Genomic DNA, 72089 nt, shown 5'->3' with positions numbered 1-72089 from the left:
GTGTGTGTGTGTGTGTGTGTGTGTGTGTGTGTGTGTGTGTGTGTGTGTGTGTGTGTGTGTGTGTGTGTGTGCATGTATGTGTGTGTGTGTGTGTAGAGAGAGGGAATGGGTGTCTATATAAGGCATGAATCACCAGGGGTACATTAATTACACTGGCAATTAAAGCAGACAAGGTGTTCACATGATGTGCGATCAGCCAGGATCTCATTTGGACTCTGGGACACTTCATAATACCTCTGTCTCTTTCTCTATGGACTCTGGGACACTTCATAATACCTCTGTCTCTTTCTCTATGGACTCTGAGACACTTCATAATACCTCTGTCTCTTTCTCTATGGACTCTGGGACACTTCATAATACCTCTGTCTCTTTCTCTATGGACTCTGGGACACTTCATAATACCTCTGTCTCTTTCTCTATGGACTCTGGGACACTTCATAATACCTCTGTCTCTTTCTCTATGGACTCTGGGACACTTCATAATACCTCTGTCTCTTTCTCTATGGACTCTGGGACACTTCATAATACCTCTGTCTCTTTCTCTATGGACTCTGAGACACTTCATAATACCTCTGTCTCTTTCTCTATGGACTCTGGGACACTTCATAATACCTCTGTCTCTTTCTCTATGGACTCTGGGACACTTCATAATACCTCTGTCTCTTTCTCTATGGACTCTGGGACACTTCATAATACCTCTGTCTCTTTCTCTATGGACTCTGGGACACTTCATAATACCTCTGTCTCTTTCTCTATGGACTCTGGGACACTTCATAATACCTCTGTCTCTTTCTCTATGGACTCTGGGACACTTCATAATACCTCTGTCTCTTTCTCTATGGACTCTGGGACACTTCATAATACCTCTGTCTCTTTCTCTATGGACTCTGGGACACTTCATAATACCTCTGTCTCTTTCTCTATGGACTCTGAGACACTTCATAATACCTCTGTCTCTTTCTCTATGGACTCTGGGACACTTCATAATACCTCTGTCTCTTTCTCTATGGACTCTGAGACACTTCATAATACCTCTGTCTCTTTCTCTATGGACTCTGAGACACTTCATAATACCTCTGTCTCTTTCTCTATGGACTCTGGGACACTTCATAATACCTCTGTCTCTTTCTCTATGGACTCTGGGACACTTCATAATACCTCTGTCTCTTTCTCTATGGACTCTGGGACACTTCATAATACCTCTGTTACCGCTACTCACCGCTACTCACCATTTAAGAGTGGGGTGGCTCAGAATATATGACAGAGTACAGCAACTTGCAATGGGCCTGGTGTACAAGATACACTACACCACTAAGATACCCATGTACCTGGCAAAATACTTAACGTTAAGGATGTCCACAATTACAACACCAGCGCCACAAATTACGTTCAACCCAGAGTCAACTCAAACAAAGGGTCAAACTCGTTCTTCTGCTATAACACCAAAATGTGGAACGCCTTACCGAAGGCTTTCAAGGAGTGTGGATTCATAGCATCCTTTAAAATCGCCCTGAAAAACCACTTACAAGTGGCCGCCGTTCGTAACTGGCAATAACAAACCTAGCCCAGCTTTACCCTCCCACTGACCCTTCTTTGTAATTATCTACTGTATATATTTTTTGCACTGTTATTTTTTTCCTGACTATATATACTAGTACTGTGTTCTATCCGTCTGTCATTCAATGTTATATGAGATACTTTAATGGTTTCCTGTGCAAATAAGCCAAGTGCTTTCTAGGATCTCCTTTTAGTTGACCTTGTACCAGTGAACTGTACCGTCATGAAACTGTACCTTTTCCTATGCAAACTTCTAATAAAGTATTCAATCAATCAATCAATCAATCAATCAATCAATCAATCAATCTGTCTCTTTCTCTATAAATTACATGTATTTGACCGCAGACCTCCATCTCAAAAAATATTGTTCCAGGGACCCCCCAGAAGCAAATATTTGAGTAACAAATGTTCGCTTTTAAAAATATATATTCAAAAATGTGCTCAAATTTAGCTACATTTTTTAATAGCAGATCTACAAGCTCGCAACACAGCACTCGGTGCCACGCGGTAAGCTTGTATATCTGCTATGTTTTAATAGTTAAAGCATTAAATAATGGTTAAAGCGGTTCAGATTTTTATTTTTATTTTTTCAGAAAAGAGAAAAACTTATCCAAAACAAAACGAGTCACCATTTCACCCAGAATGTTTAAAAATATGACTATTAGTATTGACATTAAAAATAACATAGTCTGTCAGTTATGTAACATTATAAGATGATTAAATAGGATTACATCTGATTTACTGTAGGACAAATTGTTTACTGACTTACTCCAGACTTTCTGGGGGGCCTAAGTCACAAAATGTGATTTAGGACTAAAAATTAAATTGCCTATTTTGTCCCACTTCACACTATAGGGACAGATAGGCCATTATACTAAAAGGGCTGTGATCCTTTTCAATTAGGAGATAGGCTTTTACCAGAGGTGTCCAGAGACTGTACTTGAGCTGACATAGACAAAAATATATTTTTTTGTTGACTAGGGCCATTATTTTAATAAGGTGACGTTATGTTAGACAGAGAAGACTCGGATTGAACTTCCCTACTGTCTACTCCAGGGGTCTTCAACAGGGGGTCCGGGACCCCTAGGGGGTCCTCAGCGCTACTACAGGGGGTCCTCCAAATCTTCCAGTCCTTTTTATATTAACCACTTGAACCCTAGCGTAGTAGCGTCCATATTCTGAGAACTGTTCTACAAGCTTGTAGATCGGCTATTTTCGGCAAAGAGGTTTGGTGTAGAGGGGAAAAAGAGCAGACTAAGTACATAGTGAAATGTCAAGTTTATTAAGTATTGACGGTTCAAGTGGTTAAATATCTGAAAACACAAATTGACATGAATCCAAAATACACTGATGATTGTGCTATCAAACAATGAAACTATATGGAATCTGTGCACAGGTAGTGGGACCCCTGGTCTACTCTGTCTCCCTCTCAGCTTTCCTAACTGTCTGTCTCTCCTACTCTGTCTCCCTCTCAGCTATATACATCCTGTCTCCTACACTGTCTGCCTACAGTATCAGCTTCCCTAGGTGTCTGTCTTTGACAACAACATTGCCTGAATGCCCACAGGGGCTACAGTATTATAGCACTGAGACAAGCCATTGTATTTGGACCTAGTGGACACGTACAGACTGCTGAGACAGCGAGAGGGGGATTTGCATGGGCCCTGTCAGCGTTCTAAAGGAAAGCCATTTCATACATTGGCAGAGTCTGGTTTGTTTACTTTAATTTGTGTGCTTAAAGAGTGACTTGAGACGTGTTTCACAGTGCAACGTGAAACGAGACTATTTTGGGGATACATTATTTTCTCTGTCGATTATTTTCTAATCCAGTGGTTCTCAACCTTTTCAGTCCGCGACCCCGAAAATAATCAACTGGGGACCCCCACCCTGACAAGCACTTGAAATTGTAGGAGTTAGCATTACTTTTAGTTTTACTCGATCTGTTCCATTGTGAAAATAGCAGATCTACATGCTCACAACGCTCACAAACGCTGGACAGTTGGTACAAATGTACCCTTATAGGCTTATAATAGATCTTTAACTCTTGAGAGCGTAAAATGAAACTAGAAAATGAAAGCTATTTGGTTTAATTTCACACTCTGAAGATTTAAATTATTGTTAAACATCTGCATTACTTAATTTACAAGAAGTCTACAGAATTAGAGTTTTTCTTTTTTTTTTTATCAACATGTCCCTGTTAGTATCTCTCCTATGGTAGGCTACCACATCAATACAGCATGGACCAAATCCTATCCATTGATAACAAAATATTTGGGTCTGATAGGCTCAATCTGATCAAACGATGGTCTGTGGCTCAAATGCAGAATAAAATTGACAGTCTGAGTCCATTTTATTTTATTTTTTTAATATAGATATTTTTTGATTTACCAGACTGTAAACCACAAACTAGTCATTTTTAATCTGTTAAATTGTTAATGCACTCCCCCCTCATTTTGTTCAATTGTCTGTTTTAATGTTATCTGCTCCCTTTGTCGACTGAATATTGCTTGTGCGGACTTATACTGTTGTTCCACAAACTGTTGGAGATATACTGTTTTTCCACTTTCCATAAGTATTATGTCTTATAAATCCTAATATATATGAGTTAAGTATAGAATTTAACAGATTAAAAACTTCTAGTTTGTGGTTTACAGTCTGTAAATCAAAAAAATATCTATATTCAAAATGTTAAAATATGAACTTAGACTGTTGGACCTTGATATGAATAGGGTTGAAAACCACTGCTTCATGCAGTAAGAGTGGTATTTTTGTGGCCGGAAAAAAAACTTTCGACTTTAATCGCAAATGTTTTGTTTTAAACAGAGAAAAAACTATTTCTTTCTACGGCACTGATGAAATCGTACCTTGAAGGAAGAACCCAGTGTGACAGAGTGGCAGATGATGATATATATGGTCACTGTCGGGCAGAAACATTGTATCTCCAAGTTTCAAATGTGTATGTTTTTTTTTAAAGAAAGCCCTACTTCATCATAAAAGAGTGTTGCTCACAGCTAGAAGGTCCTGGGTTCGATTCCCGCCGGGGGACACTGTGGGTGCTGGGGGCGTGTTCCCTCCTCCGCGTCATCAGTGCCCACACCCTAGGTGGGGTTGGCAAAAGGGCCTTTCTGTGTGGAGTTTGCATGTTCTCCCTGTGTCTCCTAGCCTAGGGTAGATACCCTCACAAAAACATGCAGTAATCCTGGTCTCTATAAAAAGCCTCCCCCTGGCCAGCCGGGGCGCCTGATGGAGGGGAATGGAACTGGTTGGAATAACGTGTTCCTTCCACGCGTTACGTCCAACCGGGGAAGCTCCCCCTGTCAGGTGATAAGAAGCGGCCTGCTCACTCCTCATGCATTGAAGGAAGCATGAGCTCAGTTCGGGGCCCTCCCCAGGTTGGCAGAGGGAGAGTAGAGCCCAGGATCACAGCTTAGGCAATTGGCACCGGGTGAAAAAAAATGGGTTACAAAAATCGTGGGATAAAAATTTAGAAAAAAAAAATAAAAGAGTGTTGCACAAAAGCAGTGAAAATTGCAATCTACAAGCACACAACGGCTCGCGACGCAAGGCGTTGTGTGCTTGTAGATCGGCTATTTTCACTACTTTAAATCGTTTTTAAAATAATAACCCAAAAATTAAGGACATACAAGGTTTACACCCGAAAATGACGATATCATCTGCTCTGAGATGGGAGAGTACCCCAGGGTTCTATTTCGGGGCCTTTATCATTCATTCAGCGTGGATATCAGTGATCTGCCTTTAGAGAAGACACAGAGACGACACAGAGACACAGAGAAAGCTTTCCGCTGTCTCTGTAGCTATTTCTGTGTTCTACCAGTTTCTGGGTAGAAAAGAAATATTTGGCGCCACTCATTACATATTTGCTCACTGCGTACCATTAGTTCGGCATGAGGTGGCTTTACTGGCTTATCTAATTAATATTAACGTTTGTTTTATAAATACAACTGCAGATAACCACTCCTACATTTTAGAAACCACTCCTACATTTTAGATTTCTTTTCATATTCTGAATTCTGATAAAACAAATAAAGAGGCGGGGTTTCTCGCTCCTTTATAAGTGGTTATTGAGCAATAATTGCGCTCCAATACAACATGATATTTACGATTTACAATTTAATTTACAATTCATTCAGCAAACAAAGACGATATACAAGCTCACAACGTGTCGCAAGGCGATGCAATTTTTCCACGAAGATTTGCTGGGGTTCAAGTGGTTAAACACGACCTTGGAGGAGGGCTTGTCAATCAGTTATGTGAGCATGAATTATTATTCAACTGCTCAATGCAAAACTCTGCACTGCAATATTTTTGTTTTCTCTTCTTCGTTTGTTATTCTAGGCCTGTTGTTCCCCATTCTCTGAACAACCAATTACTGCTAGATTAATTAACACAAAGAAAAACAAGCTTTTGCTTGCTTACAGTACATCGTTGCTGGCTGGCAGAAACCTTGTATCTCAATATTTTAACTTTTTTTTTCCGTAATTTAAAGGACAACTTTAGTTTTTTACAACAAGGGTTCATATTTTAGATTGTAATTAAAGAATATAAAAGATGGGTGTTAAAATGATTTCATTTACTTCTTTCTATTGTTTTAGAGATTCTTATTTCAGTGTTTGGGGGCATGCGTACAAGTGGCTAAATATGTCATTTTACACAGAATAAGCCCATTCCCAAGATACAACGCAACCTTTCATGGTTGGATGTGACTTATAGGGGCTAGAAGTGTTACTGTAAATAGCAATAAAGAAACTGCTGGCTTATTGTGTCTAAAAAGACATATTTAGCCACTACACATGCCCCACATTTTAGCACGGTAAACGCGATAAAACAATAGAACGAAGCAAATGAAAACATTTTAACACTCACTTTTTCTTTTCTCTAATTACAATCTAAAATATGAACCCTTGTTGTAAAAAAACAAAGTTGTCCTTTAAGTGGTTATTGAGCAATAATTGCGCTCCAATATAACACGATATTTACGATTTACAATTTAATTTACAATTCATTCGACAAACAAAGCCGATATACAAGCTCACAGCGCGTCGCAACGCAATGCAATTTTTCCCGTGAAGAGTTGCTGGGGTTCAAGTGGTTAAACACGACCTTGGAGGAGGGCTTGCCAATCAGTTATGTGAGCATGAATTATTATTACTCGACTGCTCAATGCAAAACTCTGCAATGCAATATCTTTGTTTTCTCTTCTTGGCCTGTTGTTCCCCATTCTCTGAACAACCAATTACTGCTAGATTAATTAACACAAAGAAAAACAAGCTTTTGCTTGCTTACAGTAGTCGTTGCTGTCAGGCGGAAACCTTGTATCTCAATATTTAAACTTTTTTTTCGTAATTTAATGCTCTACTTCAAGAGTGTCGCACAAACAAAGTTAAAATAGCCGATGTCGGATGTAGGATACTGGGATTCAAATTTAAAATTTGCAAAAGTAGCAGATCCACAAGCTCGAAACACAGCGCGAATACTTCTGTGTGACACTGTAGTATGAACAATTAGGGCGGTTTTTCATAAAGCAGTGGTTCTCAACCTGTGGGTCGGGACCCCCAGGGGGGTCCACAAATTATTTTGGGGGGTCCCCTGATGATTAACTTAGTGTGCAAACATTTTCCCTCACTCAACAGTAAACAAACCAACATAAAGTTTAAGTGTATCGAGGGTATCTGCACATTTCTAAAGTGACAATTTAAGGACTTTTTAATACCTTAACATGACAAATTAAACATTGTCCACATTGTCAAATATTAGAGGCAGAAATAGTGAAAATAGCCAATCTACATGCTCACAACGCCTCGCAACGCGAGGCGTTGTGAGCATGTAGATCTGCTATTTTCACAATAGAACTGTGTTATACGAAATGTAATGCCTCAACTCTTAGTGCTCGTCAGGGTGGGGGGGTCCCCAGTTAAAATATGATTATTTTGGGGGTCGCGGCCTGAAAATGTTGAGAACCACTGATATAAAGGACCCATAAGGGTCCACTCTCCATCATTTAGCTGGGGATCACCTGGAGCTGAGGAGCCCTCTCAAGGACCACTGGTTGAGAACCGCTGAAGTAGGGTGTTAATTTACGAAGAAAAACTTCAAAGGTTGAAAATATGGACATAAGTAGTTTACAGCCGACAACAGCGATACACTGTCCGACGCTACAGCTGCTTTGAGCACGGCTGCCAGCAGTTGAAAATCAGCCACTTGGCTAACACTGCTGCGTTTAATTTGTGGTTAATTATTGCATATTGTCCCTGATTAATACACAAACGAAACAAAACAAACTAATTCTATTTATCGCAGTTGGAGTTAATTGCATTTAAATGTCAGCGTTACCGCATTTTTCTCTCGCGAAATGCGACTGTAAGACGGCGTTGTCTTCTGATTACAGAATTAGCTGCTGCCTTGAGACATACAGTATGTGTTCATTTGTGGTGAGCAGCGACGTGCAGAGAATGTTCGAGAGGCAGGGGCAGACCTTTCTAAAAGGGCCTTTTGGTGAAAATATTGAAAATAGCAGACCTCCAAGCTCACAACGCGTCTTAGCGTGACACGTTGTGAGCATGGAGGTCGGCTATTTCCAGTGCTTGATACCACACTGAACTAAGCATAATCAAGCCAATACTGGAGATGTGGCGTAAGGGATTTCTACATAGTGTGGTAAATTCTTTCAACTTAAGATGCTGCATTCAAGTTCAGGAGAGTCTGGAAAAGCCAATAATTCTCTTGAATGCCGCCTTCAGGTATGGCATGGAATTGCATTTCTTGCATTCATGGTCTGGAGAGGACACTTTTTACAGATGGGTAGAGGGCAGGGGCTCAAGCCCCCTCTTATGTCTATGTGTTCACGTGCAGTAGCATCGAAACATCAGTCATTATTTGTTGTACTACTAATTAAAATGCTTTAAATGGCTGAGCATGCTCCAGTGTCTCACTCCTATGCATGTATCTGTGTATGTATAGGGGTTATGAGCTGTTTTTTTCCCCCAAGGTCGTCAGGTTTAGAACAAAGCATATTCATTACTACCTCCGAAGATGGCTTTACATCATCTCTCATAATTATGCTAGACCTTAAAGTCTCTAAGTCTGTGATTACACTAGGACACGTTGTCTTTCAGACGTGAGACGGTGTGAGATTTCAAAGTGGTTGTTTTAAGTCTTCTAGATGTGAGAGGCTGCCAGAGTTTAATAGTCTTTTCTGAAATCACCTTCAAAGTATTCTAGTGCGTGTTAGGCATTTGTTTGTTTTGTTGGGATAGTGTGTGTTAATTCCCACCAGTGGTGAACAATAGGTACATTTACTTTTTAACATTTTTACATTTTCTGAGTATCTGTACTTTGTGAATATTTGTGTACTCAAAATTGTACATAAACGGGGCGCCTGGTGGCCTAGTGGACCAGATGCATACCATATAGGCATTGCGATTTTGGCATCAATGCCTGTCGGTGTCACCGGTTCGATTCCCGATCCGGGCGACCTTTGCCGCATGTCATTCCCTGTCTCTCCCCCATTTCCTGTCAACTTGAAATGGGAAACTGTGCATAATGCATACTTTTACGCGTGCGTACATGCGTGCGTTCGTGTGTGCGTGCGTCTGTCTGTGTGCGTGAGTGTGAACGTGATGTACATTGTGTGTTGGTGCAGCCAGGTTTTTAATGTATGCGTGTTTAGTTGACAGAGTTAATTAAGGCGGAGGACGAGATACAGTCGATGGAGGACATGCTAGCACCGAGAGACTGCTAATGTGGAAGACTGAAGGACTGTCAGTCAGCCAGTCTCTCTCTCTCTCTCTCTCTCTCTCTCTCTCTCTCTCTCTCTCTCTCTCTCTCTGTCACACTTTCCTTCGGTGACAGACACTGTCATAGTCTGTCAGTTCACCTTACTCACGCATGCACACACGCAGGTGAGAGGGAGGGGGGAATACTGCACTGCACTGATTTACATTCATTCCATATATCCTCAACTAACCTTAAATAACCACCCACCACCACTATCACTGCAGAGTCTGCTTGGGGATTCCAATCCACCGCGGTGGATTGGAATCTTTGTCGAGAAGCCTTTGGAAGCTTTGTCGAGCAGCCGTACGAACACAATTGGCCCGACCGTGTTCGGGGGAGGGATCGGAAGCCCTGATTTAGGCTGATTTAGTTATTAACCGGCACGTGCACACATAGACATCAAAGGGGGCTCGAGCCCCTGCCCTTTTATCCTTAAAAAAGTGTCCTCTCCAGACCATGAATGTGTTTTTTACGATGGTGAAAGAAATGCAAATGCCCCCTCTTTCCATGCTCTACATGAGTCTGAAGGCTGCATTCAAGAGATTGTCTAAACTCTTATGTTGAAAGAATTGCCCTCTCTGTGTAGAAATCCATGCCGTTACGCCACATCTCCATTTGACTCGATTATGCTTAGTTAAGTGTGGTATCATAAGCACCGAAAATAGCCGACCTCCAAGCTCACACCGCGTCGCAGCAGGACGGCTGCAGGACGCGTTGTGAGCTTGGAGGTAGATCTGCAATTGTTTGGCAATTGTTCCGCCCCAGGATAATGGATTTTGGGGATGTTTTGATTATCGCGATAATATCGCGATAATATCGCAAATCGCGATTTCTTGGGTCACAATAATCGTGATATGACATTTTCATATCGTCCCCATCCCTAGTTTCTAGAAATATTACTGTCCGTGTCCGCTCATTTTGTATGTCTGTGACTAAGCAGAGCAGCAGAGGCTCGGGACTGTTTTACATAAAACAGGGGTCTTCAATGTTTTCAGGCCAAGGAACCCTTAGTTGAGAGAGAGATGAAGCAGGGACCTTTTCATAGATTCCATATAGTTTCATTGTTTGACAGCACAACCGTCAGTGTATTTTGGATTCATGTCAATTTGTGTTTTCAGATATTTAACCACTTGAACCGTCAATAATTGACCTTTCTCTCTGTACTTAGTCTGCTCTTTTCCCCCTCTACACCAAACCTCTCTGCCGAAAATAGCAGATCTACAAGCGCAAGGCGTTGTGAGCTTGTAGATCTGCTATTTTTGGCTAAAGTTCGCAGAATACGGACTCTAGGGTTCAAGTGGTCAATATCAAAAAGGAGATAAGAGATTTCTATCACAAAAAGATTTGAAGGACCCCCTGTAGTAACTCTGAGGACCCCCTAGGGGTCCCGGGCCCCCTGTTGAAGACCCCTGCCATGAAACATTCATGTCATGAGATTGAGGCGACGCGCGGGGAGGACGGAGAGGCTGAGATTGCACATCAGAGCCCCGTCCTGTAATCCGTAATCTGTAATCTATATTTCAAACTCTTATCCGACCCAGCGGACCCACACCTGCTCACACACATGCATAATTAAAGACAGGTGTGTGTGTGTGTGTGTGTGTGTGTGTGTGTGTGTGTGTGTGTGTGTGTGTGTGTGTGTGTGTGTGTGTGCTCTCTTTATCGCTGTCGCTCTCTCCCTCTCATGATTGTTCAATCTTTCTCGCTCTCTTTCTCTCTGTTCTCTCTCTCTCACACTCACACACACACATGCGCACATGAGCACGCACACGCACACACACACACACACACACACACACACACACACACACACACACACACACACACACACACACACACACACACACACACACACACACACACACACACCCTCGTGTAGTTGCAATCACTATTGATTCCCACTTGGTCCTTAAATTTTCATTAATCTCTCTCTCTCTCTCTCTCTCTCTCTCTCTCTCTCTCTCTCTCTCTCTCTCCTGTATTTATATTCTTTGCCAAATGAAGTTTCCAGACGAGGAACTTAATGAAGCTGTTGATATGCAGCGTTTTGAGTTATAAATGTGCGATGCAATCGTTGGCTGTGTAGCTCGTCGCTCTCTCTGAGGACAGCAGGCAGACACACAGTTTGTCAAAGTTGCGACCCTGCAACTGGTTTGAACCACTTACTGTAACCTCTATGGTTTTCTGTTCCATACTAGAGTATTTTCCGTTTCCCATTTGCGACCATAGAGTAATAGAGAGCGGACCAGCCCCGCCCCAGCTATCATTTCAATGCAAGTGCTCAGTGGCATTTTGAAGCATGCGGAAGTAGCTGAATTCCAGTGCATTGTGGGTGAATCCAGGTGCATTCTGGGGGAAATTGGTCTCTACCTAGAGACCAAAATGTTTGACGCCGAGACGTAATGACGTCACGACGACGTCGACGTCCATTGAACCCTATTGTAGACCCCAGCGGCGCGCTCTTATGCTCGTGCATGTATGTTTCACCCCGCCTGAAATTCCAACTTTGGCCAGTAGGGCGGCCGCTTCAACGTTTACAAGCCGTTCTGGGGGCTTGATTGCGACACGCTGTGAGCTTGTAAATCAGCTATTTCCTGCACAATACTGATACCGGGGTTTAAGTGGTGAAAGAAGAAAATGTTATTTTAGAGCAGTAACCAGAAATGTGATCAACAATTTGATTGTTTTCCGAGGCCACCGTGTTGTGCTGGGCAGACGTCCAGGGCAACACTTATATGAAATACTTTGTCTTATTGTTACTTTTGGGACAATGTGTAATGTATTAATTAAGATGGTTGCAGTGTCGAGTTTTTACCGAATTGCTCTAAGACCCTGTTTCCACAGGTGCACGAAATGCTTTCCTCAGCCTGTGCTGGAATGGAAACCAGTTTGTTTAATCCTATCGTTCCCTTTTAAGATAATGTCTTTCAACCAGGTGGGATAAACAGTGTGCTTTGGAACAGTGGAGCACTGGAGCAAAGAGAAGGAGGGGGAAAAATCAGCTTGTTGTCCTGTATCACCTGATACACGTGTTATCATATCCTTGCTATGGGACTGTTATCAAAATTGTCATACCTTAGAGAAGGCTCAGTAGTCAGACTACCAGCTACCAGTAGCTGGGTAGTCCCAATATCAACCTTAATATCAGCCGAGAAGAAAGAAAAAAAAAGTTGCTCCCGAAGCGAGATTCGATACCGCGCCCAGTGACATCAGCCACCCGACGCTACCGTTCACGCCACTATAGACGACGGAGCCGCGCCGTCTCAGGCGCCGATGAGCCCCGTGAGGAGCCGCCGAGGCGAGCGATAGCGAAGCCGAGTCGCCGCGACGAGCGGTGCGAACGGCGCCTGAGCCGACTCAGCGGCGTTACCGAATTATGTGCCGTTATGGACAGAATAGTAAATTTTGACCAGGGGACTGCTCAAATAAAGCAGTATCCACGTTGTCAAAAATAAGAGCAGACAAAAGAACAAGCGATTTCCAACCGTCTCGTTAGCTCAGTTGGTTGAGCATGGGACTAGTAAAACTCAGACCCGGGTTCGATTCTCACAGGGAGCCACCAGTACGTTATTCCAGAGAACGTGCGTTGGCGCATGCGCATTGCAATGACAAGTCTATGGGTGATATCGGAACTACCAGCTCCTGGTAGTTGGTAGTCTGACTACTGAGCCTTGGCCAAGGCATGACAGGGGTGATAACAGACCCATCCCAAGGGAGGATAACACGGGGATCGGCTGCCTGTATTATATGGTGGGTTGGTCCTCTTTGATTGAGAGGCTCAATAACCACTGGCATCTCTTCATTTATAAAGTCCTGATTGGAAAACCAACGCCATACATCTCATCATGCTAAGTGAGAAACCTGGTCACATTATTTTTTTTTAAAGATTCGTTTTTGGGCTTTTATGCCTTTATTGATAGGACAGTAGACTGACAGGAAATGGGGGGAGAGATGGGGAGTGACATGCGGCAAAGGTCGTCCGGATCGGGAATCAAACCGGCGACGCCACCAGGCATCCATGCCTATGTGGCAATGCCTAAGTGGTATGCGCCAGCGGGCGCCCCCTGGTCTCATTTAAACTCGCTCTATAGACAACATTCCTGGCCGATTGCAGGAGGGACGCCCCGCCCCCAAGTCGAAAGGGAACTTCCGGGTTCTCTCTGTCAGGCATGCATATAAACGTGTTGCCAAGTCAATTTATTTACCTAAACTATCTTGTTTTTTTTGCTTATTTATATTGCAAGAGTTGGCTTGTTTGGCTTATTTCTCTCACAAATTTTGGCAACACTGCCCAGCGCTGCAGTAAAAGATTATGACAATGAACTGAAAGGGTTAAACCAACGGAGGTTTTTTTTCCAGCTGTCAGATGGTGCGGTGACTGCGGTCATGGTCTCTTGATATGCAAGCGCACCGCTATCTTCGATGTTTTTATTCTATCTACACCAGTTAATAGTATTGATGACATCCTTAACATATCCTAAACTCAGCAAACTCCCCAGAGAAGCAGCACGACTCACAACAACAACAACAACAACAACAACAAGGTAAAACTCTCATGCTAGCTAATTAGCCTTGTTAGCTACGATCTTTTACTGTATGGGGACTACTCTTGTTACAACTAAGTACAAGTTATTTTCACTTGTGACAACACAACATTGATTATAATTGAAATACAAGCTCTTCGCTGTTGTGTTGTATCTGTGAATGCAATTGTTTTCTGTCTTTCAGACCTGTACTGTACGTCCAGGACCAATGAAGCCAGATGTGAGGGTCTCCTCATCATATTTATTGCAATAAAATATTTATACACACTTTTCTTTGACTTGTCCATGCCTTTTTTTTTTTACTGTTGAGGGTTTCAAATGTTGTACTGTATATTGTGTTATTGAGATAAGGAATGTTCCCAATGATGCTTTGAAGGAATGCTTTTAAACACTTGTCATTTTCAATTAATCCAGTTTGTTTTTGTATCTATTAAAGCCAAATGTATTCATTGTTTTGACGTGACAGTTTAGGATTTAATGATTAAATGAGCATTAAATATGAATGGATATTTATATTGCCTTGATTAGGATTAAATCGATGATTTACAGTGATATAGTGAAATGAACACAGCATAGGATGCACATAATAGGTGGGCTAATGTGTATTATGTCTATTCTGGAGTGGGTTGAGTTGTTGACAGGCCTATTTGTAAAAACATTAATGCATATCACACAACACAAGCCAACTGTGACTTCATCCCAGAACAGAGGAGAATGGAGATGACAACGTTTGACATGATCAACCAGCGTTCTGAAGGGAAAAGGTTTGCTAGCTAGAAATCATACAACATTCGCTTCCATGAAATACTGATTAGGTTCAATGCTTGCTTTCAAATACACAAATCTGTTTATTTGTAGGCCTATATCAATTCAATTCAAAGGAGCTTTATTGGCATGAGAAGACATGTTTATATTGCCAAAGCAAGTGTCAAATAAAATAAAAACAGTTTAAAATGGCGAACATATAATATGACATGCAGTTGGAGGGAGTACAGCATTGTGTAAAAAGCTATGTCGCATTGTGACATTTTATATATATATATACAGGGTATAAAGCTTTTGAAACAATTTAAATAGCGTTATTTTTTAAGAAGTTTGCATATGAAAAAAGGTAGTTTCATGACAGTACACTAGTACAAGGTCAACTAAAAGCATACGCCCAAGAAAGCCTATGGCAATTGTTTCAATTGAGATCTCTTTTTTTTTTCCTCCAACTCATAACATTGAATGATGGCAGAACAGGTGTGTATCGTCACAACTCATTTATTTATCAGCAGAGTGGATGAGTGTTGCCATTAAGTGACATTGTTAACATAAGTTACAAAGTAAAATTACAAAGTAAAACAATCCCGTCTCATTAGTTAAGAGGAGAATCAGATCAGATGAACGTAAACAGGAAATCGCGCTACGATCAAGCCCAAAAAAGGGCTTCCGGTCGGAAGTAGGGGGCGTGGCCAGGCATGTTGTCTATAGCGACTGGCTGGTCCTTCAGGTTCCTTTTGTTAAATCAGATCTGGGGAAAAGGATTGCTTTCAGCATTAGTGCACCTGATTCCTGGAACCTCTTGCAACAAGATTTTAAGCTAAATACCCTAGCCTCTATTGGCCATTTTAGGAGTTTACTTAAAGTTGTACTATGTAACTTTTTTTATAAAACAAATCTTAAAATTCTCCTAACTATTAAATCACAAAAGTTTTAGAAGATCCGCGCCGTGAATTTCAGCCTGTAAAGCCTTCTCTATATGTAAACTGAGATCCTTGCCGTGGACCGGATCTCGCGCCAAAATTGCGTCATCACACTACCGGCCAATCACAGCGAGGGTTATACAACTGCCGGCCAATCACAGCGCATCTTGAAGTGGGGTCGCTATGGCAGCCATATTTGTTGTCGCCCGTTTGTACCATCCCTTCTCTAGGTAATTTCGCCTACCAGGCAGGGTGAAGGAGTCCGTATCTCTGGAATTACTGAACGCACAGGAACAAGGGACCCCTTAAAAGATAGATCTCAGCGAGGTGGAGGCAGACGCGGGGGTCTGAAGGTACGAAAAACGGACGAAAGATGCGGACGCGACCGCGGTTTGCTATAGGGCTAATGACCACTAGTTGGGCAACTTACACAGTATGGCTTTAATAACCGTGCATTACCTGTATGCAACTGTTTTAACTGATTCTTGTCAACATTGTTGTTTTCTTTTCACCTTGTTGTCATGTTATTTATTGTTATTTAATGGCTTCTCCCAGTTTAAATGAAGGTTGAATGAATGTTGTTATCGGGTGTTTAAATAAATGGGTGTTTTCTAAAACTCTCTTTATCTCCTTCTCAGTCCCCCCCCCCCCCCCCCCCCCCCCCCCCCGCCCCCTCTCTCTCTCTCTCAGTTTCACCCCTTTCCTATCCTTACCCCACCCCCCATCCTCAGAATCTGTCTGGCTCCAATCTTTCTCTCTTTGCCACTTCTCTTGTTTCTCTTCTCTGCTCATAAGGTCTACTCTCTCTCTCTTGCTCTTTCTCTCCCCTGTTTTTCTCTCTTATGGTCATTTACATTTATATTGAATTAGAAGCTGTGGAGAGATAGAGAGAGAGAGACAGAGAGAGAGAGAGAGAGAGAGAGAGAGAGAGACGGCACTAGAGAGGGGGAGATGGAGAGAGAGAGACAGCAGAAGAAGGATGAGAAAAAAGTCCTTCTGATTATAATGTGAGATTACGAGCCGACTGAGCTGCCATTATGTCGTGTAATTACAGAGAGAGAGAGAGAGAGAGAGAGAGGGAGAGAGAGAGAGAGCGAGAGAGAGAGAGAGAGAGAGAGAGAGAGAGAGAGAGAGAGAGAGAGAGACGATATACCTGAAGAGGCGCCCAGATGGCAGGATCCATCTCATTTAGGTTCTCTCTCTCTCTCTCTCTCTCTCTCTCTCTCTCTCTCTCTCTCTCTCTCTCTCTCTCTCTCTCTCTCTGGAAAGGTCTCTCCAGTGATGTAAAAATGTACTCGCACATTTGTTACTTGAGTAAAAGTATCAATACTTCAATGCTGTACCTGATACATGCGTTATCATATCCTTGGGATGGGACTGTTATCAATATTGTCATACCTTAGCCAAGGCTCAGTAGTCAGACTACCAACTACCAGGAGCTGGGTAGTCCCAAATGCCCCCGTTACAAGTAAAAGTCCAGAATGCTAAATTGAATACAAAAGTATTGGTATCAAAATGTAGGCCTACTTAAAGTACGAAAAGTAAAAGTATTCTCATTATGCAGAATGTCTCATTTCAAGTTTTCAAAGGTATGCAAATCTTTTTGAAAACAGCAGATCTACTACAAAAGATTTCATGTGGGTGTTGTTATTATTTATATCAGGTCGCACTTGCTGGTGGTGATGTCACCAAGAGAATCCCTCATTGGCTAAAGGCCCTGCCTTTGTACTGTCGGCCATCTTTTTGAGGAGAATAAACTTGGTCCATCCACAAGTTTCCGACGTCCCATCGTGCATTGCACAGCAGGTGGGCGGCAGTTCCGGCGTCAGCAGCCGAGCCGATCTACAAGCTCACAGCGGTCTCATCTGCGACGTGACGTGAGCTTGTATGTCAGCTGTTCTCAGCTGTTTTCTGCATGCTTGTACCGATGTCGCGATGTGTCCCACACATAATTCTACAGTAAATTCCCGCGGAAATTGGTGGATAAAGATTTGAGAGAACATACTGCGAGCCCAAAGATTTCATGTGGGTGTTTATATGTGGTCGCACTTGTTAGTGGTGAGTCTGGTGACGTCACCTAGAACGCTGCTCCTCATTGGCTAAAGGCACTGCCTTTGTACTGTCTGTAATTGTTTTGAAGAGAATAAACTTGACCTATAAAGTTTTGGTGTAACATACCAGTCTCGCCTTTCAGCGAGCCCACAACTAGAAAGATGCAATTGGAAATTGCAAGTGTGGTTGCCGTTGACTCTAATGGGGAGCCAATCAGAGAGGGGGAACAGGGTGACAAGGTATCGTGATGTCTGATTGGGCGAAGGGTTACGTCACATGATGAGAAAAATGGACAAGAACGTACTGTATGAATCCATATTTGGTCAAGTTTTCAGTTCGTCCCGGTCACCTTTGACCATAATGTAGTGACTAACTGGAATGCAGGCGCAGGTTTCAAGGGTGTTTAATAACTCCAAACAAAAGTACAAGTCAGGCAAAAGTATAGTCCAAAGCAAAGTTCAAATACTGTAACAAACAAAGGCAAACACGGGACGGGACCGTGTGGAGCTGCTATAGTCTCCTAAAGCCACGGCTCAAGTCCTTAAATAATTCCTATTTCCTTCACTTGTTTCCTATGTCCTTGTCTGTTAGTCCCGCCCACTGGGAGTTGGCCTATCACCTGTGATGTTGTCATCAGAAATGGCCAATGGGATGTCTCCTCTTCTCTATTTCCTCAATGGGAGGGACTAACATACAAGCAAGGAAATAGGAAATAGGATTGATTTAAGGACTTGAGACGCAGCTTTCTAGAGTCAAACAATACTGCCTGAAGTGGAGTGGAGGAGGGGTGTATATATAGGAGTGAATTAATGAGGGACAGGTGCGTAGAGTTAATGGGCAGGAGATGAGGATCTCTGGAATGAGGACGTGAGCGTGGTCGTGACACATAACATAATCTCCCACTTGCCTTTGGCCTGGTAATCATACTTACCAAGTTATAGCCTACTATCGCATCATATAGTTATCAACACGATGAGTTAATAACGTTATCACACAGTGACATCACAACCAATGCACTGTCCTATAAAGTGAATTGTCAAATAAACAAAGTGTTATTTGCTGCCCCTTTGGCAACAACGTATCGGAGTGACCTTCAGTTTTCTGCGTTTGTCAGATAGTCTTCTGTATAAAATGGCACAACAAGGAGTTCAGTTGTGCTGTCCTATCTGTCTGGATCTGGTGAAGGATCTAGTGAGCGTTCCCTGTGGACACAACTACTGCAGCAGGTGTATTGAACACTGGAATCGGGATGATCAAAGTGGGGGATTCAGGTGCCCAAGGTGTCCACAGTGCACAGAAACGTCCATCCCAAGACCTGATGTGAACTCCATGTTGGCTGAGGTGGTGGAGAAGGAACAAACTGTTCCTCTTGATGACTGCTGTGCTGGACCTGGAGATGTGGCCTGTGATTTCTGCACTGGGAGGAAACTGAAAGCTATGAAGACTTGTCTTCAGTGTCTGGTCTCTTACTGTGACGCTCACCTCCAGCCTCACTATCAGTCTCCAGCCTTTAAGAATCACAAGCTGGTCAAAGCCTCCAGCGAGCTTCAGGAGAACATCTGCTCTCGTCACGACGAGGTGAAGAAGGTTTTCTGCCGTACTGATCAGCAGTGTATCTGTTACCTGTGCTGCATGGATGAACACAGGGGTCACGATACGGTCTCAGCCGCAGCGGAAAGGGCTGAGAGACAGAAAGGGTTTGACACGAATAAACAGAACAGCCAGCAGAGAATCCAGGAGGGCGAGAAAGACGTGAAGGTGCTTCACCAACAGGTGGAGTCTATCAATCACTGGGCTGATAGAGCAGTGGAGGACAGTGATGCCATTTTTAAGGAGATGATCTCTTCCGTTGAGAGAAGACGTTCTGAGGTGAGAAAGCTGATCAGAGACCAGCAGAAACGTGAAGTGAGTGGTGTTGAAGAACTGAGGCAGCGTGTGGAGCAGGAGGTCTCTGAACTGAGGACGAGACATGCTGAGATGGAGCATGTGAAGTTGGCCGACGGCCTAGGCTCCAAGAATGGCTCAAGATGTTCTTTTACAGCTGTTTATTTCACCAACCTCCACCTCCGATGCAGTTTTGTACAGTGCAAACCATAATTCCAAATGCAAAAATAAAGTTGGCCAAAAATCAAAAATAGAGAACTCAAGAACAAAAGGCAAAAATCAAGAAAAAGGAAAAAATAACAAACTGCACTAGACTATGCCCATGAAGGGCCCTGGCAGCTCTTCCACAGAGGTGTTCTCACCTCGCTCTCCCGAGCATAACTGAGTTGCCCAGGTTAGCAGCCTTCCTCTTAAAGGAGTGGATCGTACCACTAACCCGGGAACTAATTAACAGCAAATAGCTGATCTACAAGCTTACAGTCTCTTCTGAATACATTAACATACTAATAAATGTTCAAGTGTGTTACACTACCCATCATTTAGGTTAGAATTCATATATAGAGACAATAGGAAACCTTTGCTCAATGTTACAGTCAAACACCCCCACTGCTCTACAGTACTGGCCCATCCCCCCCCTATTTATGTGGAATGGTACAGTCCTGATCTGTTTGTCTGCCCCACATTCAACAGAGCACAGCCAGCACTGCAGAGGAGCTACAGGTGACCAACAATGAGCTAAATCACAATAAGCATGTTCAATAAACATTTCAGAGTCATTTGTGAAACCACACCGTATCGACATTTGTTTACATAAGCCACGCAGCACATACACCTCACAACAGCGCTCCCAAACCGGCCGGTGTTCTTAATTAGTATTTGGCGCAGCTGTGTGGTGTGTGTGTGTGCGTGCGTGTGCATGCAATGTCTTTAAGCAGAGCGCATCTTCCTATAGGGCACAGGCTGCCCCGTGACATTTCCCCCCCCCTCTGAAGGCGCCCCCTGTGGCGTCCTCGACAGGAAGTCAGCGGTGCAGTTCTCAGACCCCTTCCTGTACCGAACCACAAAGTCATACGGCTGCATAGCCAAGAACCACCTAGTGATTCGGGAGTTAGTGTCCTTCATTTCTTTCAACCAGGCCAATGCCCGGTGGTCCGTCTCCAAGGTGAACTCTCTCCCCAACAGATAGTACTTCAGGGAGTCAAGTGCCCATTTTATGGCAAGGCACTCCTTTTCCACCACCGAATACCGCACCTCATGGTCCATGAGCTTCCTGCTGATGTAGACGATGGGATGGAGGTTACCTGCTTCCCATTGCAGTAACGCCGCCCCTATGCCCACATCCGAGGCATCAGTCTGGACCATGAACGGCTGTTCGAAGTCAGGGCTTTTCAGAATGGGTTCTTTGCACAACAAGTCTTTCAGGGTGTTGAAGGCCACCTCACAGCGCTCCGTCCACTTCACCTTGTTGGGCAAGTTCTTTTTGGTGAGATCGGTGAGGGGAGCTGCGATGGTGGATAGCCTGGGAATGAACCGGCCATACCAGCCAATCAGGCCCAATACGGACTTGACCTGAGACTTGGTGGTAGGTCTCTCAGCCAACCTGACAGCCTCGAGCTTCCCAACCTGTGGCCGAATTACCCCATTACCCAGCACATACCCCAGGTACTCCGTCTCATGTTTGGCAATGGCACACTTGTCTGGACGGATGGTCAGGCCCGCCCCCTTGAGTCTCTGGAACACAGCTTGTAGATGGACCAGATGTTCTTGCCAGGACCTGCTGTACACCACCACATCATCCAGGTAGGCTGCTGCAAAGGCCTCTGTGCCCACCAGAACTCTGTCCATCAACCGTTGGAAAGTTGCAGGTGCCCCATTGAGACCAAAGGGCAGGACAGTAAACTGGAAATGTCCAAACGGCGTTCTAAACGCGGTGCACTCTTTGCTCTCTGGGCTGAGGGGGACCTGCCAGTAACCCTTACACAGATCAAGGGTCGTGATGTAGTGTGAACTGCCAACCCTCTCCAGAAGGTCGTCAATTCTTGGCATCGGATACAAGTCTCTCTTAGTGACCTTGTTCACCTTCCTGAAGTCGAGACAGAACCTCAGAGTTCCATCTTTCTTTGGGACCAGGATGATTGGACTGCTCCACTCACTGGACGATGGCTCGATGACACCCAGCTCCCTCATCGCCTCGATCTCCTTCTTCAGGACTGGCAGCAGGCGTTCTGGAACCCTGTAGACAGGCTGGCGAAGGGGATCTGGCTCTTTCAAGGCGACACGGTGTTGAGTGACATCGGTGCGGCCTGGAGTTAACCCAAACAGGTGCTTGGGCAGGATCTGAAGAAGCTCCTTCCTCTTCTCCTCCTCCAGGTGGCTCAGCTCCAGCTGTGGCTCCCCCTCTGGCACTGGTAGGTACTGCTCCGGTGTCTCCTCTTCCTCCCTCACAGCCTTCACATACAGAGTGTGGCTTGCTGGTGGCGGTGGGGTGGGACGAGGATTCCATTTCTTGAGCATGTTGATATGGAATGTCTGTAACGGCTGTCTGCGGTCAGGCATGTGGATCTGGTACGTCACCGGACCCATTTTCTGCTTGACCTTGAAGGGACCCTGCCACTTTGCCAACAGCTTCTGCTCTGAAGTCGGCAACAGCAACAAGACGTCCTCACCCGGCTGGAGACTTCGCTGCCTGGCTGACCGGTCATACCACTCTTTCTGCTTTGCCTGGGCTTGGAGTAGATGTTCTCTGGCAATGGTGGTGGACCTCATGAGCTGCTCTCGCATGTTTAGGACGTAGGAGAGAATGTTCATGTCCTGTGCTTTAGCGGGACCCTCCCAGGTCTCACGGAGCACATCAAGAGGCCCTCGAACCTGGTGGGCGTAAAGCAGCTCAAAAGGTGAAAAGCCCGTCGAGGCCTGAGGGACCTCGCGGTAAGCAAACAGAATGTATGGCAGCCATTTGTCCCAGTCTTTACCAGTCTCTGATACAAATTTCTTGAGCATGCCTTTCAAAGTCTGGTTCAGGCGCTCTACTAGCCCGTCAGTCTGAGGGTGGTAAGGGGTAGTCCTTATTCTCTTAATCCCTAACAGCTGATAGGCCTGTGCAAGCGTACGGCTCATAAAGTTCGGACCTTGGTCACTTAAAACTTCCCGAGGAATGCCCACCTGGGAAAAGAACTTTAGCAGAGCCGATGCTACTTGCCTAGCCGTCACCTCTCTCATCGGAATGGCCTCAGGATATCTGGTGGCATAGTCGCTGATAACCAGAATAAACCGGTTTCCTGATTTGCTTCTCTCCAGGGGCCCCACTACATCTACTCCTATTCTCTTAAATGGAGTACCAATGACAGGAAGTGGAATAAGGGGTACAGGGGCTGTAGCTTTCCCTGCTGTTAACTGGCATTCTGGACAGGTTTTACAATACTCCTTGACCTGGGTGTACATTCCTGGCCAACAAAACCTCTTAGAAATGCGCTGCAGGGTTTTCATAAAGCCCAGGTGACCCGCCCAAGGAATCGTGTGACCCACCCTTAGCACTTCCTCTCTACAGGATTTGGGGAGTACTAGCTGTCTCCCATCTTCACTGACTCTGTACAGAAGATCATTTTCAATGACATAGTGCTCACGGTGGGACAAAATGCCTGTGTGTTCCTTCTCTGCTTCTTTGAAACACTGCCCCAGAGTGGAGTCCTCATGCTGACATTTAGCAAGATCACAGGGTAAGGTGTCTAACTGCAGCTCTAGCGCTGGCACTTCTGGCTCTGCCTGCTCCATGAACTGTGGCATAAGACCCTCTGCTTGAACTTGCTGTCTGCGCCTCTCCAATCTGTCCTCGTGTGTAACTGTAGGCTCCCCTACCTCCTCCCCATGCAACGGCATTAACTGCATTAACATGCCTACCTGCGTGTCGGGTGTACCAGGTAGGTGTGCTGTAACTGACACTGGCTCAAGTGTAACAGGGGACCCTGCCTGCTGGATTACAGATGAAACTAGTGGCTGTACCTCCGGCAATGGAGCCTGCCTGGCTCTGGCACGTGTCACTACACCACAAAACCTTTCCCTGCTTTCATCAATGAGGTCATACAGGACTGGAAAATCTGTACCAAGCAGGATGGGGTAGGGCAACTCTGGGACAACACCCACTTTCATCAGGTACACCTGCCCTTTAACCTCAATGTAAATGTCAGCAGTAGGGCTCTGTTCTTCATGGCCATGGACACAAATGACAGGGATTGAGTCTCCATCATTCCACAGTTCTTTAGCAACCAAGTGAGACTGTACCAGAGACTGTGAACAACCTGTGTCTAAGAGAGCAGTGTAAGGCTTGCCATTTAGCTTAACAGTGGTCAAAGGGGAGTCTGGCTGCTCTTCAGGGTGTACCGGGAACTCAGGCCTAGGGACATAGCAAAGACTGGTGGACTTGGGCTTTTTGAGGGGGCACACGGGGCGTGTATGTCCTACTTTACCACAATTATAACACACAATCTCTGGCCTATCACCTGGCTGTGACTTGGTGTTAGTGTACTCCCTAACCACCGGCCTGTCTGACCTAGGCTGGGCCTGATAGCTAGACTGAGGACTACCCCCCTTGAACCAACCCTCAGACTTACCCCTCGCCTGGCGCTGTCCGGCGTAGCGGTAGGAATAGGACCCTGGATCCTTGTGTGCCGAGACGTAGGTGTCAACGAGATCTGCTGCCTCTTCCGCTGTCTCAGGATCCCGCTCTTTGACCCAGACCTTGACTTCTGTGTAGAGGACCCTGAGGTATTGCTCAAGGACCACCTTCTCAAGGATGTCCTCTTTGGAGGCAGATGAGAAGTCAAACCACTTGCTGCATAGGTCTTTGAGGCGGGTGTACAGCTCATGAGGTGACTCGTCTTCTGGCACATCGAGGCTCCGGAAGCGCTGGCAGTACAAGTCTTTGTTCACCTCGTACTTTCTCAACACTGCCGCTTTCAGCCGGTCGTAGTCTTGCGTGTAGACTGGGTCCATCGCTACAAACGCCGCTCTTGCTTTGCCTGTCAGCAAGGGAATCAGCCGGATGGCCCACTGCTGTCGTGGCCATCTGTACACCACCGCCAGCCTCTCAAAGGTTGTAAGAAAATGTTCAATATCATCGGAGTCTTCCAACCTCACCAGCCTGGGGTCCCCCATCGGCACTGGTGCTGACCCTAGTCCTGCTGCTGCACCTCCCATCACTGGTCCCGTTGGCGCTGGTCCCGTTGGCGCTGGTCCCGTTGGCCCTGTTGGCGCCCTCGGCAGCGCCCTGGCTGCCTCCATATCTAACTGGATCTGGGTTATCTGGTGATTAATGACATCGAGCCTCTGCTCCTGTCGTTGCCGGTTGTTGTCCTCCCTTCTTTCCTTCTCCATCTGAGATTGCATGTACGTTTCGAACATTTTGGCCAGGCTGGAAAATGTTGCCTCTTGGGAGGTGGTGGTGCTCACTCCACTGTGGACTGGTTCCTCCACAACTCCTCCTGTGGCACTTTCTTCATCCTCTTCCGAGAGCGCTGCTTGCTGCTGGTGGTTTCGTAGCACTGGTTTTGGAGGCATCTTGAACTTTTCTTCGCTTGCTTCTGACACCACATGTGAAGTTGGCCGACGGCCTAGGCTCCAAGAATGGCTCAAGATGTTCTTTTACAGCTGTTTATTTCACCAACCTCCACCTCCGATGCAGTTTTGTACAGTGCAAACCATAATTCCAAATGCAAAAATAAAGTTGGCCAAAAATCAAAAATAGAGAACTCAAGAACAAAAGGCAAAAATCAAGAAAAAGGAAAAAATAACAAACTGCACTAGACTATGCCCATGAAGGGCCCTGGCAGCTCTTCCACAGAGGTGTTCTCACCTCGCTCTCCCGAGCATAACTGAGTTGCCCAGGTTAGCAGCCTTCCTCTTAAAGGAGTGGATCGTACCACTAACCCGGGAACTAATTAACAGCAAATAGCTGATCTACAAGCTTACAGTCTCTTCTGAATACATTAACATACTAATAAATGTTCAAGTGTGTTACACTACCCATCATTTAGGTTAGAATTCATATAGAGACAATAGGAAACCTTTGCTCAATGTTACAGTCAAACACCCCCACTGCTCTACAGTACTGGCCCATCCCCCCCCCTATTTATGTGGAATGGTACAGTCCTGATCTGTTTGTCTGCCCCACATTCAACAGAGCACAGCCAGCACTGCAGAGGAGCTACAGGTGACCAACAATGAGCTAAATCACAATAAGCATGTTCAATAAACATTTCAGAGTCATTTGTGAAACCACACCGTATCGACATTTGTTTACATAAGCCACGCAGCACATACACCTCACAACAGCGCTCCCAAACCGGCCGGTGTTCTTAATTAGTATTTGGCGCAGCTGTGTGGTGTGTGTGTGTGCGTGCGTGTGCATGCAATGTCTTTAAGCAGAGCGCATCTTCCTATAGGGCACGGGCTGCCCCGTGACAGAGCAGATCTCACACACAGAGGATCACATCCATTTCCTAAACACTTCCACCTCCCTCTCAACGATCAGTGAATCTACACACCCAGTCAGCAGCAACATCCGTCCTCTGAAATACTTTGAAGATGTGACTGTGGCCGTGTCAAAGATGAAGGACAAACTAGAGGACATTCTGGAAGAGGAAGGGACAAACGTCTCAGAGACATTGAATGGAGTGAGTGTTTTACTGTCAACACTGCCAGCACCCAAGACCAGAGTGGAGTTCTTACGATATTCCTGTCCAATCACACTGGATCCAAACACAGCACACCAACGCCTGTTTCTGTCTAAAGCTAACAGAAAGGTAACATGGCTGAAACAGCGACACTCATATCCTCATCGTCCAGAGAGATTCACTCAATGGAGTCAGGTTCTGAGTAGAGAGGGTCTTGCTGGATGCTGTTACTGGGAGGCAGTGTTGGGCAATATTACTTAGGAGAGTAATCTTTACTTATTACTTATTACACCTTGGAAAAAGTAATAATATTATATTACTTATTACTTGTAAAAGAGAGTAATATATAATATATTAAGTTATATTACTTTTTTCTTTTTTTTACCCCGCAAAAGAAATTAGATGTACAACACCACAATCTGTTTAGCCAGCTCCTTTTAGAACTGAATCAAATTTATTGGAACAATAACAAGACTATAAAACAAAATAGTTAGCTTTTTTTAAGATGAGTACAATGCTTTCATAAGGCATCCAACAAAACCTGAGTACTGAGTGACACTGTAGTTCTTACAGTATATAAAAAAAATAAAAAATAAATAAAGCAGCAGTCTCTCTGACTTAGTGATTTTCACAATGCAACCACATGTTTTCAAAACGAAGCTAACAAGTCCTGACTCCTGACAGTCTGTAAATCTTATATATAAAAATAAAGCAGCAGTCTCTCTGACTCTTTTAACTTAGTTTCACAATCCAACCAAGTGTATTGACAGTGACAGTACTGTAGATCTTACAGAATATAAAATAAATAAATACAAAATAAAGCAGCAGTCTCTCTGACTTTTTACCTTTGTTAGTTTCACAATCCAACCAAATGTACTGAAACTGTAGATCTTAAAGTATATAAAATAAATACAAAATAAAGCAGCAGTCTCTCTGACTATTTAACTTAGATAGTTTCACAATCCAACCAAATGTACAGACAGAGTAGATCTTAGTATATAAAACAAATATATACACAATAAAGCAGCAGTCTCTCTGACTTACCAGCAGTTACCTTACAACCAAATGTAGCCAACAAGTAAAATAAAGCAGCAGTCTCTCTGACCTTTTAACTTGGTTAGTTTCACAATCCAACCAAATGTTTTCAAAATGAAGTCCTGACAGTCTGTAGTACTTTTATATAAAATAATAAAATACAAAATAAAGCAGCTCCCAGTCTCCCTGACTTTTTAAACGTAATGATTCTTAAACAATAACATTAAATTAAATTAAATGTCTCCTACAACCACATTTAGGCAGATATGTCCAGCTTGTTTAGTTATCTCTGTCCTGCCCCTAACATAAGGTACTAAAGTTCACTGTTCAGTGAAGTTCAAATCACTTCTTCTTCTTCACTTCAGTGTAGTAGCAGTGATTGTATCTCATTAGCACAAGCCTTTCGAATCGCTTATCTGACAATCTGTTTCTTTTAGGGGTGAGCACCAACCCTCCTACACTAAAAAGGCGCTCCACAGGTGCACTAGATGGGGTTGGGGTGTTGTACTTCAAGAACAACTTTTTGATGTTGGAGAACTTGTTCAGAGTTGAAAGCTCATACCCTGACCTCAAATAATCCACAACTTCTTGTTCTACAGAGTAGCTGTTCTCGGGCTCTTTCTCAAATGCAAAAAAGTCCATTTCAGCAGCGCTGTCTGACGCGGTGGATTCAGAGGCAACCTCCTCAGCGACCGCCTCAGCGGATTTGCGACACTCAGCTGTCAGAAGCTCCTTTGTGGTCTCTCTCCTACCTTCATCTCTCAGCCATCTCAGCTTGAATTTCGGACAACTCACAGCAGCCAGAAGTGCATCATCTGAGCGCAGCACAGGAGCAAACCGTGTCTGGATGGCCTGAAAAACACAATTTGATCTATTAGTATTGCTTTTATTTATATGGGGGCCATTTGCTCTAAAGCAGTGGTTCTCAACATTTTCAGGCTGCGACCCCCAAAATAATCATATTTTAACCACCTTACTAGAAACTAAGAGTTGAGGCATTACATTTTGTGTAACACAGTTCTATTGTGAAAATAGACAATCTACAAGCATGTAGTTCTGCTATTTTCACAATTACTGCCTCTAATATTTGACAATTTGACCAATGTTTAGTTTGTCATTTTAGGTGTATTAAAAGTCCATAAATTGTCACTTTAGAAATGTGCATATAACCTCTATACACTTAAAATGTATGTGGGTTTGTTAACTGTTGAGAGAGAAAAACAATGTTGCACAGTAAGCTGTTCATCTGGGGTCCCCCAAAATAATTTGGGGAGCCCCAGACACACAGGTTGAGAAACACTGCCCTAAGCAATGTTAAAATTAATTTTGATAATTTATATTGACTGCTTTGACAATGCAATCATTAAATCTGCAAAAGATAATATAGGCTTACCTGCACAATGACGTCTGGAAGGCCAGCTGTCATCCTCACGGTGTCCTTTGTAGCAAGTGTCCTTGTCACCAAGATTTCGAGGGTTGGTATTAAAGCCCCATAGTGACAGTTGTCCCCTTGCAGTACGTCCAAAGCTACAGTAAGGGGCTTCATCACGATGCAGTATTCCTGCAGGAATTGATATTCCTTCTCACTGAGACACTTAATTCCCAGTTTTACGCACAGGTCGTTGCGCTCAGTCGTGGGGATTTCAATGACTCTGGAAACAGCATCGTAAAACGAATTCCACCTTACGGATGACGGCACTAGTAGCTTTCTGGGGTTTGCTTCCTCCACATATTCTGATGCAACTGATGATCGACTTGCTTTATTCCAAAGAGCAGTGCATTTTGCAACGCTAGTTCTGTACACATTCTTGGTCTCTGCACTGGAATTTAAGTATTTGTCGACATCGCCCGTGGAAATCAGATTAATTGTATGCGAAGCACACCGGTAATGTGGCGGCAGGGTAAACAGAGCATCAGTCTCATTGTCATCAATGGGGACGTCGAGGATATCTGTGACATCTGTATAAGTTACATCATCATCATCGGCATGGTTTTCGTCCTGTTCTGATTCGGAAACAGAGTCCATTGTGACAGGCTGGTATACTCTAAACGCCTTTGCAAAGTTTGATGCGTTGTCAGTCACAGTGGCAACAACTTTGCCAACAAGTCCATATGCTGAATGGATGTTATCTATTTCTGAGCCAATTAGATCAAATGTGTGCCTGCCTTTAATTCTTTTACATGCAATAGCTGCCTTGTGTCGCTCCATAGTTATAGGGCTGATCCAGTGCACTGTAACTCCTAGGTAGCTCTTGTTGTTTGCCGTCCAGATGTCAGCTGTAGTGGAAACAAAGTCTGCCTCACCTAAAGTCGCCTTCAATTTAATTTCCATCCCCACATATTCTCTATCAAGCCAAGAAGAAAAAGATTTTCTCTGTGGCAGGCTGACATCGGGTTTCACAGGTATTTTGTCAATGATGTTTCGAAATGAGGGCTTGTCAACTGTGGATAAGGGTAACATTTCCTCTACAACATACCCAGCCACCAGCTTCTTCAGCTCGTCTTGATTTAATCTAGGAATATCTTTTCTGAAATCCAGTTTCTGCTGTTTTGGGTCGGAGGGGCCATCCTTGTTAGCGGCAGGCAAGGCAGCAGGGGCAGCAGGCGCAGCTTCGGTGAGCTTAACATTGGCGTGCACTTTTTCCAAGTGCTTCAACAAGTTAGACGTCGTATTTTTTGCGGTGGAAAGTGTTTTATTGCCCACGCAAAGTGTACAACGGACAATAATGTTTTTGGCATCTTTGACGCTCACAAACTCAAAATAATGCTGATACTTCCAGCCGTGAAAAGTAAACACTTCTTCATTGTGTTCCGCCATCCTTTCTGTTGTGTTGAACTGGTCACCAGTCGCACAACATACGTCATAACTCTGCCCAGGCTGCGGCAGATCTACAAGCAACAGCGCAACTCTGTTGATATGTGTTTGTAGTTTGTAGGTCTGTTCTATTTTTGCATAAGATATAGGTCATAGCTCTGCGCAGGCTGCGGCAGATCTACAAGCTACATCTTATCTCTGTTGATATGTCTTGATAGTTTGTAGGTCTGTTTTATTGTTGCACGATGCGGAAACTTGCTACTATGAGTAGATAATGATGATGAAGAACAAAAACACAAATCACGCTCAGTAACGGAGTAGCGAGGCTTTTTTTTGGCGAAGTAAAGCGTTATATATTACCATTTTTTTAGAGTAATACCTTATATTACTCGTTACTGGAAAAAGTAATAATATTACAGTAATATATTATTAGTAATACGTTACTGCCCAACACTGCTGGGAGGTAGAGTGGAGGGGATACATCGTCGACATAGCGGTCTCATATAAAGACATCAGCAGAACTATTGACTACAATCAAATATTTGGAAACAACGACACGTCTTGGTGTTTTAAATTGTGCTGTAATGGAGGTTGTGTTTTCAGACACAGATGCATTGAAACTAAAATCCCAGGCCGCGTGTCCTCCAGGGTGGGAGTGTACCTGGATCACAGTGCAGGGACTCTGTCCTTCTACAACGTCTCAGACACCATGACGCTCCTCCACAGAGTCCAGACTACATTCACCCAGACCCTCTATGCTGGGTTTGGCATATACGGTGGAGTATTTGGGACAACACGGTTTGCGGACGCTGAGTTGTGTGACATCAAGTAGATCAGACATTGTGTTTGTCTCATGACTACAGGATCATTAATTATGTCCCCAATAGTTCCGTAGTTTCCTCTCAAGGTCAACCTTCTCAGAGTCCAAAAAGTAAACTCAGCCCCTATATGACATGATCGTTTCATATTAAAAAGGCTAAAGATTATACAAAAAAATAAGATTATTTCTCTATTGCAAGGTTTATGCTGTTGGAAATCCTGTTTATTTCTCTTTCTCAATGGTGCCCAATTTGTAAGGAACATGTTTTTGTGAGATGAGCAGTGCAACATATTGTTCTGTTGCTATTGACTCTTATTTTTGGGGTCAGATGTGCTCATCGGCCACACTATATAAAAAAGACAAAACGTTCTAACTACCTACCAGTCACCTACCAGGATTAAAATCATTAAACACACAAACAAACAAACAAACAAACAAACAAACAAATGCGATAACAACAAATATATCCAATAAAACCATAAGACCACAATTAAAGTATCTATAGACTTCAACTACCTCTAAGGAAACCATCCGCTTCACTTGCCTTTAGGAGAGATGCATACGCTTGTGCGTACATGAACAGCATTGTTGATTTCCTCGACTAAAACTATGATGAAAAATGTCAGTCAACTACCCTTTTCCACTGACGAAAACAAAATAAAAACCAATGACTAAAATTGAGACTAAATAAAAAAATCGAACCTCGGTTCGAAGTGAAGCGGTGAATTCTTATTGTATGTGTTCTAGAGCTATGAAATCTGTGTTCTAGATCTATACATTCTATCTTCTAGATCTATACTTTCTATGTGCTTTAGTTCTATATTTTCATGAATTCTGAATGAATGAATGATTTTGTCTGGAGGGCCAAATTGTCATGTGAAGCTTGACCAATCCTCAATTCTGCATGCATGGGACATGGGACATGGGACAGACAAAGCCACACCTTGGAAGCGGCTTTCAACCGCTTCAAATATTGACAATGTCAACAAATAAAAACTAGAACTGCACTCTGTCGAGGTGCCAACTTGCGCCAGCGGAGTGTGCCATGAGGTGTGCTCACAACTGACATCACCACTGGCAATGCCAGTGACATCACCACTGGCATCACCAGGAATGCTGGTCCCTCATTGGCTGTTAAAGATTAAGTTGCCAAAAATGCTGGTCCCTGATTGAGCTACGGGCTTAAACAAAGAAGGACACCGACAGAAATAAGAGACAAGTCATTTCATGTTTGTTTGCACTCGGGTGTTGTGCTCTTTGTCAGGTCTACACGTTGAATGAGAGCTCAAGCTAGAGTCCTCATTGCACTCTGGTTGATAAAAATGGAGATCCTTCCCAAACATCTTGTCCTTTGCTTGACCTTGATAATCACCTTTAGCCCCTTTGCGACTGCAGCTTTAGCACAACACCACACCACACCACACCACACCGCACCACATAAAAATATCTACATTTTCCATTACACAAAAGTACCCCTATCGGTAAGAAACAAATTGACCCTTTTAACTGTGATTATAATACAATATAAATTTGTATTACAACTATCCTAAATTATAACACACTATAATGAATTATAACTGTGATTATAATACACTATAAAGTATTAATGTATTACTATGATAATTATAATACACTATAATAGATTATAATAGTGGTTATAGCACAATAAAATCTATTATCATGTATTACAACTATATCCTGGTGGTCTAAATGAAAAGTCAGTGAGTGATCAGTCATTATGAAGTGTTTGGCCCTGTTTGGCCTAGCTCAGACCTACTCTAGACTGGATACTTTTTAGTACCACGTTTAGTACCACCTTCACACCACTCTACCCAGGTCCTTGTAGTGGAAAACCTGGCACAAGTGGGCGGTGTGGTGTGGAGTGGTGTGGTGTTGGGGCTGTGGAAAAGGGGCTATTGGTGCCATTTTTCCCACCAAAGTACAAACCATGGTCACCAACTGTGACCACAAAAGGGCAGCCGATACTGTCTCTGACCAGACCACCAAACTTGTCGTCGGACACTGCAGCTTTCCGAACGCACTCTGAGAATAATATAAATATTTTCAGCATTTAACCAAGTGTAATCAGCTGTTTCGAAGCCATCAAGATCTGCCAAAATATTGTTTTGTCGACAAAATCTGGGACTAAAACTAAAAAAATTCAGATGACTCAAATATGACTAAAACTAGATACATTTTTATTCAGAAGACTATGACTGAAAACTGTTTCCAAATATTGTACTTTTACTCCACTACATTGTATGAAAACGTGATTGCTAGTTACCGGTACTTGTGTACTTTTATTCAAGTACATTTTGAATTCCAATTCATAAAGACGGGGTCATTGAGTATGCCTGGTTGTCATGGTGGGTGGTGACCCAGCTGAAGTTAGCCACACCCACAGTGTTGCTGTATGGTAAAAGGGGAGGGGATGATTTTATGATGTCATTAAATCAGTGTATTTCCATTAGGCCTTTTGACTCATGCAGAGGCTTTCAGCTTTCAGGAAGTAACCAAAATACACAGGGAAGACATGCACATTATAACCACACCTTGGGGTCTATAGAGTAATGTTAACTCCATAGACAAATAAAAAAGTACAAAACTAGCAACACTTCTTAAAGTACAAAATGTGAGTACTTTTCCCACCATGGACAGTAGTTAAGGTCGCAGTTACTATCAAAACCTCCACCGGCTGTCTGTCCGTCAGTCCGTCCGTCAGTCAGTCAGTCAGTCAGTCAATCAGTCAGTCAGTCAGTCAGTCTGTCTGCCACGTCACGTCACGTCACACTTTTGCCCTACTCATATCTCCGCCATCGTTGCCCCTATCCATGTGAAATTTTCCACACACACTCCTTGCCTGCCAAACCACAACCTTCAGGACCCCCGGACCTCCACGGACCCCCAGGGACCCGCTGCCACCGCCGCCAAATTGTGCAAAAATGACCAAATCACAGTGGCGGCTCCAGACAATTTTTAATGGGGGTGCTGGAAGGGATCTTGGCTGTTAATGGAGGTGCTAAGTAGTTGTGGATATAGCCTACCAATTTACGTATATACAGTATAAGAGCCTAAACAAACACAAATGTATTTATCTTTATTTTTGCTAGGCTCCAAAAGCCTATACGTACAGCCAAATATCTTGTGCTGCATTGCAAAATCCACTATTCTGTTAAACCAAAAAAAGAAAAAAAGCCTAGTGTACTATTATTATTGACAAAGCGAATCAGTGCTCAATCAGTACAAGTATCGCATCACAAGTGTTAAGTCATAAATGGTAATACCATCAACAAAAGGAGTGATGTATAGGGCAGGCTATAGGCTGCACACAATGCAGATACTGATCATTTCTGGCACATTTTATTTTTTCCTAACTTATCATGAAGGACTTTCTAGTGGGCAGGAATGTTTTTTTCACCAATGTCATAGATTTGAACAAAGATAATTTTATTTGATGGCTGAAAAAAATGTTTTGGCTGAGCATGTCTTGGGGTGCTAAGGGGGTGCTATGGGCTTCTTTGGAGGTGCTAAAGCACCTGCAAGCACCCCCCTGGCGCCGCCTATGCCAAATCAACACCCCAACTGGGCTGCTCACGGGGAATTCCCGGGGACCACCGACTCCTGCTGCTCCAACAGTCATTCACATTCATTGGTTTGACTTTGCCCTCCCCTCATTGGCCAAAACTTTATTTGGCTTTCTCATCAACCGTTTGTTGTACACACTTGTGGGTGGTGTCAACTGACTTGATTAACTAATTTCCTGCTATCCCCGTCGAAACCGGAGATTACCCGCTGTACCACTCTACGATGCCCGAGGAGCCCGAAGATTTAATTATCTTTAATCATTATGAAACGATTAAAAGTATGATCGCTGATTATAGCCGATTCTGGCTCTTTAGGCCCGCCTCCTCCTAACTGTATCCGGTCGTATTTCCGGTTTGGACCAGATCTAGGTTTCCATATCCGGTCTGAGGTCCAATCGTAGCTCCGGTCGCATAGCTTTCATTGTAAACAAGGAAGCTGACTGCACGGCCATAGAATGGTATTTTTTCACACGTTTTTTTTTTTTTTTTTTTTTTGTAGCTGTTTGATTCTTTTACCCGCCTGGCATATTATGATCTGCGCACAAATCATCTGCTATGTGCGCGAATGTGTCCACGTGTTACCATAGCGCACAGCTGGCTGTTTCCAATGTTTTTTATGTAAACACTGGCGGATACAGCAGGGATACAGCCAGGCAACGGATATGTCTATTTCGAAAGCTGTCACCGAGTCTACACGTCTACTAGATGAATCGCGCACAGATCGTGCACGATGCGTGCGAGTGCCCACGTTAAAAGGTAAGGACAATTTGGCAGGAAAACAGTTCAGCCTATGTTTAAAATAGCAGCAAATGAGTTAAGAGTCCTTCACCTTAATTGGTTTAACTTTGCCGCGCCCCCTCCTCTGCTTGGCCGAAACTTTATTTGGCTTTACTCATTAACCATTTGTCGAACAAACTTGTGGGTGGAATCAATGCCACTTACAGGCTTCTTTGTGTATACTGTGACCTGATGATCGCTTATCTCCCGATTAGGAAGTCTTACTGGTAGTTCTTCAAATGGACCCGACATCTCTCTATCTCTCTCTCTCTCTCTCTCTCTCTCTCTCTCTCTCTCTCTCTCTCTCTCTCTCTCTCTCTGGGACATTGGATTCGGCGGCTCTCCGTGCCGTCGGATTTTCAGGCCATCGGAATATCGAGATTTAGCCATACGGAGTATCACTGTGGAGTGGGCATACTATTCTATTAACACTTAGTCTGTCATAGTTTTGCCATAACTAATGTAGATTAACTGCCAAGACTTTTTCCTATTGTATTTACCTGATTTTCGATGGCTCCACATTGTGCGCGCGGCGGCTCCCGTTCATGGTTGTTCAAGGTCTTTTCTTTCACACGGAGAAGAAAAAATACAACCGTGATGATCCTTGTGTAAGCTATGGTGTATGGTCCATAGAAAACAGGATGTTTTGACCAAACACGTGATATGGGAAAAAAAAAGCAGAGATATACATTTTTCTGCAGCAGGATGATTACCGGTACAAGTGAATGGCCGAATGGAAGTTGCCGGAAGTGGCTTTTGCAAGGCATCATGGGAAATTGATTTTTTCCCTCACTCCCGGGCTGTTGGTACAGCCCTCAGTAGCATTTTGTTCCCCAAATACCAGACAAAGGTAAATTCTGCACCTGTGCATGTTGCTGCGGAATTCAGATGTGTACCTTTTCTACAGTACATAAAATACTTTGTGCGTGTTTTCAGCAGGTCCACACGGTTTCAGCAGGAACCGCTTTTCTGGTTTCCGCGAAGCTTGGCCAATGTGACCCTGGGCAAACACGCGCACCAATTGACCAATCACAGTCCGGACAGGCGTGGGACAAACAGACAAATAGTAGGAGCGTGGCTTTTTATAACTTATGTGGTGTGGAGTCAGTGAACACGCTGGTGGTGCCTCTTCAGATTCCCTAACAGACTGAAACTCTTGTCACACTGTTTACACACATATGGTTTTTCTCCAGTGTGGACACGCTGGTGTGTCTTCAGGGCACTTAACAAACTGAAACCTTTGTCACACTGTTTGCACACAAAGGGTTTTTCTCCAGTGTGGAGACGCTGGTGTCTTTTCAGAGAAGCTAACTCACCGAAACCCTTGTCACACTGTTTACACACATATGGCTTTTCTCCAGTGTGGACACGCTGGTGTGTCTTCAAGGCACATAACACACTGAAACCTTTGTCACACCGTTTGCACACATATGGTTTTTCTCCAGTGTGGACACGCTGGTGTGTCTTCAAGGCACTTAACACACTGAAACCTTTGTCACACTGTTTGCACACAAAGGGCTTTTCTCCAGTGTGGACACGCTGGTGTGTCTTCAGGTGACATAACTGAATGAAACCCTTGTCACACTGTTTACACACATATGGTTTTTCTCCAGTGTGGACACGCTGGTGTGTCTTCAGGGCACTTAACAAACTGAAACCTTTGTCACACTGTTTGCACACAAAGGGCTTTTCTCCGGTGTGGACACGCTGGTGTCTCATCATGTTACCAAGCTGACTGAAACCCTTATCACATTGTTGACAGTGGAAGGGTTGTTCTCCAGTGTGGACACGCTGGTGTGCCTTCAGAAAAGCCAGCACACTGAAACCTTTGTCACACTGTTTGCACACAAAGGGCTTTTCTCCAGTGTGAAGACGCTGGTGTGCCTTCAGAGAATTCAGCACACTGTAACCTTTGTCACACTGTTTGCACACAAAGGGCTTTTCTCCAGTGTGGAGACGTTGGTGTGTCTTCAGGTTACCAAGCAGACTGAACCTCTTGTCACATTGTTGACAGTGGAAGGGTTTTTCTTTGGTGTGGACCTCAGTGAAGCTTTTATCACATATGATGAGGTTTTCTCTCCTGTCTAAGTCATCAAAATGTGATGACTTAGACAATGTTTCCTTACTTCTCCCGGTTGAGTTAAAGTCCTCGCAAGATCTTGGTAGGTCTGTGTCTCCTTGTTGCTGGCTGGTTACACAGCTGGTGATTGTCCGACAGGAAGATGAGTGGAGCTGTCCATTGTTCACCATTTGACAGCGGAGGTTGTTGTGGCTCCTCTTCATGTCTTCATGGAGGGTGATCCGAGATGGGAAGGCGTAGATTAGTTAATGGACACTGATGCTGCTTTGGAATTGGAAGGCGTTCTCTATCCCTGGCAGGTTGGAAAGATTTGGTTTTGATATATTTACTCTATCACTCTCTATCTCTCCCTCTAGTTACTACTGACTCACAAAGTACATTCTGTCTGTTCCTCTGGTGATACTCAGACTAAATGTGATGTTTAAAAACCACATCACATCTTATTCAGGTTGACCAGAGCGTGGTCTGACGTCACACAACACAAACCGTTGACATCATTCCTAATAAAAACCGATTTGCACATCTGACAGTTGCAATTAGCAGTCAGCACCGTTCAAAAAGCAATGAGAGGCGAAGACGGATTGTCTATATGCACAGCATATTGGTCTGCTATGCACCAGCAACAGAGGACTCCCCAAATAGACGGTGAGCCACTTGGGTTGGTCGGTACCATCTGAAGGCAATAATTCTCATAGTGATTTTTGTCAAGGTATACATGTCTAGAGTTAAAAGATATGTGATAGCATTGCACCAGTGGTACTGTAGCTGTATAGGTGCTATCATGCAATTTATTTGTGTAACACTAGGCGAAAATTAAATACTTCTTAACCCTTCCAGAAAAATTACAGAAGGTTTTTCCAATTGGTTCTGGTACATCTAGGCTTGCCGAAAAACATACTGAAAATCTGGGAGAATATATCGTATATATGGCAAGATGGAGCTTAAAATGGCTATATAATACTAATACTTCTCAACCTATAAAGGTGCTTTTGGTATCTAACCCTAGGTTTTAGGGCTCAAGGAATGTGCCTGAATCAGTGAAATTACCTTCCGTTAATTATTTATTGCCAAATCCAAGATGGCGTTCATCACAAGGTTATGTTCCATTGTACTACACTAGAAGCTCGGCCGCCCGGTCGGCGATCTGGCCGTCTCAGGAACGATGTAAATAGGGAATGAATGCCCCACCCTTTAATGCAAACCCCATTATACCTGTTGTCATATGACCTGTTTTGACCATCTGTTTGCCTGTGTCCATTTATGCCCATATATGGAGATATCTGTCTGTCTGCGACGCGTCCATGTTATGCTCATATATGGAGATCTCTGCATCTGTCTGTCTGTGTCCCTTTTATGCCCATATGGAGATCTCTGCCCTCGGGAACGATGTAAAGGAATGAATGCCCCACCCTTTAACGCAAACCCCATTTATCTGTTTGCCTGTGTCCATTTATGCCCATAGGCCTATATGGAGATATATTTCTGTCTGCGTTCATTTTATGCCCATATATGGATATCTGTATCTGTCTGTCTTCATCTTGAGCAGTATACGCAGCCTGCTTGCTTTGCCACGCGTGGGGAATGATGCCCCTACGGTTGTTAGGCAATACCCATCATACGCGTTGTTCGATTACGTCATACTGCTCATCTGTTTGCCGGTGTCCATGTATGCCCATATATGGAGATATCTGTCTGCCTGCATCCATTTTACGCCTATATATGGAGATCTCTGTATCTGTTTGTCTGTGTCCCTTTACGCCCATTATGGAGATCTCTATCTGTCTGTGCCTCCGATTGTGTTGCAGACACAGTGCCGGTTCCCCCTTTAATGCAAACCTCATTATACCTGTTGTCATAGGACCCGTTTTGACCATCTGTTTGCCTGTGTCCATTTATGCCCATTGACTCATGTGGTGTATGTGATGTCAGAGCCTTTTATGAAGTGATGTCACAATAAGTCACCGCTTGCACTGATTTCCTCCGGAACAGCCTGATGTCAACAATCAGCTCCGCATAAGGAGATTCCGAATGTTTTGCGCAGGTTCTGGAAAACCGCGCATCGGGTCGGGTCGAGGCCCGGCACTGCACTCCGCGCCGTGGCGGGGAACACACGTGCCGAAACTGAAGCCCGTGGGACGAACGGTTCTCGAGTCCATTTTATGCCCATATATGGAGATCTCTGTATCTGTCTGTGCCTCCGACTGTGTTGCAGACACAGAGCCGGTTCCCCCTTTAATGCAAACCCCATTATACCTGTTGTCAGAAAAGTCTGCTGAGCTTGTGTGTGAATAGATACCTTCCCCAAAATGTGCAGAAACAGGGGAAGTTGAAGGACTAGTGTGTCTTGGTTGTAAAAAGATTGGGGTGTATCATCACCCACTGAAAGATCACGCCCTCATCTCAACAATACCATCAACTCTGTTTACCCAAATGAGATGTCATCCTGGAGAGCAATAATTAGCGATGGGTGGTGAGCAAGTTGTACGGGTACACTTTTAGTGTCAACGATGGATACTGCTGTCATCTCTGGAAAGGGTGTGATACACATGCTCAGGGATGAAACTGTCCTGTTGGTGTATTGGGGCCGAAGTCCAGACTGATTGCGACCGTCAGGTCGCAGTTACTATCAAAACCTCCACTGCCTGTCTGTCCGTCAGTCCGTCCGTCAGTCAGTCAGTCAGTCAGTCAGTCAGTCAGTCAGTCAGTCAGTCAGTCAGTCTGTCACGTCACGTCACACTTTTGCCCTACTCATATCTCCGCCATCGTTGCCCCTATCCATGTGAAATTTTCCACACACACTCCTCGCCTGCCACACCACAACCTTCAGGACCCCCGGACCTCCACGGAACCCCAGGGACCTGTGGAGGGAGAGAGAGAGAGAGAGAGAGAGAGACAGAGAGACAGAGAGAGAGAGAGAGAGAGAGAGAGATAGAGAGAGGGGGAGAGAGAGGGTGAGGGTGAGATCCAGTGGTGTGAAGTAACTAAGTACATTTACTTAAAGGAGTAGTTCACCCCAAAAATACTTTTTTTCTATTGATTAGTCACGCCATGGAGACTTGAGTTCAACAATATTTTTTTGTATTTGTCGCATTCCTAAGACAAAAATCTAATTATAGTAAATTTACCCCCATTGATTACGGATGGGGACCCGGATGGGGATCAATGCATTTGGGTCCCCATCCGGTATCAATGGGGGTACATTTTACTATAATACATGTTTTTGTCTTAGGAATGGGACAAATACAAAAAAAGATATTATTGAACTCAAGTCTCATGAGGTGAGTAATAGTTAGAAAAAAAAGTCATTTTGGGGGTGAACTACTCCTTCAACTACTGTACTTACACTTCAGTTATTTCTTTACTTTACTTGAGTAATTCCTATTTCCAATACTTTTACTTCTACTCCACTACATTTTGGATCCAAATATTGTACTTTTGCTCCACTACAATTATTTGAAAACTGTAGTCACAAGTTACTATGTAGATCTTGATTTTTATTACAAAACATATCAACAACTTCAGCCCATTTCGACCATTTGAAAATAGCCGATCTACAAGCTCACAATGCGTCGCAATGTGACACATTGAGAGCTTGTATGTTGGCTTGCTGAAAGCGTATGTTCTCACAGGCCAGTATGTTCTCCCAAATCTTTATACACTCAGGTTATTCTCCTCAAAGAACTGGCCGACAGTACAAAGGCAGGGCCTTTAGCCAATGAGGGCGCAGCGAGCCCACACTGTTTCGTAGGAACAGTATTTCTAGTTTATTAGACATTACATAATACAACGTATAAATAAGTCAGTAACTGCCTGTTATGATTTTGCGTAAGATTGAAATAATTTTATTGTGATTATGGAAGTGATGCTGACATTAGCTATCGACATCATGTGATTTAGTTTTAATTGTTGAATGGGACTCTAATTTCTGACCATTCAATTTAAGTTGATTTACCAAGAAATAAGATAATGTGATTAAATAAATGTGACCTAACAAATAAAAGAAGGAGAGAATAAAAAAGAAAAGAAAAAAAAAAACAATAACAAATTAAACATTTTAATATCCCTGGTACTCAACGTGGCGTACCACCAGCCAGGGGATCTGAAATCTCTAAAAGGGCCTTTTGGTGAAAATATCGAACATAGCAGACCTCCAAGCTTGGAGGTCAGCTATTTTCGGTGCTTGATATAACACTGAACTAAGCATAATCAAGTCAATACTGGAGATGTGGTGTACGGCATGGATTTTTACACATGGAATTCTTTCAACATGAGATGCTGCATTCAAGTTCAGCAGACAAGGCAATTCTCTTGAATGCTGCCTACAGGTATGGCATGGCATTTATTTCAGCATAGTAAAAACTGCATTCATGGTCTGGAGGCGGTACTTTTTACAGAAGGATAAAAGGGCAGGGGCTCAAGCACCCTTTCATGTATATGTGCACGTGCCTGGGTCTAACTGAACCATCATAACTCTGTAGCCCTGAGAGAGAGGGCTCAAATGGAACCAAATGGACTTGTCCATTTGGGTCCATATGTAGCCTACACTAAATGAACACAGGCACAGCCAATTTAGAATAAACTCGTGTCCCAGAGATAAAAATGTATATTGTGTGTCAAACTATGGGTAAATGCAATAGATACAACGCAATATACTATTTACTTTGTTTATTTACACAATATATAGGCTATTATGTTTATAAAGATTGCAAGAAGGCACAGAAAGCATGGAAAGCTAAGCTTGTAGTCTTATCAGGCAAAGGATATACAGGTATGTGAATTAATCTCTCACTTAGTGTCCGAATCCCACTAGCAGTCACTGTAGAACACTACAATACAGTACACTACTTCCAAAACGTCGAGGATGTTCACAATTACAACACCAGAGGCAGCTCCACAGATCCTGTCCAACCCAGATTCGGCACAAAAAAAAAGGTCAAATGCCTTCTCCTACTATGCCGCTAAAATGTGGAACGCCCTACCGAAGGCCTTAAAGGAGTGTAAATCCATAAATTCCTTTAAAACGGCACTGAAAAGCCACTTAGAGGCGGCTAGCTGTTTCTCAGAACTGGTAGGCTAAATGAAAACAAAGCCCATCCTATTCCTTACCCTCTCCTGATCTTTCTATTGTACAACCGGCTGTCCGTCAGCCCGTCACGTCATGTCACACTTTTTCACTACTCTTATCTCTGGCACCGTTGCCCCTACCCATGCCAAACTTTGCACATACACTTCTCGGCTACCAAACCACAACTTCCACCCCTCATTTCTCACATGGTGCTCTTCTAGCGCCACCATCAGGCCTATTTTTGCAAAACACATCTTTGGACACTGCTCCTACAGATTTTGGCCTAAAATCACACAAAGCGGTACACAGTATCTCTAAAGTCATGTCATCAACATGGATCTGTCCCATTTCCCATATTCCCTCCTGATTGCCTACCATTGCCTGCTAAAGTTTGTGTATGCGACCTGACGGTCGCGTGTCTCCAAATTAGAGTCTTACTGGTATCTTCTGCATACTGTGTTCTACTATCTGTTTGTCATTCCATCTATCTGTCTGTCATTCAATGTCATATGAGTTAAAAAGGATCTCAATTTAAATAAGCCATAGGCTTTCTAGTCCTTTTAGTTGACCTTGTAGACTACCAGTGAACTGTACTGTCATGAAACTGTAGACTACTTTTCAAACTTCTAATAGACCTACATTCTTCAATCAATGAATCAATGAATCAATCAAACAATCAAACAATCAAACAATCAAACAAACAAACAATGTGTAGGCCTATATGACATGCAGGGTGGAAGGGAACCTCCGAACCTGATCAATTAACCTATTTCAAATGACCTATAGTAGGCCTATGTGAGATTACACTCTCAATACACATCAATACCGTGCTGAAATGCAGATATAAAATCAGCAAGAGTGGCTGTTTTGTAGCAGTGAGCAGATCGTGGCTAAGATTTGACAATGGTGCCACCGAGTGGCGAAAGGTAGTTACTGCCATGCTGTCTACCTAAAATTATACTTTTATTTTGAAGCGTGCGCTAGCTACGTCATCATACATCCAGGAAGTAAATGTTGTTTATGATACTTCCATCATGATGTGTAGCAGCCATAGGTAGCAGCAGATAGTTCCAGCTGGTTTGTAAGAAGGCTGATGAATTAACAGGACATTAATTAGTGTTATTAATGATGTCGGCCGTCCTGCCCCGCATAGAGCAGCTGTCCAGCAGAGTGGTCAGGGTGCTGGGATGTAACCCTGGTCCAATGACCCTGCAGGGTACCAACACCTACCTGGTGGGCACTGGGACAAAGTAGGTGGAATATATATATATATATATATATATATATATATATATATATATATATATATATATATATATTTAAAAGACACCGAAAATAGCCGATCTACAAGCTCACAACGTTGTGAGCTTGTAGATCGGCTATTTTCGGACTTGGCTTAATTTCAAATCAGAGGAGGTTTATTATTGGCGTGAGAAAATGTTTTAGGTTACTGTTATATTATTACCAGAGTGTGCACATTATGTATTTTATTAATGTAACAGGACACAGCATGCAGGCAAGATTATTGAAAAGACTTTGGAAACAAATAGCAGTGTTTATTTTTCAAATTTGTTCAAAGGTAGGCCTACGCATTTAAAATTGTAAAATTGCAGAGATCTTTCCAAATATAATTGCTCCTCCTTTCATAATGTAGGCCTACAGTAGTTCTATGGCTGGGGTCAACTCAATGTGCAGGAACACAACTCCTCAGTGGAGGACGAGTTAATGAGTGACCATTAGAGTTGTAATCCATTAACAACAGTATCATAAGGCGGTGATATATGGTAAGTGAGGAAAAAAGGTTAAAGCTGTACGGTCAGGGTTCCCACGGTCATGAAATTCCTGGAAATATTTTGAAATTAGAAAAATATTTTTCCAGTAGTGGAAAAGTTTTGGAATTGATCAAGGGTCCTGGAAGGTCCTGGACAAAATAGCTATACATTGTCTTAGGTTATTGATTTTGTTAATACCTCTGAAATGACAAATTAAGCATTGGCCAAATTGTCAAATATTAGAGGCAGAAATTTTGAAAATTAGCCTAGTTCCAGACTCTGAATCGCTAGCCACACCCCTTAAATTTTTTTGTTTTGGCGATTCGAAGTGAAACGAAATGTCAATTCAGGCTGAGTGTCAGGCTATGTGAAAATAGAACATGTAGATCTGCTATTTTCACAATGAAGGGTGCCGGGTCCCCACTTAGAACATGATTATTTCGGGGGTCACGGCCTGAAAAGGTTGAGAACCACTGGCATACACTACCTGTCTTTGGGCACTGCGCATAGGAGTAAGCGACCTGTTATTGAGCTGAATTATTGGTATATAGTCCTGGAAATTGGGTCAAATATTCTGGAAAAGTTTTGGAAATAAATTGGTAAAAATGTGTTGGAACCATGTACGGTATATTCTGAGACCTAAATTCTTAAAAATCCAATTATTGGCTTAGGAGTGCAAAAGAAACAACTCTCCATGGGGTGAGTAATCAATAGAAACATGGGTGAACTAACTTTAATTGCTAACGACCCACTCCTGCTTTTCTATATCCATGTCCCGTACCGTACACAGGCACGTGCACACATAGACATAAAAAGTGCCCTCTCCAGACCATGAATGCAATTTCTACTATGGTGAAAGAAATGCAAATGCCCTCTTTCCATGCCATACCTGAAGGCAGCATTCAAGAGAATTGCCTTGTCCAAACTCTCCTGAACTTGAATGCAGCATCTTGAGAATTGCCCTCACTGTGTAGAAATCCATGCCGTTACGCCACATCTCCAGTAGCCTGATTTCAGACTCTGCCCAGTCCACTCAGAGAGTGGGGCGGGTCTATTGGCTGGCGCCAGGCAACATCTCCAGGGTTCACTTGATCATGCTTAGTTCAGTGTGGTATCAAGCACCGAAAATAGCCGACCTCCAGGCTAACAAGCGCCGCAGCGTGACGCGTTGTGAGCTTAGAGCAGGGGTTCCCAAACTTTTTTGTCTCAGGGCACCCCATGAATATTTTTTTAATCCGAGGCACCCCTACATTATAATTTTCACTCCCAGCACCTTATATTTATAGCATATCGTCGTTGTCGGGTGGAAACCTTGTATGTCCAAAACCGTTAGTTTTGTATTTATCTTCTATAAAATGTACTAAACTAGTGAAAACAGCAGATCTACAAGCACACAACGCCTCGCATCGCGAGGCGTTGTGTGCTTGTAGATCGGCTGTTTTCACTAGACAGTCTTGTATGATGAAGCAGGGCTTTGCGTTACCAAAAGTACACATTTGAAACTTGGAGATGCAAGGTTTCTGCCCGACAGTGACGATATTCTAGTGATTATGTTGCGAGGAAAACGTTGAGATAATAGCCATTTTGGTTAGAACTGACTGAAAATAACTTTGTACTTCAAGTTTAAAATTATACTAAATATTTCTTCTCAAGTGTCCAAATAAATTCCAAATATTATCGAATTATCTCGCGGCACCCCTGGACTCCCGTCACCCACTTTGAAAACCCCTGGCTTAGAGGTCTGCTATTTTCCATATTTTCAACAAAATGCCCTTTTTAGAAATCTCAGCCCCTGCCTCCTCTCTCACATTCTCTGCATGTCCCTGACCGTACCCACCCAGACGGGTGTTGATTGACGCGGGCGAGCCCGGCGTCCCGGAGTACATCAGTAACCTGAAGCTGGCCCTGAGCCAGTTCAACACCGCCATCCAGGAGGTCCTGGTGACGCACTGGCACCACGACCACACCGGGGGACTGGCTGACATCTGCAGGGACATCACCGGTGAGAGAGACACACACGCACACACACACACACACACACACACACATACACACTGCTGTCGAGCAGAAACCTATCTCCATAGCCGCAGATTGCAATACCTCCATAGGCTATCTGATTTTATTTAACAACGTCAAACTCACCAATATTGGGGCTGTAAGGAAAGCTTGAAGTATCCTCTTTCTATCTGCAAAGTGTTTGTTTCATAAAAAATCCACCATAGACCTCCTGTTATGAGCTACTTTCTATTAATAAATTATAATTTTCTTAGTGCTGGAGTTTGGAAGCGCTCGTGGGAAGTCACTCAACGGTCCTGTGTACCACCTGGTTCTAAATGTCACATAATGCAGGAGGCAGCGGGACGTGTTATAGAAGACGAGCAGCTTCCAAAGTTCAACACTCAAAGAAATGTCGTATTTATTGACAGAAAGTAACTCATAACATGTCTACGGTGGATTTTTATGAAACAAACACATTGCAGATAGAAAGAGGATACTTAAAGCTTTCCATACAGCCCCAGTATTGGCGAGTTTGACGTCGTTTAACTGGTAGCATGTGCGCCCATGATTATTCAACATTTAATCGGCAGGTGCACATGGCAACTAGCCATTTTACCTACCTTTGAGGCCCTCCTGGCAAAAAAGTAATCAGAGTAAATGTAATCCAACTTTCAGTCGGGACCGTTTTTAAACAATCGCGGGCCACAGTGCTTTTGTAACAGCTATGTCTATCTGTGTTTTTATTTCTGACTTATGATCTCTCGTTTATTGTGATTCATGTACTCTTATTGTTATCTCGTCGACATTTTCTTTAAAGCACTTTGGTTAACTCTGTTGATTTTAAACGTGCTCCATAAATGAAGTTGGATTGGATAGCTGTATTTGATTCAGCTTAAATCACACAAGCTGTGTGGTCGACATCTGTTTGAATGGAACATAATTGAATATGTAAGACTTGTTTTTTTTCCCCAAATACTGTAACTACACACCAGTTTTAGTTAGCACTTACCTTTCTGGATAAACTCCTGCAGATTAATGATTAATAACCCAGGGTTTCCTGCAGCACTTTACAGGCCAGGCGCCCCGCCCGGCCTGAAAACCCCCCCAAGGGACTAAAAAAGAAAAAAAAATGTTTTTTTTTTTTTTTTTTTTTTTCAAAAAATTTTTTTTTCTCAAAAAAAGTTTTTGGACCTCCAACAATGTATTAGGCATGATCGCGATCGCGAAATTGCATGTTTAACCCCCATACCAACCCTATCTTTCAAACATGGCAGCCATGTTTGTTTACATTTGAAGAAAACATAAGGGCTGGTATCTCCTGAATGCCTATTCAATGTTGAATAAATGTGAATGATAGCATGTAGTTGTGTTTTCCGTCATCATGGGCACATTCATGTGTTTTTTATAGGGCAAAAATAAGAATTAATATAAAAAATTAAGTGAATTAATTACTCGAATTAATTAATTAATTATCAAAAGATTTCGGCGCACGCGCTTTGCGCGTGCGCCATGAAATCCCCCCTGGTCAAGACTTTTTCCTGCAGGAAACCCTGTAACCATCAATATCCATATAATCTACGTCAGGGGTCTTCAACGTTTTCAGGCCAAGGACCCCTTAGCTGAGAGATAAATGAAGCAGGGACCCCCACAACCTTTTCATAGATTCCATATAGTTTCATTGTTTGTCAGCACGATCGATCATCAGTGTATTTTTGGATTCATGTCAATTTGTGTTTTTAGATATATAACCACTTGAACCGCCGTTACTTAATAAACCTTTCACTCTGTAATTGGTCTGCTCTTTTTCCCCTCTACACCAAAGCTCTTTGACAAAAATAGCCGATCTACAAGCAGTGAGCTTGTAGATCTGCTATTTTTGGCTAAAGTTCTCAGAATAAGGACACTAGGGTTCAAGTAATATAATATAGAAAAAAGAAGAAAAAGTTTCTATCACACAAAGATTTGGACGACCCCCTGTAGTAACTCTGAGGACCCTATAGGGGTCACGGACCCCCTGTTGAAGACCCCTGATCTACGTTATTGTAATCATGACATTATTGTTGGTATTACTATCAGTGGTTGAAGAAGTTCTCACATTTGTTTTGGTTTTGTTTTATTGAGTAAAAGTAACAATACCAAAGTGTGAAAAAAAGGTTACAAGTAAAGCTCCTGCATTCAAAACCTCACTTATTGTCAAAGTACAAAAGTATTGTCCTCAACATTAAAGTAGCAAAAACAAAAATAGTCATTATGCTGAATTCAGAACAATAATATTATGTCATTCAATTGGATTATAATAACTATTGATCATAAAGCACTTTGGACTTATACTCAGGCTATTCACAAATAGCAGATCTACAAGCATCACAACGCGTTTGAGAGCTTGTAGATTGGCTATATTAAAAAAAAAACAATTAGCTAAGTAACTAGTGAGTAAAGCTGTCTAATACACACAGTGGAGTTCAAAGCACAACGTTTGAAAACATGCAAAAAGTTAAAATAATAATAATGGAGAAGTACTTTGAAATATCACTTATCATTGATCATAGACAGTAAAGCTGAGACGAAAAACTGTCTATGTCCATATTTTAACATTTTGAATTTTGGATATAGATATTTTCTTTTTGATTTACCAGACTGTAAACCACAAACTTAAATTCTTAAGCATGCATTCCCCCCTCATTTTGTTGAATTAGATTTGTTTTACTTAACTCATTCATATACCTGTGTGTATATATATATATATATATATATATATAATATATACATACATACATACATACATACATACATGCATACATACGTATACAACAGTTTGTGGAACAACAGTATAAGTCCGTACAAGCAATATTCAGCAGACAAAGGGAGAAGATAACATTAAAACAGACAATTGAACAAAATGAGGGGGGAGTGCATTAACAATTTAACCAATTAAAAATGAAATTAAATCAAATATGGACATGGACTGTTATTCGTCTCAGGTACTCGGTTAATGATAGACATTCTATCATTATCTAAACACCAGATAGGATCCATAACTACATGTCATGTTGATGGCATCTCATGAAGTGATGTCATTTTTAAAGTGTGGCTTAAAAAAACTAAGAGTTAACTTTCTTTTGTTCTTGACCACACTAGAACCACATAGATTCTATCAAACAGACTATTTTTATCCACCTGTTTCCGCGAGAATTTACTGTAGCATTATCTGTGGGACATTTCCGGAGAACAGCTGACATACAAGCTCACGTCGCGTCGCAGATGCAACCGTTGTGAGCTTGTAGATCACACACGGCTGCGGCGCCGGAAGCTGCCGCACACCTTCTGCGCAATGCAGAAGGTGGATAATCCCTTTCCCTTAAAACCCATTTAGAACGGGTACACATTATTGTGTATCATTATTGAATGCTTTAACTATTGAAAAATAGCAGATATACAAGCTCACGGCACTCAGTGCCGCGCTGCAAGCTTGTAGTTCCGCTATTTTTGAAAAATCGTGAAAATTTGAATTTTGACCCGATTCTATAAGTGTCTTTTGAATCCTTCTAAGGTTTTTTGAAAAAACAATGTTTCTATGTCAGCAATCTGGCCAGCCATCGTCAAAGAAAAGGTCCTTTTCACTTAACTGGAACTCAGTTAGTCTGTTCTTGAGAGACTACTATGTCAGTGGTTCTCAAACCTTTTCATATGAAGGACCCCCAAAATGATATGTATTTGGCCACGGACCCGCATCTCAAAATATCTAGTTCCAGGGACCCCCCCCAGAAGCAAAATTTGAGTTACAAACGTTCGCTTTGAAAATACATATATTCAAAGATTTGCACACATTTTCACGACTTTTTCAAAAATAGCAGATCTACAAGCTCGCAGCGCGGCACTCGGTGCCGCGCTGTGAGCTTGTATATCTGCGATTTTTCACTGGTTAAAGCATTCAATAATTCTAGGCCTAAATGGGTTAAAGACGCTGTTTGTCATCATCATCATCATCATCATCATCATCATCATTCATCCATCCTCCTCCTAATCATCATCATCACCACGTCTAACTACTTCATCCACAGTTACACTGATCTCCCCCGGTAACATCTTCAGGACATTGTTAGTGGTAATGTATGGAAAGACTGTGTCAGTGAAAGTGTGTGTGAAGGTGTGTATGTGTGTGTTAGTATCAGGATCAGAGAATGACAGCTTTCCATCGTTCCAGTCCAGCTGGACTCTGATTCTCAGAGGTTTCTGCTTCAGTGAGAGATCAGTATGGCCTGGGATTGCTCTGTATTTACCTTTACTCAACGATATACTCCAGATGTTACCCCCTCTGTCTCCCTTCCTCTGGAAGGACTCTAACACACCCAGTATCCAGAGTGTATTGCGTCCGACCTCAACATCCCAGCTGTGAGTCCCCGAGTTAAAGCCCTCGGAACCCAGGACAAAGGGCCAGTAGTCAAACCTCTCTGGGTTGTCAGGAAGCTGTTGTCTTTGTCCACATCTCACACTGGTCAGATCCTCGGACAGGGTGAGGTTCGGATTGGCAGTGTTGGGGTCCAGAATGACAGGAGTGTAGGAGACAATTACCTTCATCTTGTCCCAGACTCTGAAGGCCAGGTTCTTCAGGTGTTTGGTCTCGTCTATCAGTGCTCCTGAGACCGGCTGTGGGTCCTGCGGTGTGAGCTGGACTATTTCCATTGTGGTCTTGTAGTTCTGCAGGAATGAGATGTGTTCAGCTCTCAGCCCCTCCTCTATGGCTCTGATTGTGTCTGAAAGGTTTGTTATGTCTCTGTTCAGACCCTCAATCTTCTCCTTCATCATCTGACTCTTCTGCTGCTCTTCCTCCCTCAGTGCAGTGATCCTGGCCTCCTCTTCCTCTTGTAGAAACTGATGCATCTTCTTAAACTGCTCCTTAATCTGCGTCTCCGTGTGCCGAGCCTGGACCTTGATGTGTTTTTCTGTTCGGTCACTTTTCCTTTTGACTTCATTAAAGACGTTCAGTTTCTTCCGTAAAGGCTTCAGTAATCTCTGGACCTCCTCCTTGTGATCCGGAGCAGCTTCATCGACGGGTCTGAAACGGTGCTTGGTGTGTTTTTTAGAATCTCGACACACAACGCACGCTGGCTGTCGACATTCCAGACAGAACAGTTTGAGTTTCTCAGCGTGCAGACTGCAGAGATCCTCAGACCCTGATGAAGTTCTCTTACGTTTCGAAGCTCTCTCTCGCGCCTGTATGAAGGCCTCACACACGTGCTTCAGAGACAGGTTACGGGGTAGATGATCTGTTGGATGTATTTCCTTACAAACTGGACATTCCCGTGATACCTTATTTCGCCACCATTCCTGCACACAGTCCTTACAGAAGCTGTGGCTACATGACAGTATAACAGGATCTTTAAAGATGTCACGACACACAGGACAGGAATAATCCTCTTCTGGAAGAGACAACGTGGAAGCCATTTAGCCTCTGAGTGAAGCTACAAACGCAGGAAGTCAGTCAGTGGTGGTAAGACTTTGTCCTCTGGAATGTTTCCTGAAGTTTACTCTCACTGTGAATCCTAAACTAGCTTAACTAGCTAAACTAGCTAAACTCCGGCAACAAGTTGAAGTTATTATCTGCTGTTGCTGTGGAAGTCGGTCGTACCTCACTGGAAGTTGTCTGTTTGATCATGTGAAGCAAATCTCATTCTCTCCGTCTGTGTGTGTATGTGTGTGAGGAAGCGAGTAAGGAAGAGAGAGAGAGAGAGAGAGAGCGTGAGCAAAACAGCCCTGTGTGTGTGTCATCAGAGGAATGCGCTTCCTGGTTTGCCAGAGGACCCAGTAAAGGGGCGTAACATTTACAAGACCAAATACTAAACATACACACGCACGCACGTGTGCGTGCGCGCGCGCACACACACACACACACACACACACACACACACACACACACACACACACACTCACACACACACTAGCCGGTGAAAGATGAACACAGGAGAACCATTCTCCCCAGAACAGGGGTGGGGGTGTGTGTGTGTGTGTGTGTGTGTGTGTGTGTGTGTGTGTGTGTGTGTGTGTGTGTGTGTGTGTGTGTGTGTGTGTGTGTGTGTGTGTGTGTGTGTGTGTGTGTGTGTGTGTGTGTGTGTGTGTGTGTGTGTGTGTACGCGTGCGTGCATGCGTAGTCTGCATACACTAGAATTTGAGAGCAGATCTACAAGATCTAAGGATCTACAGATCTACAAGCTCGCAGAGCTTGTAGATCTGCTATTTTTCAATAGATAGAGCATTAAATAATTCTAGGCCTAAATGGGTTAAAGGAACATTTTGGAAAGCATACTAGCAATGTTAAACATTGCTAGTATGCTTTCAAAATTTGAGAGAATTTGAGAGCTTCCCTAGTGGCTCCCATATTTACTGTATGGCTTTTTTACTTAATTCTAGGCCTAAATGGGTTAAAGGACAATTTTGGAAAGCATACTAGCAATGTTAAACATTGATGTTTAACATTGCTAGTATGCTTTCCAAATTTGAGGCCTGGGTCAAGGATAACACCCAGGTTTCTGACAGTTGTTTTTGGAGCTGTGTGAAACACAGGCTCCCTATACGTGGCTGTGTGGGTCTGTCTGTGTGTGTGTGTGTGTGTGTGTGTCTGTCTGTCTGTGTGTATGTAGCCTGAACTTCCTAAACTTCGGCACGCCACTAGTCCCACAGTTTTGCCACCACACACTCGCGCCATATGTCAAATCGACCGGCTTACTCGGGAATCGTGGGCTATTACTTTTCTAAGAGAAAGGTTCTATAGTTTAATTGATATTAATTTATTAGTGAATTAATTTTCCCCATTGACTTATAATGGGAATCGCAAAAACTCACATTCAATTATTTGTCTCTCGCAAACCATAGGGGCTAGAGTTTCAAGACTTGGAGAGGAGGTTCATAATGATTTCAAGGATTAAATAAAAAATAATTGTGTCATTTGGCCGCATGGTGGCGCCATAACACCCCACTTTACGTTTTGGCCTGTAACTCTTGAACCGTAGGTCGGAAAATTAAAAATATTTTTTCCCTGGATTCCTTGGGCCATGACGCATCTCCCCATATAGGCCACGCCCATTTGCGCCATGATAGATTTTCCGCCATCTTGAATTTTCTCCAAAACACACTTTTTGCTCCTTTTCCTACATATTTTCTTCAAATGTCACAAAAATCGGTACACATGATCCACACACACACACACACACACACACACACACACACACACACACACACACAGCTCCACTTCACACGGGTGTGATTTTTACATGTGATGACACATTTCCAAGATTGTTAATTATCACATCATAATAATTATAAGATCATAATAGCATCAATAGATCAGCATCAATACATTACATGTATAGAAATAGTAATCTTCAGGTAAAATTTAGGAAGACCAAGCACCTTATTCAGTAAAAACATTGTAAAAAAAAAAAAAACTAAGAATACAATAGAGAATCACACCAGTGTGAACTGAGTGGTGGTGTCTATTCATTCCAAGGCTGTGTGTGTGTGTGTGTGTGTGTGTGTGTGTGTGTGTGTGTGTGTGTGTGTGTGTGTGTGTGTGTGTGTGTGTGTGTGTGCGTGTGTGCGTGTGTGTGTTAGAGTTCTCAACAGGCCTGAAAGTTAAGGCCCGGCCCTAACTGGGTCGGCCCGAGGCCCTACCCGGCCCGACTAGTTGGCATACATTTTAGGCCCTACCCTACCCTGAATGTCGGGTCTGGTTCGGGTATGGTTGGGTGTGGCGAGTGTGCGTTTTGAGCTTCTGCGACTTTTGTATTTGAATCCTGAAAAGTAGCAGTTTTGGAAATATAAGGTTTTCACCCGACAGAGACGATAATGCGACGAGAGGGCAGTACAAGTAGTGCAGTAAAAATGTATGCTAAAAGGATACTAAAGAAGAAAAAAAAACACCCCTTGGGGGCCTACGTCAGTAGGCCTGTCACACTTATTACATAATCGTCTAATCACAATTATTTGACTTAATCGCAATTATTTGACATAATCACAGTTATTTATTTACTTTATTTTATAACCTGTAGTCCTGGTTTCCGCTCTCCCCCTGCCGCGCCAGGGGAATTGGGGAGCACCTGGCTGGCTAGGGGGAGGTAGTATAGAAACCAGGACTACTGCATGTTTTTGTGAGGGTATCTACCCTAGGAGACACGGGGAGAACATGCAAACTCCACACAGAAAGGCCCTATCACAGTTATTTGACATAATCGCCATAATCGTTTCCACGTAGATTCTTTTTTTGCGACCGTAGGTCACATTTACTACCAAAACCTCCACAGGCTGTCCGTGGGTGAGTGAGTGAGTCAGTCCGTCCGTCACACTTTTGCCCTGCTCATATCTCCACAACCGTTGCCCCCATCCATGCCAAATTTTGCACACACACTCCTTGACTGCCAAACTACAACCTCGAAGGACCCCCGGAGCCCCAGGGACCCCCAGGTCCCTGGGGGACCCCCAGATGTAAAAAATGACCAAATGTGGTCACACGTCACACGTCACACTTTTTCCCTGCTCATATCTCCGCAACCGTTGACCCGATCCATGCCACATTTTGCACACACACTCCTTGCCTGCCAAACTACAACCTCCAAGGACCCCCCGAGCCCCAGGGACCCCCAGCTCCCTGGGGGACCCCCAAGTGTAAAAAATGACCAAATGTGCAAAAATGACCAAATGACCACCCCAACGGGGCTGCTCACGGGGAATTCCCGGGGACCACCCACTCCTCGTGCTCCAGAACGGATGCAAAAGTGGTGACGCCCCCAGTGGAGGACCCCCTCCACTGCAGCTCACATAAAATGCCGATAAGCGACCTACGGTCGCTTATCTCCCGATTAGGGAGTCTTACTGGTAATATATATTTTCAAATATAGTGGAAATAGCAGATCTACAAGCTCACAATCGCGAGCTTGTAGATCGGCTAATTCCACTATCAATGTTCTTTTTTTTTTAAGTGTAAAGTTGTCAAATATTTCAGTCAATTCTTTGTGTATTTAGGTCATGTGTCATATCTGCCATGTGCAACTTCAAAGCCTACAAGCCAAACAGAAATGGAACTGTCAACGTCAAAAACACAATTACATCGTTAACCCATTTAGAACAGGTACACATTATTGTGTATCATTCATTATTTTACCAGTAAGACTCCCTAATCGGGAGATAAGCGACCGTTGGTCGCTTATCTCCACAAATAGGCCAAAAGTTTGTTTTACCAATTATCAAGACATACGGGCAGTTGACAGTTTGCCATGGTTACTCATTGAAGTTGAATCTCCATATATGGAGATAACCTTCGCATCACAATAAGTCTGACCTCACCAGCCCATATTTGGGCATGAGCAACTTATGTCTCCATATATGGAGATATGATGACATCACACAGTCCTCAGCCGATGATGTGGCGTGATGTCATACAATACACAAACGAGCCCTACAGTATAAAGGGGCAATTCTTGCCAGGAAAGAAGCATTTCTTCGACTCAGACCTTATCGCCAGGGTTGGCTTATAGCAGCTGTCGGTAGGACCATATATGGATTCCGTTAGTGTGGATCTCCTAACAGGGCATCATCTGGGATACAATCCCTTTTATGCCCATATATGGAGATCCCTAACAGAATCCCTTTCATGCCCATATATGGAGATCCCTAACAGAATCCCTTTTATGCCCATATATGGAGATCCCTAACAGCATCCCTTTTATGCCCATATATGGAGATCACTAACAGCTAACAGAATCCCTTTTATGCCCATATATGGAGATCCCTAACAGAATCCCTTTTATGCCCATATATGGAGATCCCTAACAGAATCCCTTTTATGCCCATATATGGAGATCCCTAACAGAATCCCTTTTATGCCCATATATGGAGATCCCTAACAGAATCCCTTGTATGCCCATATATGGAGATCCCTAACAGAATCCCTTTTATGCCCATATATGGAGATCCCTAACAGAATCCCTTTTATGCCCATATATTATGGAGAAATCCCTGCTCTGAGTATCTGACATCAGTGTGATGTCACCTGTTTATGCCCATATATGGAGATCCCTGCTCTGCGTATCTGGTTGCTATGGTAAACAGTTGGTTGCTAGGGTAAAAAAAACATGGTTGCTATGGTAAACAGTTGGTTGCTAGGGTAAACAGTTGGTTGCTAGGGTAAAACCATGGTTGCTAAGGTGGTTGCTAACGTACACTAACAGACCAGCAACAACAGACTGTTGCCACAGCAACGTACACAAAGGTTTGTGTACACATGTGGTGTGATGTCATACTGATGCGGAGATATGAGCAGGGCAAAGGTGTGACGTGTGACGTGTGACGGACGGACGGACGGACGGACGGACGGCCGGTGGAGGTTTTCATAGTAAACTGCTCCCTGACGGTCGCAATTATTATTTGAACTATTGAAAAATAGCAGATATACAAGCTCACAGCGCAAGCTTGTAGATCTGCTATTTTTGAAAAATCGTGAAAATTTGAATTTTGACCCGATTCTATAAGTGTCTTTTGAATCCTTCTAAGATTTTTTGAAAAAACCTATGTTTCTATGTCAGCAATCTGGCCAGCCATCGTCAAAGAAAAGGTCCTTTTCACTTAACTGGAGCTCAGTTGGTCTATTCTTGAGAGACTACTATGTCAGTGGTTCTCAAACCTTTTCATGTGAAGGACCCCCAAAATGATATTTATTTAGCCACGGACCCCCATTCAACATATTTAGTTCCAGGGACCCCCCCCCCCCCCCCAGAAGCAAAATTTTAGTTACAAACATTCGCTTTGAAAATACATATATTCAAAGATTTGCACACATTTTTACGACTTTTTCAAAAATAGCAGATCTACAAGCTCGCAGCGCGGCACTCGGTGCCGCGCTGTGAGCTTGTATATCTGCTATTTTTCACTGGTTAAAGGGGAGTTTCGGTCAAAAACGACTTTCCTACCTTTGAAATGATGATCCAGGAAGGCTCTGGGCTGATCCAGGTGTTGTTTTACCCAAAGCAGCATTTTGATTTTTGATTTTCTCCCCTGCACCCCACGGCTCCAAAACGGCACCTTTTGGGTCTACCCATAATCCGGTTATTATTCTCGCTCAAAATTCACTTTTCTCGCTCGGTCTCAGTCCCTCATACTGTAGTTAGCATATCCGAGCTACATCAGCTCCTGGTCGCCGCCATGTTTGTTTACAACAAGCTCAACTCTGAACTCCCAGCCCAGGAGAGAAACACTGGGAAATCCCTAACTCGTTGGGAAACGCGCGTTCACGAGCTGCTGCTGCTGCTGCTGCTCTCACAGCTCCACCTCCCTCCCCCCACAGCCTGTTACCTGTTGAGGCAGACAAGAGGCTACACCATACATCACTCTGCAGACTTTGTCGACATAGTTACATCTTTTTTCTTTGTCTAAGAGCATTTTTGTGTTTTATTGTTCGTCGCGCGTCGGGGAGTCACGCGATACAAAACGGGATTTCCCAGTGTTCTCTCCTGGGCTGGGAGTTCAGAGTTGAGCTTGTTGTAAACAAACATGGCGGCGACCAGGAGCTGATGTAGCTCGGATATGCTAACTACAGTATGAGGGACTGAGACCGAGCGAGAAAAGTGAATTTTGAGCGAGAATAATAACCGGATTATGGGTAGACCCAAAAGGTGCCGTTTTGGAGCCGTGGGGTGCAGGGGAGAAAATCGAAAAATGAACAAAATGCTGCTTTGGGTAAAACAACACCTGGATCAGCCCAGAGCCTTCCTGGATCATCATTTCAAAGGTAGGAAAGTCGTTTTTGACCGAAACTCCCCTTTAAAGCATTCAATAATTCTAGGCCCAAATCATGACAGCCTTATCATCATGCTACCACAGGGTCCCAGATACGAGTGAGCAAGCTGCCTCGATGTCCCCCCGCCCAGGAGAAGATGGGAGGCGAGGAGTACACCTACCTAAAAGATGGAGATGTCATCCACACCGAGGGAGCCACGCTCAAGTCAGTTCACTTTCTTATTTTATTTGATGTAGGGGTGCAACGGATTAATAATTGATCCCTATATTTCCCCCTAATACTTGTCTTTTAGTTCTGCTGGATCTCTACCTTCACTAGTGCCTCCCTAACATTTTAGCCTAGTTTTCACTTGTTGATGAAATTGTCGATATAGTGAGTCTTATTTTCAGTCATCATAGCTTAGTTTTTATTTAGATTTATTTAGTTTTCGTCAGTGAGAAAATATATTTTATTGTATTTCCTATACAGGGGGTTCACACTGGCACACACAGAAAGATTTTATTTTGTTTCCTATACAGAGTGTTGTTCACGCCGGGCCACACAGACGACCACATGTCGTTGGTTCTGGAGGAGGAGCAGGCTGTGTTCTCTGGAGACTGCATCCTGGGAGAAGGAACCGCCGTGTTCGAGGACCTGTACCACTACATGAGCTCACTGCGTCTCCTGCTGGACACCCAGGCTGAGCTCATCTACCCTGGTTAGTTCCTCTGTCTGCCACAGGCTCTCGGTCTCAGTAACCTGCAGTTTTGATTTCGTCAACTAAAACTATGACGAAAAATGTTTGTCGACTGCGTTTTTTTCACTGACGAAAACAAAATAAAAACGACGCTGTGATGACTAAAACTAAGACAATTTTGTTGACAATTTCCTCAACAAAATAAAAACTAGACTAAAACGTTAGGGAGGGACTAGTGGAGAAGAGAGTCCTTTTATGTTTGGTTGCTCTCAGGTGTTGCGTGCTGAAAATAGCCGATCTACAAGCTCACAACGCGTTGCGCTGCGGCGCGTTGTGAGCTTGCTGCGACGCGTTGTGAGCTTGTAGATCGGCTATTTTCAGCACGTAACCAAGTGTAAAAAAGAATTACGATGCCATCAAGGCCTGCCAACATACATTTCAGTTGACTAAATCAACTGTAGATTTAGTCGACTAAAATTAGACTAAAACTAATACTTTTCAGGTGACTAAATTATGACTAAAACTAAATAACATTTTATTCAAAAGACTATGACTAAAACTAAATCAAAATTTGCTGTCAATAACAACACTGGTCCTGACGTCACTCCCCCTGGGTCGCAGAACTGTTTTTCTTTTCTATTGAAAATACCATAGAGACCATCCTGGTCTCTATAAGTTCTCAGTCACCACGTTAATCACAATTAGTTGAGGGACAATTCATTGTGAAGTGAAACTTCATATCCGAGACCTATCCTTGAACCTTCTCTGTGTTGTCCAGGTCACGGCCCCGTGGTGCAGGATGCGGGCAGTAAGATCAGGGAGTACATCCAGCACCGCAGCCTCAGAGAGCAGCAGATCCTCCAGGTCATCCAGGCTGGGGGAGCAGGACGGGCCTTCTCCTCCATGGAGCTGGTCAAACAGGTCTACAAGGTGAGGGTTCATTAGGGCAGGGGTTTTCAAAGTGGGTGACGGGGCACCCTGGGGTGCCGCGACGGCAGTCCAGGGGTGCCGCGAGATCATTTGATAATATTTGGAATTCATTTGGACACTTGAAAAAATATTTAGTCTCATTCTAAACTTGAAGTACAAAGTTATTTTCAGTCAGTTCTAACCAAAATGGCTATTATCTCAACGTTGTCCTCGCAACATAATCACTAAAATATCGTCACTGTCGGGCAGAAACCTTGTATCTCCAAGTTTCAAATGTGTATGTCTTTTGCCCCGCTTCATCATACAAGACCGTCTCACAAAACTAGTGAAAAAAGAGGAACGCTTTTTTTCACCGGCCCATGTCTAAGCGACGGACGGTAACACGTTTTCTTTTTTTCACCGGCCCGTGTCTAAGCGACAGACGGTAACACGTTTTCTTTTTTTCACCGGCCCGTGTCTAAGCGACGGACGGTAACACGTTTTCCTTTCCGTGTGAAAGAAAACATCCTGAACATAGTGAATTTCCACAACATGGATACAATTGTGGCTTCTGTGGGTCTTCAAAATAAAGCACAGTCAATGGCGGCACCCGGTATCTAAATAACCAGTAAGGCGCCCAAGGGTAAAAAGCGACCTCGTCCTAAAGGGCTGTCAGAACTGTCTATCAGAAATGAATTATAGACAGTAATTAATTGTGACCTATGGTCGCAAATTAATTATATTCCTGGCACTAAAAGTGTTAATGTCTCCCTCTCAGCTTCCCTACTGTCTGCCTCTCCTACGCCATCTCCCTCTTCCCTACAAATTAATTTCTCTACCATTTTTGTCAGTAGAAGATACTTAATGATCATGCAACATTTAAGAGCATCAGTAAGAATATAAGTAGAAGTTAACCAGTAACTAACTTACTGTACCGTTGAACCCCACCTTGCAGGACACCCCTGAACACCTCCACCGAGCAGCCGAGGTCAACCTGGTCCATCACTTGAAGAAACTGGAGAAGGATGGCAAGATAAGCCTGGGTAAGTTAACCTGCTCGGTGCCAAGCATTAAAATCTTCAATGTCTTGCATTGAACCACACGTGTGCACGCCATTCACAGCTTTCAAACAAAACAATGCGCTTGGAAATCCGTTCAGGCATTCAAAAGATATAGGCCATAGTGTTTTCTTCAAATGTAAACAATCATGGATGCCATGGGAGCTTCCGTGGGCTGTTCTGGGAGTCAAACACGCATTTCGCGATCGCGATTATGCTGAAACCGGAAGTTGGAAGTAAGGAGAGGGAGAGCAAAAAATACAAACTCGGGAAACTCTGGGTTGTTAAAGGAACTCCTCTCTGACGGCACCTCTACAGCCTGTTGATGTTCCTGTGGGCTGATTTCTTGTATTTATGTATATATCGTCAAAAGCATTTTTTTCTTTCAAGTGGACCCTGATACAGAAAAGGTCGGGAACCGCTGTGCAGGGGTCATCGCCATGCTGGCTTGTAGTGGACATGTTTGTACTTTCATTTTTGCCACGGACATACAGAATGAGTGGACAATACAGTACACAATACTATCACCAGAAACACTTCCCAGCAAGCACGGTCAGGACCTGGCCCAATCAGTGGCATCTCGATTGGGGCCAGATCAAGTCAAACCATGACTAGTCAGATCTGACCCAGAATATAACCTTACATGCTCATATTTCAACTAACATTACAAACAATAACAATAATCCTGTGGTCCATATGACGCCCTGGTAATGAAGTCAAGATCATCCCCATATGGGCTGTGATCTGGCCTAGTTCTGAACGTCACCGGAGGACGTTATCATAATGCCATCATGACGTCATTTGGCTTGCAGGGTTAAAGAGCTTGCCCTGAATGACCATAACATTAAGTCTCACTTTTTAAATTTGGCTACAGCTGATTTTAAGTTTTAACTTGCTCATTTGTTCTTTGTTTGTTTATTAGTTTGTATTCGCTTGTATTGTTTCTTATTGCACTGTTTTACTTCTTGTTGCACAGCACTTTGGTCGACACTGTCGTTTTGCTATTATATATGTGCTATATAAATAGTTTTATTTTATTTTATTTGATAATAGGTCTGTAAGTTCAAGTTCGAGTTTATTTGTCATATGTATAAATACAAGCAGTGTATAAATACAATGACATTCATTGTGCTCTGAGCACCCTTCAGCCTTACACATACAACACACAACATCCATACAGGAGATACAGTACACTTAGTACTCAGAGTGTACAAATGGAACCACATTTGTACCGCTGTGCAGTATTGTGCCGCTGTGCAGTATATTACAGGTCAGTAAGGTTTGATGGATGTCTTGTCTGTGTTCGCAGTGGAAGATTCCACCCAGCTCAAGACGTGGAAGAGTAACTTGTGACACTCTGTGACTTAATGAAACTAGAGTCAAGACCAATGGCCGATGTTTGGGTCCGACACCGATCACTATTGTGGAGAGGAATTTGTAACCCACCGATTAACGATGTTTTTGTGCTAAATATATTCTTTATTTCTTTTGTCAAAATTAGAAACCTTTTGAAGATATTTGAAATATTTCACCTATGATTGAATGCGCAAAACAGTGGTAAGAAAAAGGGGATACATCTGCTGCTTATTAAGAAAAGTCAAATAACGGCAGATATACAGTATATCGACGGCCATACCGATATATCAGTCTGCCTGTAAACAAAACACACTCGAGTGAAGATTATATTTGTTAGAATGTAAAGTGATGTCTTTGTTAAAAAAGGTTCAGTAACAAGGGTCTCTCCAGCTCTTTAGTCATTTTATCCGATCAGAGGAGTGAACCCCACAAATACAATTTTTCCTTTTTATATAGTTCCAGTTGTGTCTGTCTTTTTTTTTTTTTTTTTTTTTTTTTCATTACGTTCAATTACACTTGTTTATCCTGTCTCCCATAATATTATTAGTTCTCTCTCCTGATTGGATAACATTGCTGACCAGGACATGCATTTACTGTTTACTAAAGAGTTCCTAACTATCAATCATTTAGCTGGGGACCCCTTAGAACCCCCTCCAAGGACCCCCTGGGGGTCCCCGCACCGCACGTTGAGAAGCACTGCTACAATACATTGTGCCTTTGACCTCTGTTCACCTTTTCAGTCTGTTTTTAGAGAGAAAAAAAGAAAGCTGGCCCATGTTTTCTCTCTGGAGCATGATGTTTTGCCGAGCTACTAATTCTCATGTGTTTATTCTCAAGTTGGAATGTCAGTATTGAAGTGATTTGTATAGTTAATATATCTATGGTTCATTAAATGAATAGTAGTTCTTATTATGCTACATCTTGTTTTGTTTCCTTCAAACAGCCACCTCACCTGTTGTAATGCTCGTTTCAGTCAGCAGATGGCGGCATCTTCCCAGTAATCGTGAGGCTAAAGTGGCCTTTTTCCATATACAGTACATATTCATTTCTTTCTCTCGAATGATTTCATGCTTCATACATTAATGTGCAAATGCAGTGAACTTTTCACCTGTCTGATACATTAGTGTGCGAATGCAGTGAACTTTTGACCCGCGGTTTAAATGACTTGTGTCATTGTGTCTCATGGGTTTTCACAGATTGACTAACAGCTGTGATGTAACTTACTGTGTAACAAGTGATAAAAGCACTGACAACTCCTCCATTCCTCTTATGTTTGACTGGGGATCATACAAGCATAAATACATACATACATATTATATTGGTTCATTCATGGCGATACGATACGATTCGATTCAATGATTTAAAATAGATATAGTAACTATTTAGCAAAGAAATTAAATCTGTGTAAAATGTGTAAAAAATCTATTATTATGGAAGTAAACGCTGTGATTATCTAGAAAGAACATAGACATTATATTTCAACACATACTGTATGGACAAACCCACCTTGACATGAACACAGAGATTACACACATTTATCGATAGAGTAAAAGTAGCTATATGGAAGCAGAAGCTTGCAAATGGCAAGCAGAATCCACCTTCATAGGTAGATTTAAACTTTGAAGTCAGAGAAGGTCAAAAATAGCTGATCTACAAGCTCAATGTTCTGCAAATCCCCTGAAAATCTACTGTCTTGTCAATGGCAGGACATGTGATGTTTTGAAATGGCACATCTATCCATACACACATTCATTGTCCTCAACCATTTATCACATGGGCTTGTTCTAGCGCCACCATGAGTCCGACTTTTGCACATTTATTGACAGTACTACTACAGGCTTTGTACAAAAAGCACTCAAATCGGTACACTGTATCGCTACGGTCATGTGGTCAACATGGGGCTGTCCGATGTTCCATATTCCATCCTGATTGGCTAAGATTGGCTTAAAAAGTTTTGGACAAAATATCTCATTGTTGTCAGCCAAACTCCTCCCCATTTCCACTGCATGCAATAGCAATGATGTGTCATATATTAATGTCATGTTTTAGAAAGACTATTCGTGTTAAAGGGGCCACACCATGCTTTTCAAAATATATATTTTATTTAAATATTGGTCCATAATACGTTTTATACAGGTTTTAGCCTAAACAACCATCGGATATTGAAATTTCATGTTCTGTCTGTCTCTAATTCTAAGCCATTTCAGATGCAACACCAAAATGCCCATTGTTGGCAACGGGCGCTGTCTTTGGGCTAAAAAACGATACAGAGAATGACAATGAAGAGACACTGGGAAGACCAAAAAACAAGAAAAGAAAAATGTGAAATTCATGGTGGGGTCCCTTTAAAAATATTTTGAACAGGTCGATTGTTACCTGTACTTGTCGGTCTGTGTTTAAAGTTAGTTATTGACACTACTTTCCCTTTGTATTTTTGTATTTTAGTATTTTTTTTACACACTATGGAGAAGGGATAAGACTGTCTCCCTAAACGAGAGGACAGTGGACGACAGACAATTGTACAAGTCCCTCTGATCCGAGTCCCAAGCAAGTCGCAAGTGATTTGGTCCAAGTCACAAGCAAGTCTCAAGTTTTTTCTCTTGTGGGCAAGTCAAGTCGAGTCGAGTCACAAGGTTGTCAAGTCGAGTCGAGTCACAAGGTTGTCAAGTCGCGTCGAGTCAAGTCGCGTCGCGTCGAGTCGAGTCACAAGGTTGTCAAGTCAAGTCACAAGCTTTTCAAGTCGAGTCACAGGTTATCTCTCAGGTTTATATCTTGAAGAGCGAAACCTTTCTTCCTAAAGTAAATGTCAAAAAATACCATGCAGATCTGATCATAGTGTTTGGCTGCTTCCGTGCTTGTGCTCTCGCTTACATGCCTGTCTCCAATCAATCAAATCAATCAATCAATAAAAGTGTGAATCTAGCGTGGCGTTCAGTGGCGTAGCGGCAAGTCGTCCGAGTCAGCGTGTCTCAAGTCGAGTCGAGTCGGGAGTCATTGTCTTCCAAGTCAAGTCGAGTCTCAAGTTTTTGCCCTTATGTCCGAGTCAAGTCGCAAGTCGTCAAATTTGCGACTCGAGTCCGAGTCAAGTCGAGTCATCGTGACTCGAGTCCAATTGTCTGGTGGAGGATGCAAGGAGCAGAGGTAGTGAAGGTGAAGGAGTATAAATAGCTCGAGTAAACTATCCAAAGTATTGGGATTTGGGAAGTGTGGAAGCTGTAAGTGGTGTATAGGCAGTTATGTTTTCAGACATAGCCTAACCCTAACCCTATAAACTAAACAAGGAAACTTGACTTCGGTCCATTATATCTCCCCTTTGATAATACCAATTCAATTTGTATTGTGTTTTATATATTTTTTATCATTGATTCGTCACATTTACAACAAGGTACAGCTTGCTAAGCATCGGGCATTCGAGGCATGAGATACACAGCCAAACGTGTGGGTAGCGCCGACCAAAGTTTTGCCAAAATGGCCTGTAATACTGTTCTGCTGGCATTCACAGACTGTGTGTGACAGTCACAGATGTGTGCCTAGCACCTGAGAAAGACTAAAAACAAACAGACAACCAAAAAGTACCCAGTACTTTTCAGCCTTCCTAGAAATGTACTCAAGTACAATTATTTGTCTTGGAAATGTATTCGAGTAAGAGTAATACTGTAAGTCAAGTAACATACAATTCCTCAGAATCTGTACTTAAGTATAGTACTCAAGTAAATTCACTTGAGTAGCTACTGTCCACCACTGATGACACCCCTGGAACTTGTCACAGCACAGAGAAACCCTGGCTGCTATAGAGAGGAATATCTCCAGTCACGTGTGTAGTGTCGCAATTCCTTTCAAAGTCCACAGTTGGACGAAGGGAAGAGTAAATAATATGAAAAAGAAAATGTCTCAACTTCCACAAAGATAACAAAATCCAGAAGGCCTCCTGGTGACATGGACAGCTGTCACGTAGGCAAACCACCAGCATGTGTGTCTAATACATGTGTGTTCTAACTTCTATATAGCCTGAGCTCCAGAAAGAGATTTTATAAGTTAGGGATTCACGATTCATGACATTTTGGCCGGTATCTTTTTTATTTATTTTTTTCCTTCTTAAATTCTTATCCCACAAATGTTGTAACCCATTTTTTTCACCCGGTGTCATGTTGTAATCCTAGGCGCTACACTCCCTCTGCCAACCTGGGGAGAGCAACGGACTGACCTCATGCTTCCTTCTATGCATGAGGAGTCCAAGCCGCTTCAGTTCTTTTCACCTGACAGAGGGGAGTTTCCCCGGCTGGACGTAGTGTGTGGACATTATTTCAACCAGTTCCTTACCCCTCCTGCAGGCGCCCTGGCTGGCCAGGGGAAGGCAGTATAGAGACCAGGATTACGGCATGTTTTTTTTGTGAGGGTACCAACCCTAGGGGACATGGGGAGAACATGCCGACTTGTGATGTCAGAACAGGTCAGCTATATCCATATCATGTAGAGGTATTGGCCAGCTCCATATATGGCTATGGAGCGTGACGCACACACAGGATACGGAGGTTTTCATAGTAAATGCGACATACAGTCGCAAATAAATACAAGCTCACAATGCGACCCAGAAACCCAACAGTGGCCCCAGAATAAAGAAATAATCCAACAAACTCTGATCCAGGTACTACAGATATATTATAAATAATTATGCACATTGTTATTCAAATGTTAATTAGTATGGTTGCTATGTACTGCAACATACAAGTGTTCTCCGTCAGAGAATCCTTTGCCGGCAAAGTTATTTGTTAACCTTTGCAGAAAAGTGAAGCTTTTGGTCATGTTCACACACTGTTGTCACTGTGCTTCAAATGACATCACAATATATATGGTAAGATGGAATTCAGTGGATTCCTTGTGACTCACATCACTGCAACCTAGTGTTGTAGTCGAGTCCACCTAAAGCGAGTCCAAGTCAAGAAAGACTGGTCAAGCTTCACATGACAATTTGGCCCTCCAGATAAAACCATTCATCCACTGAATTAATAAAAATATATTATATATACATATTGGACCCTTCGCTACAGCAGCATGGAGAGGAACATACTTCCATTATTCATGGACAGCTTGACCACCTCACCTGATGACTTGGTTTCACGTGCTATCAGAAGTGCCTATAAACATCATATTTGTGTGGTCTTTTTGAAGCGGTGAAAGCTGCTTCCAAGGAGTGGCTTTGTGTGTCCCGTATATGTCCCGTGCATGCAGAATTGAGGATTGGTCAAGCTTCACATGACAATTTGGCCCTCCAGACAAATCATTCATTCATTCAGAATTCATAAAAATATAGAACTAAAGCACATAGAAAGTATAGATCTAGAACACAGATTTCACAGCTCTAGAACACATAGAATAACATTTCACCGCTTCACTTCGAACCGAGGTTTGATTTTATGATGACATTGGAACTGTGTGTGGCTGTACAGTCATAAGAGAATAAAGGAGGGGCCTCTATGATGTTCAGAGGGCTTGGCTCCGCAGGTAGTGCAGTGGCAGGTTGCTGCTTCCTGGGTCGCTCTCAAAACGAACATAACAGTTGTTCACTTCACCAGGGAGGCAGGCAGAGGGACTCTCTGCAGACCTCTCCCTGCAGACCAGTCTGTGATGGTTGCCACGTTGTGCTCACATCCCCACTCTCCAATAAGGTCCTTCAGCTTGGCTCTTACTCCCTTTTGGCTCTCCTGAAAGTTCTAAGGAGCACAGCAATAGTGTCCCCCAGATTACCAGCACAGACCTTACTGTTGATCCATGGCTTCTCACTGGGGTAGATCCCGAACAGATCTTTTGGGAAAAATGTCACCTACGCACTCACTGACTGATAAAACACGTGACCGAGTCTGAGAATTTGTTGTCGTCTTTCTCAGCAGCGTCCCGAAACATCCCCCAGTCTACGTGATCAAAGCACTCCTGAAGCAAGTCCGATTGCTCAGACCATATCCGGAGTGGACCTCCTTGTTAATGTTGGGCTCGCTCTTCAATCTTATTGTGTTGATGTATTACCTGCTTGTTGTATGTCGTTCTGGATAAGAGCGTCTGCTACAGTAAGTGCCTAAATTCTAAATTGTAAATTGTAACTTCTGCTTGTAGGCGGGGAGAAGATGAATGGCCCTGTGGTCTGACTTTCCAAAAGAGGATCGGAGGAGTGTGTTGACAGTAAAACCACTCTATTGTCTAAGGTGTTTGTCACATCCTCTCTAAAAATGTCCTGTAGTTTGTCTCTCCCCCTTGACACGGCCACGGTCACATCTTCAAAGTATCTCAGAGGACGGACGTTGCTGCTGACTGGGTGTGAAGGTCCACTGATCCTTGAGAGGGAGGTGTAAGCATTTAGGAAATGGTTGTGATCCTCTATGTTTGAGATCTGCTCCATCTCAGCATGTCTCCTCCTCATTTCAGAGACCTCCTGCTCCACGCGCTTCCTCAGTTCTTCAGTGCGACTCACTTCATGTTTCTGCTGGTCTCTGATCTGCTCTCTCACCTCAGATCGTTTTCTCTCAATGGAAGAGATGAGCTCAGTAAAGATGGTGTCACTGTCCTCCACTGCTCTATCAGCACAGTGATTGATGGACTCCACCTGTTGGTGAAGCACCTTCACGTCTCTCTCCCTCTCCTGGATCTTGCGCTGGATGCCGATGTTCTCCTGCAACGGGAGCTCGCTGGAGGCTTTGACCAGCTTGTGATTCTTGAAGGCAGGAGACTGATAGTGAGGCTGGAGGTGAGCGTCACAGTAAGAGACCAGACACTGAAGACACATCTTCACGGCTTTCAGCTTTCTCTCGGTACAGCAGGAATCACAGGCCACGTCTCCAGGTCCAGCATAGCAGTGATCAGGGGGAACAGCTTGGATTCCTGTCCTCTTCAGACCGTCCACCACCTCAGCCAGCAAGGTGTTTTTCTTCAGATCAGGTCTCGGGTCGAACGTCTGTCTGCACTGTGGACAGTTGAATCTCTCTCTTTGATCATTCTGATTCCAGTATCCCTCAATACACCTACTGCAGTAGTTGTGTCCACAGGGAACGCTCACTGGATCCTTCAGTAGATCCAGACAGATGGAACAGGAGAACCTTTCCCGGTCCAGTTGTACTGCTTGCTGTGCCATTTGACGTTATGCAAGAAAGGCTGTTAAGGAGCGCCAGAGGCAGGCCTACATGCGCTGTTTATTTGACGTTTCACTTTAAAGGAAAATGTTTTTGGTTTTGATGATGACATTGCGATGTCATGGCACAATGATTATTTACTTAATTCAATTCAAAGCCTCTGAATACTTAGAAAAGCGCTATGTAAATGCATACTGTACACATCTTACTACTGTAATTCAATAGGCCTCGTCCTTTTCGTTGTCCGGTGATGGCCATAGTCGGGGGCGTTAGGAAGATAACATGGCCATTTCGCGCTATATTAGTCTAAAAGCGCAGGATTTTGCACAGATGTAGCCCAGGGCATGCTCTAATGAATTAGCTAGGAACTGGGTATGTTCCTCCTGTATAGAAAGTCGACGCTGGGAGCCCAACTTGATTTGGCTGCTGTGGCGACCCCGAAGGTCGCCGGCTCGAGCGCCCTAGCTAAATCATTAGAGCATGCCCTGGGCTACATCTTTGCAAAATTTGAGGATTGGTCTGGACGTGACAGACAAACGGACGGACTGACGGACAGCCGGTGGAGCTTTTCATCCTGACGGTCGCAATTACACTTGGTACTTTAGGTACATTTTGATGCCACTACTTTGGTACTTTTTCAATTCAAGTACATTGTTGAATGTATGACAATGATTTTTTATATTGCGTTATAGCTACTTTTACTTAAAAAAATAATTATTATTACTGGCTAATTATTGCAGGGCGATGTCGCAGAGCAGCAAACAATACGTGTGAATGTACTTAAGGCACACACGTACACGCACGCATGCACACACACACACACACACACACACACACACACACACACACACACGCACGCTTAACAACACTTAAGACCTTAACGTGAGGCTGGAAGCTTTGCTCAGTGGAGGGAGGGGGGGAATCCCCTTGAGTGGCTTCAAATTCCTCCAATCACGTGAGGAGCATAATGATGGGGCAGGCCAATGGCAGCAGGAGGTGGGAGGGGCCTCTGTTTATGGAAGGTATTTCCTGGAGGACTTATCTCCCCCGTTAACAAATCCATGCTAAACACACAGGCCTGTTGTCTCTACACACGCTGTGGGACATACGTCGTCAGGCACGTGCACACATAGACAATTTCTATTGGACATCAAAGGGGGCTTGAGCCCCTGTCCTTCTATCCGTCTGTAAAAAGTTCCCTCTCCAGACCATGAGTGCAGTTTTTACTATGGAGGAATAAATGCAATTTCCCTCCTTTCCATGCCATACCCGAATGCACCATAACGTGACAATTTAAGGACCTTTATACCTTTTTAATGACAAATTGTCAAATATGGTGTAAAAATCTGGAAAACATTGTGAAAAAGGCAGATCATAAAGCCTTGAAGACCTTTTTAATGCCAAATATTATGTATAAGTGAGGCAGACATTGTGAAAATAGCCGATCTACAAGCTCTGTGTGTGTGTGTGAGCGTGCATGCGTGCACACACACACACACACACACACACAGACTTGATTTGTTTAAGATGACTGGCTCCTCGCACCATCACCTCCTTATTACCAAAACACACATACATACAAACACACACACACACATACACACACACGCATGCACACGCAAACACACGCTCACAGTGCTCCTGCCACCTGTCTGCGTGTCACGCTGCAGAGACAGTCGTCTTAAAAGTCTGATCCTCCTGTGACCAACCACTGATTAACACGCACGCACACACACACACACACACACACACACACACACACACACACACACACACACACACAGAGAGAGCGGCGTGCGCGCACAGCAGCATGATCTGCATTCTGCATGATGATCTACAAGCTGACAACATGTCGCATGGCGTTACAGAGTCTCACTTCAGCCGTGAAGGTGTGTGTGAGGTTACGTTGCGGTATGAACCATACTAGGGCTCAACAGGGATCTGTATATCTCAGAGTTACAGACCCGTAACTAATCAGGGTCACCCCCTGTTGGCAGAGGCCAAAATACGCGTACAGTGGCAGGCAGCGGTTTGTGTTTGTGTATGACATCAGAGCAGAGCTCTGGTCTGCCTATATGAGCTGCTGCAGACACCCAGAGAGATACTTATAGCGATATTGAGGGTTTAAGAGAGTGTTTGAAAGACAGGTGAAGAGACGCATAGACCGGCAGGCAGACAGACAAACAGTCAGGCAGACAAAGAGTGAGGGGGGAGATGTACTGGACAGTGCCCCTGATAAGAGGTCCATTTCAGATTAGTCCACGCCATTGTGATTATGCTGCTGTACCTGTAGGAGACAAGGTGTACTACTTTGGAGGGTTCTGCGATGGGAAAACCTACGACAAGGATCAGATTGATGTGCACGTCTTCAGCACAGTGTCGTTGCGCTGGGTGAAGTTGACCCCGGTGACACATGGCAGAGGAAAATGTCCCGTCGAGGTTCCACCCGTGTGCTGCGGCCACACAGCTGTGCTGATACAAGATATCATCTACATCTGGGGGGGAATTGTATATTGTAAGAGAAAAAAGGATGCTATCAGAAACGTTCTTTATGCATTTGATGTGGACACCCTCCAATGGTTAAAGCCCATTATTATTTCTGGGACCGATTCTGAGCTCCAGAGGTATGGCCACTCTGCCTGTGTTTTGGGTAAGGTCATGTATATCTATGGAGGGTGGACCCAGGAGAATGAACCAACTTTTGACATGTACAAGTTGGACACCAGCACAATGCTCTGGTCTTTGGTTAAGACCAGAGGCATTCCACCACCTATTTCAGTGTTTCTCTCTACCACCATCATCGGTACAAAGATGTTTGTATTTGGGGGTCCAGTAGTGGAAAGGTATGACGAGGAGTGGGGCCATTCCAACGTCATCCGTGTGTTTGACACAGAGACCGACTGCTGGATCAAGCCGCCTTCTGAGCAGCTGGGAACTGGAAGCATGCAGGTGTCACGCTGTTGTCATTCAGCTTTTCCCTACAATGGAGAGCTGTACATATTTGGTGGTTGTGGTTGCAATGTGGTTGTCCATGATCAAGACTATTACATCAAAGAT

The 72089-nt window shown here is 43.5% G+C and overlaps 4 protein-coding genes across 4 annotated transcripts; 3 read left to right on the top strand and 1 right to left on the bottom strand.

Annotated features, from left to right (window-relative positions):
* Positions 1-18763: 18763 nt before the first annotated feature.
* LOC308285210 (E3 ubiquitin/ISG15 ligase TRIM25-like) lies at positions 18764-19729 on the top strand (the record flags this gene model as incomplete). The annotated part of the gene is made up of 1 exon (XM_080725928.1): positions 18764-19729. The coding sequence occupies one exon, from the start codon at positions 18764-18766 to the stop codon at positions 19727-19729; it is 966 nt and encodes a 321-aa protein (XP_080582054.1).
* A 5589-nt stretch (positions 19730-25318) lies between these two features.
* Positions 25319-30866, top strand: LOC308285209 (tripartite motif-containing protein 16-like; the record flags this gene model as incomplete). Its single annotated transcript, XM_080725927.1, has 3 exons — positions 25319-25354; positions 25954-26421; positions 30498-30866. 3 exons carry the CDS (start codon positions 25319-25321, stop codon positions 30864-30866), a joined length of 873 nt encoding a protein of 290 aa, XP_080582053.1.
* Positions 30867-43420: 12554 nt separating this feature from the next.
* On the top strand, positions 43421-62823 carry lactb2 (lactamase, beta 2). The gene is made up of 7 exons (XM_080726136.1): positions 43421-43610; positions 45974-46134; positions 57999-58119; positions 58434-58612; positions 59370-59521; positions 60456-60543; positions 61868-62823. Exons 1-7 carry the CDS (start codon positions 43486-43488, stop codon positions 61909-61911), a joined length of 870 nt encoding a protein of 289 aa, XP_080582262.1. The 5' UTR covers positions 43421-43485; the 3' UTR covers positions 61912-62823.
* On the bottom strand, positions 50151-51807 carry LOC308286112 (E3 ubiquitin-protein ligase TRIM35-like; the record flags this gene model as incomplete). Its single annotated transcript, XM_080727069.1, has 1 exon — positions 50151-51807. Exon 1 carries the CDS (start codon positions 51573-51575, stop codon positions 50151-50153), a length of 1425 nt encoding a protein of 474 aa, XP_080583195.1. The 5' UTR covers positions 51576-51807.
* Positions 62824-72089: the final 9266 nt, after the last annotated feature.

Source organism: Nannobrachium achirus (assembly GCF_963921795.1).
Source record: "Nannobrachium achirus genome assembly, chromosome: 5".
Taxonomy (NCBI): domain Eukaryota; kingdom Metazoa; phylum Chordata; class Actinopteri; order Myctophiformes; family Myctophidae; genus Nannobrachium; species Nannobrachium achirus.
Note: the sequence above shows the minus strand (reverse complement) of the source record. Positions and strands in the feature narration are given on the sequence as shown.

What these genes read in the sequence shown, in the direction of transcription:
- lactb2 (XM_080726136.1), top strand. Translation starts at nt 43,486, where the DNA reads ATGATGTCGGCCGTCCTGCCCCGCATAGAGCAGCTGTCCAGCAGAGTG. An exon ending in TGGTCAAACAGGTCTACAAG is followed by an intron (nt 59,522 to 60,455) that starts GTGAGGGTTCAT and finishes CCCACCTTGCAG; the next exon opens with GACACCCCTGAACACCTCCA. An exon ending in GGATGGCAAGATAAGCCTGG is followed by an intron (nt 60,544 to 61,867) that starts GTAAGTTAACCT and finishes CTGTGTTCGCAG; the next exon opens with TGGAAGATTCCACCCAGCTC.